This window comes from Felis catus, chromosome C1 (assembly GCF_018350175.1).
Source record: "Felis catus isolate Fca126 chromosome C1, F.catus_Fca126_mat1.0, whole genome shotgun sequence".
Lineage (NCBI taxonomy): Eukaryota > Metazoa > Chordata > Mammalia > Carnivora > Felidae > Felis > Felis catus.
In genome coordinates, this window is record NC_058375.1 from 108,089,628 (window position 1) to 108,161,716 (window position 72,089).

Sequence of the window (72,089 nt, forward strand, 5' to 3'; positions counted from 1 at the left end):
ACACAGTTGCTCTTAGGCACATATTTCTAAAGAAGTGACAGGAATTTCTGGATGCTGGTTAAACAGCCAGAGTCCCATGATGCTTCCATAGAGAAATGTGCTAGAATGTGCAGTGGTTAGGACCCAGGGAAGCCTCTGGCAGTTGTGCCAATGATGACCTTTGAACAGCCTGATTGGAAGAGGACAAAATAATTGCCCAATTTGTCCAGGCTCTAATGCTCCCCCAGCCCTGGAAAGTGGGGACCCTAGAACTATTGCTCTGACTTAAAGCCTAAAACCTGTGCCATATGTTCAGCCAGGGATACTACACACCCACTACATCTGCACAAGAGGAAACAAACCCACTGACATCTTGTTGGCCTGTCTAGAGCTGGGCAAGATGTAGAATGCAGAATCTACCTTGAGTGGGAACAGGATTCAGAATCCTAAAATTTAAAGAAGACAAAAAGTGGTCTGGAGGCAATGACTTTGGAACTAAAGTTTGTTTTCCAGTACTTACTGATAATCACAGTTAAAGTTAATTTCCACTTAGCTATGTACAAGTAATGTACATGTAGCTGAGACAGCCATACCATCTTGGTATTACCAAAGTGTGAGGAGGGGGACAGATGGGAACATCTCTGAAGGAAGAGATAAGGTAAATGGCCTTTGTACTGGGAGATGTGAACTCAGAGAGTCAGGAGACTAGAGTAAGGTGGTGAGAAGGGATGGCATTCCAAGTAGAGGGGAATGCTCGGTCAAAGGCAGGGGCAACAGTGCACACAGACACCTGGTGGTGGCCAGGAACAAAGCCTAGGGAAAAAGGTCTGGGACATCATTCTCCCCCTTCTGTTCTGTCCATCTTGTGTTCCCTCCCCAATCCCACCCGAGTCACTGGGCCCATTGGGAACACGCACTTTTGGAAGCAGTGGGCAGCTGAGATCACCCAGTAGGCATCTATGAGGGCAGCTCCACAGATGTGCTTGCCGTGGTAGAGTAGGCTGGCCTGCCATGGCCACCGACGGTCCGGTGCATTCTGGCCACCAAAGATCTTCCCAGTTACTGCTGGCTTCCCACACACTGTGGAGACAATCCTACCCATGAGGCACCATGAGGTATTATGGATGCCAGCCTTGGTGTCTCTGGATGTCAGCATCAACAGGACACAGGGCCACCGTGGCCCCTCCTCACTTTTCAGCTGGGAAATCCAAGGCCCAGGGTGAAGAGACATGGCTCATGTAACAAAGAGCCACCTGGCTTTGCTGGTGATGGTAGTACTAAGGAAGCAGCCTGTGGGTTTCAGTAAGAAGGGTGGGGGTGAGGTTTGTGGTGCAGGCACCTGCAGAGGTACACATCTGCATACCACTGGGGTGCGCAAGTCAAGACCAGGAGGTGGTGCTGCCCCAGGTGCTTCACCAGACCTTATTTCACTTAACTAGCACACCATTATTTGAAGTCCCAGAAACTAAGGACTTACTTAGGGATGCTGTTTACTCAGGGCCACTGAGGATTAAGTGGTTGCACCCCTCCCACCTCAGTCCAATATTCTAGGGAGACTGAGGCCAAATGGAGCACATTTTGCTTGATAATTCTCCTGAAGCACTGCATCCTGTTCTTAAAATGAAGAGGTTTTGGGGGTCCACACAGACAGGCCAGTGATGAACCTCCACTCTCGAACTGAGGAGGCTTGAGATCCAGAAGGAAAGAGCTGGCAAGAAGAGGGGGGTGCCCTGGTCTCCTCAGCCATGGGTATCCCTGACCGTGCCGAAGGGGAACCCAGGAATTCTAGGGCCCCACTCAGCCAGGTAGAGGTCCTCCTGGCTGGTGGGGTGGGTGAGGGACACTTGAGAGGTGGGGGAACCTGACGCCCCTCACCATACTCCCCCCCCCCACTCACCATCCGCAGCAGTTCCCTCAGGCTCAGCACGAAGCAACAGTGGGCACAGCCAGAGCAGGGCTGTGGCCAGCACGCAGGCCCCCTGCCAGCCTGGGCCTGAGCCCTCGGCCCGGGCGCTTCCCATTGGGCCAGTCCACGTCGTCTTCCCAGACGAGGGGCCTGCGCCACGAGAGGCCGCAAGGGCTGCTGGGAAACCGTCTCCCTCTGTGGGGAGTGTCGCTTCCTGCCCTGCAGCCTGTGTGGGTACCAGGAGGAGGCAATGGGCCCACACACGATGCCAGAGCCCCTAGGCTGATGGGAGAAGCAGAGAACATATAGAGTCTTCTGCCAAGGGACCCCAGTTTGATGGCAGACACAGCGTGGTTATGGTGCATGCCTAGGAATATGCACTAATGGTCAGAGGTCATGTGCTTATATAATGTCACCAAATATTTCTAACTGGCTTTCAAGATCCAATGCACTCATTTCTACCCCTCCCCCATTCACATAATTAGGTCAGACCCACTATGGATAATATCTCTTTCTTAAACTCACTTGAGCAATACAGCATGGCATAGTAATGGGGTGGATATTTCATTATAGTCACAGGTGGCAAGAGGGCATTATGCAAGGGTATGGGTTGTATGCGGAGTTCAACCTCTGGCTGCCAACAACTTATGTTCTTCCCAAATGCAAAATCATTCACTATATTCTAAGATCCCCAAGAGTCTCATTCCATTACAGTATCAACTCAAAATTCAGAGTCTCATCTGTTAGAGAAGGTCACTGAGAGGATATGACCACTGGTTGATCTTAGAGCTAGATCCAGGCAGAAGAGGCCCCTCACTCTCCCCTGGCCTTGGAATGTATGCTTTGCCCACCAAGTGGGAGCTGCTTCAAGGACACCCAAGACAAGCCTCATATTTAAGTTCTCTTGCTAATTAAATCTGCCACCTACCAATCTGCAGCAGCCTGCCTCTTTTTCTAGCCTCTCCTTGACCTCTGCGAACAGGGGCCAATCTGTGAGCCAGCCTAGTCATCTAAATGTAAGCATCAGTATCTCATCAGCTCAAAGTGCAAAATCTCATCATTTAAATCCTCTAAGTTAGGTGAGGATGAGGTTCCTAGCTTTAATCCATTAAACATCGTTCTTAAACAAAATTTTTCCTCCATCTGAGGACCTATAAAACTAAAGAAACTACCTACCCAACATTCCCAACACACAATGGTGGGACAGGCCTAGGATAACAATGCAAGACATTGCCATTCAAAGAGGGAGGAGGAGGGGAGATGGAAAATACAAAGGAGTTACTTGTGCATAAGTTTGTGTATCCTACTGGACAAGATTTCAAGGCCTTAGGAAAGAATTCTCTGTGACTCTTGGCTCTGCTCTTTAGACTCTTGGTTATCCTTCTCCTGCTTTTTCTTTTAATTTTAATATTTGCTTATTTCATTATTTATTTATTTATTTATTTGCTTTTTATTTATTTATTTTTATTTATTTATTTAAATTTACATCCAAAGTAGTTAGCATATAATGCAATAATGATTTCAGAAGTAGATTCCAGTGATTCATCCCCTATATATAACACCCAGTGCTCATCCCAACAAGTGTCTTCCTTAATGCCCCTTATACATTTAGCCCATCCCTCCACCCACAACCCCTCTGGCAACCCTCAATTTATTCTCTATATTTAAGAGTCTCTTATGTTTTGTCTGCCTCTTGTTTTTATACTATTTTTGCTTCCTTTCCCTTACATTCATCTATTTTCTACCTTAAATTCCACATATGAGTGAAGTCATATAATATTTGTCTTTCTCTGACCGATTAATTTTGCTTAGCATAATACCCTCTAGTTCCATCCACACAGTTGCAAATGGCAAGACTTCATTCTTTTTGATTGCTGAGTAATACTTCATTGTATATATATATACCACATCTTCTTTATCCATTCATCTGTGGATGGACATTAGGGCTCTATGGAAATACTTTAGCTATTGTTGATAGCACTGCTATACATTGGGGTGCATGTGCCCCCTTCAAAACAGCAAACCTGAATCCCTTGGATAAATACCTAGTAGTGCAATTGCTGGGTTGTAGGGTAGTTATATTTTTAATTTTTTGAGGAATCTCCATACCGTTTTCCAGAGTGGCTGCACCAGTTTGCATTTCCATCAGTAGTGCAAAAGAGATCCTCTTTCTCCACATCCTCACCAACATCTGCTGTTGCCTGAGTTGTTAATTTTAGCTATTCTGATTGGTGTGAGATGATATCTCATTGTGGTTTTGATTTGTATTTCCCTGATGATATTGATGTTGAGCATTTTTTCATGTGTCTGTTAGTCATTTGGATGTCTTCCTTGGAAAAGTGTCTATTCATGTCTTTTGTCCATTTCTTCACTAGATTATTTGTTTTTTTGGGTGCTGAGTTTGATAAGTTCTTTATTGATTTTGGATACTAACCCTTTATCTGATATGTCATTTGCAAATATCTTCTCCCATTCCATTGGTTGCCTTTTAGTTTATAGTTTTGATGATTGTTTCCTTTGTTTCTGTTTCCCCCAAAGACAAGTTGAGTAAGAAGTTGCTGTGGCTGAGATCAAAGAGGTTTTTGCCTACTTTCTCCTCTAGGATTTTGATGGCTTCTGTCTTACATTTAGGTTTTTCTTGCATTTTAAGCTTACTTTTGTGCATGGTGTAAGAAAGTGGTCCAGGTTAATTTTTCTGCATGTTACTGTCCAGTTTTCCCAACATCGTTTGCTAAAGAGACTGTCTTTATTCCACTGGATATTCTTTCCTTCTTTGTCAAAGATGAGTTGGCCATACATCTGTGGGTACATTTCTGGGTTTTCTATTCTGTTCCATTGATCTGAGTGTCTGGTTTTGTGCCAGTACCATACTGTCTTGGTGATTACAGCTTTGTAATACATCTTGAAGTCTGGGATTGTGATGCCTCCAGCTTTGGTTTTCTTTTTAGAATTGCTTTCACTATTCGGGGTCTTTTCTGGTTCCATACAAATTTTAGGATTGTTTGTTCTAGCTATGTGAAGAGTGCTGGTGTTATTTTGGTAGGAATTTCATTGAATATGTAGATTGCTTTGGGTAGTATTCACATTTTAACAACATTTTTTTCTTCCATAAGCATGGAATATTTTTTCAAATTTTTTGTGTCTTCAATTTTCTTTCATAAGCTTTCTATAGTTTTCAGTGTATAGATTTTTCATGTCTTTGGTTAGGTTTATTCCTAGGTATATTATGGTTTTTGGTGCAACTGCAAATGGGAGCAATTCCTTGATTTCTCTTTCTGTTGCTTCATTATTGGTGTACAGGAATGCAACTGATTTCTGTCATTGATTTAATATCCTGTGACTTTGCTGAATTCATGGATCAATTCTAGCAGGTTTTTGGTGGAATATTTTGCGTTTTCTATATAGAGTATCATGTCATCTGCAAAGAGTGAAAGTTTGACTTCCTCCTTGCTGATTTTGATGCCTTTTATTCCTTTGTGTTGTCTGATTGCTAAGGCTAGGACTTTCAACACTATGTTGAGTAACAGTGGTGAGAGTGGACATCCCTGTCTTGTTCCTGACCCTAGGGGGTAAGGTCTCAGTTTTTCCCCATTGAGGATGATATTAGCAGTGGGTCTTTCATATATGACTTTTAAGCTCTTGAGGTATGATCCTTCTATCCCTACTTTCTTGAGGGTTTTTATCAAGAAAGGATGCTGTGTTTTGTCAAATGTTTTCTCTGCATCTATTGAGAGGATAATGTGGTTCTTGTCCTTTCGTTTATTGAGGTGATGTATCACATTGATTGTTTTGCAGACATTGAATCAGTCCTGCATCCCAGGTATAAATCCCACTTGGTCATGGTGCATAATTCTTTTAATGTATTGTTGGATCCAGTTGGCTAGTATCTTGAGGATTTTTGCATCCATGTTCATCAAGGAAATTGGTCTGTAGTTCTCCTTTTAGTGGGGTCTTTGTCTGGTTTTGCAATCAAGGTAATGCTGGCTTCATAGAATGAGTTTGGAAGTTTTCCTTCCATTTCTATTTTTGGTAACAGCTTCAAAAGAATAGGTGTTAACACTTCTTTAAATGTTTGGTAGAATTCCCCTGGAAAGCCATCTGGCCCTGGACTCTAGTTTTTTGGGAGATTTTTGATTACTAATTCAATTTCTTTACTGGTTATGGGTCTGTTCAAGTTTTCTATTTCTTTTTGTTTCAGTTTCATTTTGTTTCAGTTTATATGTTTCTAGGAACTTGTCCATTTCTTCCAGATTGCCCAATTTGTTGGTGTATAACTGCTCTTTTCTCTTACTATTGTTTGTATTTATGTAGTGTTGGTTGTGGTCTCTCTTCTTTCATTCTTGTTTTAATTTATTTGTGTCCTTTCCTTTTTCTTTTTGGTCAGACTGGCCAGGATTTATCAATTTTGTGAATTGTTTCAAAGAACCAGTTCCTGATTTCATTGATAAGATCTGATTTTTTTAAATTTAAATAGCATTAATTTCTGCTCTAAACTTTATTATTTCCCATGTTCTGCTGGTTTTGGGTTTATTTGATGTTCTTTTTCCAGCTCTTTTTTTTTTTTTACTTTTTTTTTTAACGTTTATTTATTTTTGAGACAGAGAGAGACAGAGCATGAACGGGGGAGGGTCAGAGAGAGGGAGACACAGAATCTGAAACAGGCTCCAGGCTCTGAGCTGTCAGCACAGAGCCCGACACGGGGCTCGAACTCACAGACTGCGAGATCATGACCTGAGCCGAAGTCGGCCGCTTAACCGACTGAGCCACCCAGGTGCCCCTTTTTCCAGCTCTTTAAGGTATAAGGTTAGGTTGTGTATCTGAGACCTTTCTTTCTTCTTTAGGATGGCCTGGATTGCTATATACTTCCCTCTTATGACCGCCTTTGCTGCATACTAGAGGTTTTGGGTTGTGGTGTTATCATTTGTGTTGGCTTCCATGTACTTTTTAATTTCCCCTTTAATTTCTTGGTTTAGCCCATTCATTCTTTAATAAGATGTTCTTTAATTTCCAAGTATTTGTTGTCTTTCCAAATTTTTTCTTGTGGTTGATTTTGAGTTCCATAGCATTGTGGTCTGAAAATATGCACAGTATGATCTCGATCTTTTTGTACTTGTTGAGGGCTGATTTGTGTCCCAGTATGTGGTCTATTCTGGAGAATGTTCCATGTGCACTTGAGAAGAATGTGTATTCTGCTGCCTTATGGAAAAATGTTCAGAATATATCTGTTAAGTCCATCTCATCCAGTGCATCATTCAAAGCCATTATTTCCTTGTCGATTTTCCATTTAGATGATCTGTCCATTGCTGTGAGTGGGGTATTGAAGTCCCCTACTATTATGGTATTATTATCAATGAGTCTCTTTATTTGTGATTAATTGATTTATATATTTGCATTCCTCCACAGTTGGAGCATAAGTGTTTACAATTTTTAGAACTTCTTGGTGGATAGACCCCTTAATTATGATATAATGCCCTTATTCATCTCTTGTTACAGTCTTTATTTTAAAATCTAGATTTTTCTGATGTAAGTATGGCTACTCTGGCTTTCCTTTGGTGACCATTAACATGATAGATAGCTCTCCATCCCCTTACTTTCAATGTGAAGGTGCCTTTAGGTCTAAAATGAATCTCTTCTAAACAGCATGTAGATGGAATTTGTTTTCTTTTTTTTTTTATTTTTTTTTATTTTTATTTTTATTTTTATTTTTATTTTTATTTTGTTAACGTTTATTTATTTTTGGGACAGAGAGAGACAGAGCATGAACGGGGGAGGGGCAGAGAGAGGGGGAGACACAGAATCGGAAACAGGCTCCAGGCTCCGAGCCATCAGCCCAGAGCCGGACGCGGGGCTCGAACTCACGGACCGCAAGATCGTGACCTGGCTGAAGTCGGACGCTTAACCGACTGCGCCACCCAGGCACCCCTGGAATTTGTTTTCTTATCCATTCTGTTACCCTATGTATTTTGATTGGAGCTTTTAGTCCATTGACATTTAGAGTGAGTACTGAAAGATATGAATTTATTGCCATTATGTTGCCTGTAGAGTTGGAGTTTCTGATGGTGTTCACTAGTCCTTTCTAGTCTTTGTTGCTTTGGTCTTTTTTGTTTTGTTCCATCTTTTCTCCCCCCAGAGAGTCCCCCTTAAATTTTTTTGCAGGGCTGATTTAGTGATCATGAATTCCTTTAGTTTTTGTTTGTCTGGAAAACTTTTTATCTCTCCTTCTATTTTGAATGACAGCCTTGCTGGATAAAGAATTCGTGGATGCATATTTTCCCAATTCAGCACATTGAATATATCCTGCCCCTCCTTTTTTGGCCTGCCTAGCTTCTGTGGATAGGTCTGCTGTGAACCTGATTTGTCTTTCCTTGTAATATAAGGACTTTTCTTCCATTGCTGCTTTCATGATTCTTTCCTTGTCTGTGTATTTTGTGAATTTGACTATGATATGCCTTGTTGATGGTTGGTTTTTCTTGAATCTAACATGAGTTCTCTGTGCTCCCTGGATATTGATGTTTGTGTCTTTCTGCAGGTTAGGAAAGTTTTCCACTATGATTTGCTCACATAAAACTTCTATCCCTTTTTCTCTCTCTTCATCTTCTGGGACCCCTATGATTTGGATGTTATTCATTTTTGATGAGTCACTGAGTTCTTTAATTCTTATATCGTGATCTTTTGCCTTAGTTTCCCTCTTTTTTTCTGCTTCATTATTGTCCATAAGCTTGTCCTCTATATTGCTGATTCACGGCTCTGCTTCATCCATTCTTGCCACCATGGCATCCATTCAAGATTGTAGCTCAGTTAAAGCATTTTTAATTTTGTCCTGAGTAGACTTTATTTCTTTTATCTCTGCAGGAAGGAATTCTATGATTTTTTCAGCCCCAGCTAGTATTCTTATTATTGTGATTCTAAATTCTGGTTCAGACATCTTGCTTGTATCTGTATTGATTAAGTCTCTGGCTGTCATACCTTCCTGTTCTTTCTTTTGGAATGAATTCCTTCATCTTGCCATTTTGGAGGAAGACAAAGAATTAATAAAATTAAAAATTAAAATTGAAAAATTAAGAACAGCTCAAAAACATCAAATAATGGAAGCTAAATCCTAGGTGTTTTTTGGTCTGGTTGTTGAAATAAGCTTGATAGAATAGAGAAAAAAGGGAAAGAAAAGAAAAAGGTTAGGGAGGGAAGGAAAATTTTTGAAAATAAAAAATAGAATAAAATGAGATGATGAAAGTAAAACAGAATTTTTAAAAATTTACAAAAAAGTAAAAAATACAGTAGAAAAAAATGAAAGAATAATCCTTTTTTATAAAAACAAAAATGATGACTGGCTCCATTGGCAGCACAGTTCCCAGACTGAAGACTGGGGCTCCAGGTGGGATCCATATGTGATGACAGGGGCTGTAGCAGCCACCTTGGAGTCAAGGATGAACGTCATATCTGGAGGATAATAGAACCATCTGATCTTTGATCTGTTATAAGATCTTTCACATTGGAGCATATTTATTTGCCTCATTATTTTCCATACTGTTACTCCATGGTATGTGAAGTGAGAGACTATCTCATTCCAATAACTAAGATAGAAAGCATGGGTGGGGGAGGAGCAGCGGGGGCGGGGGGGCAGGACACAGAATCTGGGGAAGGCTCCAGGCTCTCAACTGTCAGCACACAGTGAGATCATGACCTGTGCTGAAGTGAGACACCCAATTGACTGAGCCACTCAGGTGCACGCATGATCCTTTTTCCTAAGTTTATAGGAAACTGATTGAATATTTACTTTCTACTTGTTTTAAACCCTGGAATAAAGAAAAGAGAATTTCAATATATACATCCCATCAAGATTTAGAGATTTGCATCCTAACTAGACACTAGATTTATGATAATGCCTACATTCATACCATGCCTGTCAAGGAGATAGAACATTAGTTTTCAAATTCCAGTGGGGTTAAACCATGCATATTCCTGGGCCACCCTCTCATGGGCTCTTGGAAACTGTGATTAAACACTTAATTCTGATACCCCAGGTCATTGGATTATACTTTGAGAAGGACTTCAAATGATTGCAGTAAGCAAAACTCCTCTTACTTCTGTCTTATGAACAAAAGATCTGAATGCATTTTCAGATGGAATTAGTGGAGTATGTTCTAGTCTCCACTAGATGGTAGCATATAAAAACTTTGACTTTTGAACACCCTTTATTTTAATTGTGTGATTTTAAAGAAAAGATTGTTAAAATAAGTGGTTTAAAACATTATTTAGGGTAAAGACATTTCCAGGCATCCATGGGGACAACCTGGAGGGCCATAAGTGTGTGTTGCAAACTGGTGGAGAAAAAACAGGTGGCGTGGGCATAGAGGGATGGTAACTCCTTCTATGGAGAAACAAAGGGAAGAGAAAGAGAGGCTGGGGAAGTGTAGGACTGTATCTGGACAAGAATAAAACCATGGAACGGGACAGACAGAGATCCAATCTCTAACTTCAAGGCTTTCTCCAACTGGGGCCAGCTGACCTGTTCGCACACCTAGGGAGGAGGGGAGCCAGCCCCTGGCTCAGTAACTAGTTCAGAGGTGCAGTCTGCAGTGGGAGAAAGCAATCCCCTCCCTGGAGTGCAGTGGGAAGAAAGTATATAACCATTCAAAGGACAAAGACTGCCTATGCCTGCCAGCCAGAGGCCAAATGTCCAGGTGTGGAGAAGCACTTCCTAAGAAACAGGGCACACAGAGAGGGACTCTTTAAGACATCAGGGTTTAAATCCCAGCTGAGTGCCAGAGAGGCATGGCAGTCAACAGAGCAAGACAAACCGCCTCGTTCACACCCGTGGCACTGTGAGGATGGTCTGAACAGAGTGGTTTGGGTCACTCTGTCTGTGGAGGAGAGACTGGGGTGTCACCCTTTTTCTCCCCATCACCAACAAGGGGGGGCTTAAGGGAACCAACAGTGGGCCCACAGTGGAGGTGGGACCCACCTATAGAAAACCACGCCCCTCCACACCTGGTAACTTTGTATCTACTGGAGTGGGATTAACGTGATGGACTAGACAGGCCCTCATCCAGACCAGCGCTGCCACTGGTTCCGAGGCACCCAGTGATTTTTCATTTTCTGATTTAATTTTTGGGCAATTCTTATACATATTTTTTTTCTTCCTTTTTTCCTTATTTATTCCCTCCTCTAGTCTGGTTACTCTGGTTCTTGGTTTATTTAAGCAGACATATTTAATATATTCTCTTTATGCCTATTCTTTATCTCTTTTTTTATTTTATGTGGAAGGAGGGAGATAAAATAAGTTTTCTAAGGAATTTGGAAGCCAGGCTTTCAGGACCTTGAAGGACTAGCTGCTGTTAAGATACGGTTACATTTAGCTTTTAATAAAACAAAACACTAAGACACTAAGGCAGCCATGAGTTGCTTGAGGAAGGTCACTCTGAATGTTTTAGGTGTCTATCGATGGGCTACAAGCTGTGTGATTTAATTTAAGCTATATTTCTCTTGCCTTGATTTTTCTCATCATTTACTGTCATGGTTCTAGAGCCTGCTAGCTGGGCCCAGTCTTGGCACAGACCCTGCTTGCATGCCAGTTTGCATGCCAGTGTGCCTCTTGGCACAGACCCTGCTTGCATGCCAGATGCTGATTCCTTATGTGTGAGGTGGGGATTAGGATAGTTCATCCCCACAGCCCACCTAGCACCCTGCCACTGCTCACAGGGTGCTCTCCACTCTCCAAAACCACCGATTTCATGATGGTGGCACCCCTGTCCCAAGCCTATCTTCTGCACTTCCTTGGAAACAGCATGGAGTTGAGGTAGGTGGGGAAAAGGTTAGAGCTCTGATTGACCAGGAGCAGGACACAGTGGGGCACCAGCAGACCTGGAGTTGAGTCCTGGCCCTGCGTTTCCTGCATAATTGTTGGGTTTTCCTTGGATTGTTTCCTCACCTGCAAACTTCTCATGTGCGTAGTTGTGGAAATGACACGTGGGAAGCCTGGAAGGTACATGTCCCAATGCCAGACATGTCCTTCCCTCACCCTGAGCACCTTCAAAAGCATCTCAGATGGTGAGCAACAAATGTCCTATACCCCATCTTCTCCAAAGTTCCCTTTATCGCCCACATTTCCTGAAAACAGTTTTCCTGTGGTTTTTCAGTGGCAGGCTGCCTTTGTCCTTAGACCCACCTGCCTGGTGTGCCCTGGCTCCTGCCCAGTAGTGACTCCTAGCTTCTGAAATGTCTCCAATTCCCCACACCTGATGCCCCCTTTGAGGCCCAGTCATCATGCTTCCCCACCCTGCCCATTCTGGTCACTTTCTCCAGCTTCCATTCAAAACTCTCAATCTTGTCCTCTATGTCTCAGACTATATTAGGGAGAGGTGTAGTACTTTTATTCTTCAGCTTTTGTGTGTGGTAAGGTGGGAGGGATATACATAACTTCTCAACAGGAGGCCAATTTAGAGAAAGAATTGTCTAAAAAATATGTGTGGATGTGGCTTTATCTAATAGAGTGAAACCTAATGAAATCCACCCAAGGACCACAAGGTTCTGGAGTTTATGTCAGCAGAAGTACTGGGGTTTTCTACTGACAGGGACAGATAAAATACAAAATGGAAGTTGGACCCTTAGATCTCTACTAGGGGGAAGCAAGTTGACAGAGCTACTCAGGTACAAATTTTGTGCAGCTATGTAGTACTTCCCCCTAAAAAAGGACACAATAATTGTTTCCAATCATTATTTTCTTTATTATTTTTTTCAGAGAGCCTCCATTATTCCAAATAAATTTAGAGCAATATTTTAAAGTTCTTCTTTAAAATATAGTCATTGAGATTGCAGCTATAACTCATGAAATTATCTATTAAGGACTACACGACTCATGCAGAAAAATTTAAAACTTCATTCATGTAAATCTCTAAAGCACTACAAATGTTCTCTTATAAATTTTGAAGATTTCTTGGGGCGCCTGGGTGGCGCAGTCGGTTAAGCATCCGACTTCAGCCAGGTCACGATCTCGCGGTCCGTGAGTTCAAGCCCCGCGTCAGGCTCTGGGCTGATGGCTCGGAGCCTGGAGCCTGTTTCCGATTCTGTGTCTCCCTTTCTCTCTGCCGCTCCCCCGTTCATGCTCTGTCTCTCTCTGTCCCAAAAATAAATAAACGTTGAAAAAAAAAAATTTTAAAGTTTGAAGATTTCTTGTTAAGGTTAAGAAAATATTAAAGGGCAAGAAAAAGTAAGGAAGAGGGAAAGAAAAACAAAACAGTTCAGAGAGTATAAAAGAAGCAAATATTAGGGAGGGGCCAAGATGGTAGAGTAGCATGGAGGTTTCTTTGTCTCTCTCATCCCTGATTGCAGCCAGATCAACACCAAACTATCTTGCACACCTAGAAAACTGATCTGAGGATTAACACAACAATCTGCATAACCTGAACCACAGAACTTGGCAGGTATGGAGCGTGAAGAGGTAAACTGGGGGAGAGAGAAGTCACAGAGGGTAGGGACTTGTTTTTGCTTGTGGAAAGAGGACAGAGACAGGGGGGAGAGTACAGGAAAAGCACTACTCCCCCAAAGCAGCTGGAGAGAAAGAGAAAGAGTTGAAACACACATAATGGACTGAATAAGAAAGGGAGAAAGGGGAGGGTTTAAATACCATTAAGATAAATGGTATAAATACTATAAACAGGGGAATGCAGAGTCTGAAACTCCTCAGCTCCTTACCTGGCAGAACTCTAGTGGGAAGAGTGAATCCCCAGCAGTAGACAGCAAGGTCTGAGGTCTCCCTTGGGCCACCAGGGAGAGGCAGTTCCTCTGCTGGGAGGACATTTGGTAGAAGTTCTGTGGCTTCTCCATAGGCAAAGGTCCCACTGGACCCCAGAGAAGAGCCACATTTGCTGGTGTTGGAACAAGGACGTTAAGGGTAAATCCTGGGGCAAGATGTGTGTTGTGATTTACCATAATCCCTGAAATGCTGCTGCTACATGATCTCGTGAACTTCTTCTGGGGCAGGCTGTCACCCAGCCATAGTTTCTGGGCATCTGTAGTAGCACAGTCACGTGAACGTTCCTGGGGGTGCTGGCACCCAGCCATTGCTCAGCGAGATCCTCCCCCAGAGGGTCGGAGCAAGTCAAAGCCGCAGGACCCTCAGAAGTGAGGAGTTTGGAAACACAGCTCCATCTAAGATAAAACTCAGGAGGGAGGTGTGACACCTGGCAGGCTGATGGCCTGGTCACAGACAGCATAGAAGTGGGGAATGGATGGAAGCTGGAGACAAAGGAGGAGCGCTCAATTGCTGGTTGGCGAGAGTGCAGAGTTCTGATACTAGAGACTAGGTAACTGGGTGACACCATTTTCACCTCTCCCTCACATGTACTTACACCAGTACATGCACCACAACCATCTGCCCCACTACAGTAAACACCGCCATCTAGTGGAGAATGTGGACGTTACACCAAGCCCTGACCAAAGGCACATAAGCGTGCTCTAGAGGAACACTATAAGTCTCCCAGCCTGGTTAGTTCACAGACTATAAAGTGCTTCATAGTTCAACTTCTAGGGGAAACCAGATGTAATTTCAATCGTATTTCATTCTGTTCACTGGTCCATCTATTCAATTTTTTCTTTTTTTCTTATTCTTGAAAACAGAAAGAGAAAATTTTATTTTTATTTTCCTTTTTTAAAATACAACTTATTGTCAAATTGGCTAACATACAGTGTGTATAGTGTGCGCTTGGTTTTGGGGGTGTATTCCGGTGGTTCATTGCTTACATACAACACCCAGTGCTGATCCTAACAAGTATCCTCCTCAAAGACCATCACCCATTTTCCCCTCTCCCCCTTGCTCTCCATCAACCCTCAGTTTGTTCTCTGTATTTAAGAGACTCCTATGGTTTGCCTCTCTCCCTCTGTTTGTAACTATTTTTCCCCTTCCTTTCCCTCACGGTCTTCTGCTAAGTTTCTCAAATTCCACATAGGGTAAAAACATGATACCTGTCTTTTCTGACTCATTTCACTTAGCACACTACCTTCCAGTTCCATCCACGTTGTTGCAAATGGCATGATTTCATTCTTTCTCATTGCCAAGGAGTATTCCATTGTATATATAAACCACATCTTCCTTATCCATCCGTCAGTTGATGGACATTTATGTTCTTTCCATAATTTGGCTATTGTTGAAAGTGCTGCTATAAACATGGTACATGTGCCCCTATGAATCAGCACTCCTGTATCCTTTGGATAAATTGCCAATAGTGCTATTGCTGACTTGTACGGTAGTTCTATTTTTAATTTTTTTGAGGAACCTCCACACTGTTTTCCAGAGCGGCTGCACCAGTTTGCATTCCCACCAACAGCGCAAGAGGGTTCCAGTTTCTCCACATCTTTGCCAGCATTTGTTGTTTCCTCAGTTGTTAATTTTAGCCACTCTGACCTGTATGAGGTGGTATCTCAGTGTGGTTTTGATTTGTATTTCCCTGATGAAGATGATGAGCATCTTTTCATGTGTCTGTTAGCCATCTGGATGTCTTCTTTGGAAAAGTGTCTATCCATGTCTTCTGCCCATTTCTTCATTGGATTATTTGTTTTTTGGGTGTTGACATTAGTAAGTTCTTTATGGATTTTGGGTACTGACCCTTTATCCTATATGTCATTTGCAAATATATTTTCCCATTCCATCGGTTGCCTTTTAGTTTTGTTGATTGTTTCCTTTGCAGTGCAGAAGGTTTTTATCTTGATGAGGTCCCAATAGTTCATTTTTGCTTTTAATTCCCTTGCCTTTGGAGACGTGTCAAGAAAGAAATTGCTGGGGCGCCTGGGTGGCGCAGTCGGTTAAGCGTCCGACTTCAGCCAGGTCACGATCTCGTGGTCTGTGAGTTCAAGCCCCGCGTCAGGCTCTGGGCTGATGGCTCAGAGCCTGGAGTCTGTTTCCGATTCTGTGTCTCCCTCTCTCTCTGCCCCTCCCCCGTTCATGCTCTGTCTCTCTCTGTCCCAAAAATAAATAAATGTTGGAAAAAAAAAAAAAAAGAAAGAAATTGCTGTGGCTGAGGTCAAAGAAGTTGTTGCCTGCTTTCTCCTCTAGGGTTTTGATGGTTTCTTGTCTCACATTTAGGTCTTTCATCCATTTTGAGTTTGTTTTTGTGTATGGTGTAAGAAAGTGGTCTAGTTTCATTCTTCTGCATGTTGCTGTCCAGTTCTCCCAGCACCATTTGCTAAAGAGACTGTCTTTGTTTCCTTGGATACTCTTTCTTACTTTGTCAATGATTAGTTGGCCCTATATTTGTGGGTCCAATTCTGGGTTCTCTATTCTACTCCATTGGTCTATATGTCTGTTTTTGTGCCATTACCATACTGTCTTGATGACTACAGCTTTGTAGTAGAGGCTAAAATCTGGAATGGTGATGCTCCTGATTTGGTTTTCTTTTTCAACATTACTTTGGCTATTCAGGGTCTTTAGTGGTTCCATGCACATTTTAGGATTGTTTGTTCTGGCTTTGAGAAGAATGCTGGTGCAATTTTGACTGGGATTGCATTGAATGTGTGGATTGCTTTGGGTAGCATTGACATTGTAACAATATTTATTCTTCCAATTCAGGAGCGTGGAATGTTTTCCATTTCTTTGTGGCTTATTCAATTTCCTTCATAGGTTTTCTATAGTTTTCAGCATATAGATCTTTTACATCTTTGGTTAGGTTTATTCCTAGTTATTTGATAGTTCTTGGTGCAATTGTAAACTAAAGGATCAGTTTATTTATTTCTCTTTCTGTTGCTTCATTATTGGTATATAGAAATGCAACTTATTTTTGTACACTGATTTTTGTACCCTGCAACTTTGCTGAATTCACGTATTAGTTCTACCAGCCTTTTGGTGGAGTCTTTCAGGTGTTCTGTGTAATCATGTCATCCGCAAAAAGTGAAAGTTTGACTTCTTTGCCAATTTTGATGCTTTTTATTTCATTTTGTTGTCTGATTGCTGATGCTAGGACTCCCAACACTATGTTAAGCAACAATGGTGAGAGTGGACATCCCTGTCTTGTTCCTGATCTCAGGAGGAAAGCCTTGGTTTTTCCCCATTGAGGATGATATTAGCTGTGGCCTTTTCATATATGGCTTTTATGATGTTCAGGTATGTTCCTTCTATCCCGACTTTCTTGAGGGTTTTTATTAAGAAAGGATGCTGTGATTCATCAAATGCTTTTCTGGATCTATTGACAAGAACATATGGTTCTTATCCTTTCTTTTATTAATGTGACATATCACATTAATTGATTTGTGAATATTGAACCAGTCCTGCAGCCCAGGATGAATCCCACTTGATCATGGGGAATAATTCTTTTTATATGCTGTTGAATTTGATTTGCTAGTATCTTGAGAATTTTTGCATCCATGTTCATCAGGGAAATTGGCCTGTAATTCTCCTTTTTGGTGGGGTCTCTGGCTTGGGAATCACAGTAATGCTGGCTTCATAGAATGAGTCCTGAAGTTTTCCTTCTGTTTCTATTTTTTGGAACAGCTTTAGACAGATAGGTATTAACTCTGCTTTAAATGTCTGGTAGAATTCCCCTGGGAAGCCAGCTGGCCCAGGACTCTTATTTGTTGGGAGAGTTTCAGTTTCTTCACTAGTTATGAGTCTGTTCAAATTTTCTATTACTTCCCATTTGAGTTTTGGTATTGTGTAGGTGTCTAGGAATTTGTCCATTTCTTCCATGTTGTCCATTTTGTTGGCATATAATTTTTCATAGTATTCTCTGATAATTGTTTGTATTTCTGAGGGATTAATTTTCATTTTCATTTGTGGGTTTATCTATATGGGTCCTCTCTCTTTTCTTTTTGAGAAGTCTGTCTAGGGGGTTATCAATTTTGTTATCTTTTCAAAAAAATCAGCTCTTAGTTTCATTGACCTGTTCTGGTTTTTTTGGATTCTATATTGTTTATTTCTGCTCTGATCTTTATTCTCTTCTGCTGGCCTTGGCATTTCTTTGTTGTTCTGCTTCTAGTTCCTTTAGGTGTGCTGTTAGATTTTGTATCTGGGATTTTTCTTATTTCTTAAGATAAGTCTGGCTTGCAATGTATTTTCCTCTTAGGACTGCCTTTGCTGCATCTTTGTGGGGAGTTTTAAAAACATTGTCTTCCCCTGTTCTGTCCTGTGTGTGCAGTGTCCTTTTCCCACCCTCTTGCTGTATTACAACAAGCTTCCTAGAGGCAGAGGCTGTGTTCTGGTGTCTGTGACACAGCCTCATTGTGGAGCAATGGCTTGCAGCTGGAATATTGCATCCAAAGACCCTATAATGACCTTCCCCTCCCAGCCATGGAAGGCAGGGCTGAGAAGAGTTTGCTCCACTGGAATTCATGTGAATTTTCCCCTCCATGTGACCTCTGTATGTCTTTTCTTCCGTGGGTGCTCAGGGCTGAGACAGGACTGTGTGCATAGTGGTATTCTCCATTTCTTGGGGTACGTATCTGCCTACATGTTGCCTGCCAAAGGAAAATTCTGATGAATGTATGATTTCTTATGGTTGATCATTATTGCTACTAGAGAAACATCATGTATGCACATAAGAGACTCAATCCAGCATCCTCATCACTGCTCTGCTTATATTGGAGATAACATAAATATCCATCAATAGGTAAAGGATATAGAGTGGTGGTATAAACAGAGAATGAAATGCGGTAAGGCATTTTCTCTTTCTTTCTTTCTTTCTTTCATTTTCATTTTGCAAATTTTCATTTTCTTTCATTTTCTTTCTTTCTTTCTTTCCATCCAATTTAGTTAGCATATAGTCTAATAATGATTTCAGGAGTAGAATCCAGTGATGCATCCCCTGCATATAACACCCAGTACTCATCCCAACAAGTGTCTTCCTTAATGTCCCTTGCCCATTTAGCACATCCCCTCACCCACCACCCCTCCAGCAATTCTGCTTGTTCTCTGTACTTAAGAGTCTCTTATGTTTGTCCTCCTCCTTGTTTTTATATTATTTTTGCTTCCCTTCCCTTATGTTCATCTGTTTTGTATCTTTTTTTTTTTTTAATTTTTTTTTTAACGTTTATTTATTTTTGAGACAGAGACAGAGCATGAACAGGGGAGGAGCAGAGAGAGAGGGAGACACAGAATCTGAAACAGGCTCCAGGCTCTGAGCTGTCAGCACAGAGCCCGACGCGGGGCTCGAACTCACGGACCGCGAGATCATGACCTGAGCCGAAGTCGGACGCTTAACCGACCAAGCCACCCAGGCGCCCCTGTTTTGTATCTTAAATTCTGCATATGAGTGAAATCATATGATATTTGCCTTTCTCTGACTGACTAATTTCACTTAGCATAATACCCTCTAGTTCCATGCATATAGTTGCAAATGGCAAAATTTCATTCATTTTGATTGCTGAGTAATACTCCATTGCATATATGTATATATATACCACATCTTCTTTACTCATTCATCCATCGATGGCTCATTTGGGCTCTTTCCATACTGTGATTATTGTCGATAGCACTGCTGTAAACATTGGGGTGCATGTGTGTAGGGCATTTTCATAGAATGAACAATCTGTGTAAGAAAAACATTGGCTTACAAGGTATAATATTGAGTAAAAAAAGGCAATAATTGGGGCGCCTGGGTGGCGCAGTCGGTTAAGCGTCCGACTTCAGCCAGGTCACGATCTCGCGGCCCGTGAGTTCGAGCCCCGCGTCAGGCTCTGGGGATGGCTCGGAGCCTGGAGCCTGGAGCCTGGAGCCTGGAGCCTGCTTCCGATTCTGTGTCTCCCTCTCTCTCTGCCCCTCCCCCGTTCATGCTCTGTCTCTCTCTGTCCCAAAAATAAATAAAAAACGTTGAAAAAAAAAAAAAGGCAATAGTGGAATTAATCATAGTTCAACACCAAACATGAACACCAATACTATATATGATTTGGGAACCGTGTATTTGCATTGAAAGTTCAAACGCACGGGTAGGAGGAATATAGACTAAATTTGGGATGGAGGCTTCCCCCTGGGGAGGTAGGAGAGGGAGCAGGCCAGAGGATAGTGACAAAGGCAGCTGTAAGCCATGTGTGTAATGTTTTTTTTATACTTATATGCTACACATGTATATATTGCATATAAAATATACAATATTTTATATTTTATATATCTATATATATATAACATTAAAACAGTATATAAAATTATTGGAAGCAAATATGGCAAAATACAAACATTTGTTAATTCTGGATAGTAGGCCCATGAACATTTGTTAGTTCCTCTCTGCATTTTTCAATATATTTAAAATAGCTCACAATGATAATAAAAGAACATAGTGTTATATATTAACTTTTAGAATTAAATAAATGAACAAAATGAATCCTAAGTAGTAGCAGGGTGAGGTGAGGAGAGGGCCTGAGTCTACAGAAGATGGGAAGGAGCAGCCTCCACAGAAGAGACAGGAAGAAACCAAGGAATTGGCTATGGAGGAGAGCACCAGGTGAGGGCAGGGCAGAGTGTACAAGGCTGGGAGGCTCGTGGGCAGCTGCTGCACAGGGAGGCACAGTCCCAATACTTCTTCAGCTGGGACAGAAGTGAGAATGATTTTCCAGTCTTTATGGGGCCTTTTTGGACTTCAGGAGGGGGTAAATGAGATGGTAAGAATTATATGCACAGTTAAAGAGGCTTTTCATGCTAAAATACAATAAAATAATCTTTACTTACTGCCTCAGTGACTGCATGAATAAAAAGTTCCTCTGGGGTTGCCTGTGTGGCTCAGTTGGCTAAGCGCCCAACTTCAGGTCATGATCTCACAGTTGGTTGAGTTTGAGCCCCACTCTCAGCACAGAGCCTGCTTTGGGTCTTTTGCTTCCCTGTCTGCCCCTCCCCCACTCACTTACACATGCCCTCTCTCTCTCTCTCTCCAAAATAAATACAAATTTAAAAAATTTTAAAAAAAGTTTCTCTGACTACAATGTGGAGAAAGGTTAATGGACACCCTAGTGTGTGTAGAAGGTGAGACCTGGGCCAGCCCTGAAGACCAAGAGACACTCAGGTTTGCATACAGGTAGTGAGGACCAAACACTATGGTCTTTCTGGACCAGCTACCCCAGCCAGGCTCCAGGTGTTATCATCCATTTATTTATTATCCTAAGATTTACCAGGTAGGAGTGCTGACCTGGAAACACCATCTGAAAGGGGATGAATGCAAATAAGCTGTGGCCCCGCATTCAGGGAGCTTGGTGTGGTAGAGAACAAGGCCAACAACCGAACACAGGAGATGGAGAGAATAGTAGGGCCTGTGGGAGCTATCAGAGTTTTAATTTATATTTCATCAGTATATATTTTTTATTTTTAAAATCTAGGTTTAACCAGGAGATGCAGATGACATTCCAATATTACTTGATTATGGATTGAAACTCTGCTATATATATATATATATGTATATATTTGTATATATTTATACATATTTTATATGTATATATAATTTTTCTTTTAAGTATGCTATACACTCAATGTGGGGCTTGAACTCAAGATCCTGAGATCAAGAGTTGCATGCTCTACTGACTAAGCCAGCAGGTACTCTGAAAATTTGCTAATTCTAAAGATGTCAGTATGGTGAAGGCCTCTAGGATTTCAGGGACAGTTCTTAAAAAGTGGCATATCTACCAATGGAACGGTCAACTTAGGACCTGTCTTTGCAAAAGTATTCCTCTTCTACACATCTGGTCCATCACAAAGAAATCTCACTCTGCCTCCAGGCCTCCTCCAGCCCATTGTCCATCTGGATGTCAGCTCTGTCCTCATAGTAGGTAAGTTTTGTCTTGTTGCTGTGCAGTGTTCATTGCTTCCCCCCTCCTCCTTCTTGCCACAGCCCATGTGGCCCACAGGCAGTGCCCTGGCAGTGTTGGGTCCTTCATCTTCCTGGCTCTGCTCAAGCTGAGTCCCTCATTTGGAACTTCTACCCCATGTCTTTTCCTTGTCTCAGCAACTGGCCTTCAGGTCAAGCCACTTTAAGCCTCAGCCTAGCATTTACATGACCTCTCCATGTGACAGGCACTGAGGGTCTGCTAGTGAGCAGGACAGCCTCTATGGACCTGATTCTGATAACAAAGTTAGATGTGACTCACACAAGGAAACACTAAAACAAATTGTTGTAAATAGAAAAAAAAAAGCAGGGGTGGAAATATATGAGTATAAAGAAGATAGCTGTGATCCATTCCAGCAGGCAGGAGACATTTGTCAAAAAAGTCCTTCAAACTGATAACTGGCTGATAAGGAAGGGGGGTAACAATGTTTCCAGGCAGCAAGAGTCACATGTTCTTTACGGAATGGAAAGGAGGGAAGTGAGCTGGAGAACAGACTGTAGATGGAGGGAGGGGCAAGGGATGGGCTGCACTTGGTCTAATAGGACAAAGACCTTAGTCGTTATCTTAAGAGCAATGAGAAGAGTTTTATTTAAAATAGGAGCAACATGTTGATGCTATGCTAGTGATCCTGTTATGGTAAGACTGTTGAGGAGGAAGATTATGGTGACAGTGACGATGGTGATGATCATGTGATGATGAGGACAGTGATAACAGGGATGAAATAAGGATAAGACCGATGTGATGGTGACAGTGATGCTGACATGGTGATAACAATGGTGATGATGAAGATATGTAGATTGAAAATGAATAAACAAATAAACAGAAAGAACCAGACCTATAAATACAGAGAACAAACTAATGGTTGCCAGAGGGGATGGGGGTGGAGGAATATGCAAAACAGGTGAGGGGAGGTACAGGCTTCCACAGAGAATATAGTCAAGGGTGTTGTAACAGCGCTGTGTGGTGACATTTGTGGGGAGCACAGCATGACATACAGACTTGTTGAATCACTAGGTTGCACACCTGAAACTAATGTAACACTGTGTGTCAACTATACTCAAAAAAACAAAAATATAATCTAAAAAATTTAAAAACAGATGTGTTGACTGAGATGCTGATGGAAATGGTGATGGTGGTGAAGAGTCCAGCACCAATACCTGCTAGGACGGTAGAGACAAGAGGACTGTCCTGGACACTGATGGAGCAAGGATGGAAAGAAACAACACTTGATGTGGAGTGAGACACACCAGAGCTCTGCCATCTATTTTCTGGATGCCTTTGAGAAAATGCCTTCATCTCACATCTGCCTCAATTTCCTCACCCTCAAAAAGAATCCCAAAGGTGAAACAATGTGTATAAAATTACCTTGCACCCAGTAGGTACAACTGTAAGTTTCCTTTGTTTCTCCCTGACACAGAGGCATGTAGCTAGGCATATGACAATGAGGGCCTTATTCCTGCAGCCCAGTCAGGTGACACTGCCTATTGCTGAGGGACATAGTGTTGCTGCTAGGAACCCAAGAGCTCTTGTTTAGATCATTCCCTTCAACTTGAGAGTCCTGGCTGCTGGCTGTCTATGGGAACAGCTATGTGAGGTAGAGGTTCTGCTTGGGGCTACTTCTGCCACTTCAACTGCCCACACCCTGACACACCTGAGCTTCATGCTAACACTACAGTGAGTAATTCCTGTTCTGTTGCCAACTCTGGGGGATGCAGCAATGAATACTCTGCATGTCTCGGGAAAGGCAACTTGTACTCATCCTGAGCCTTCCCACAATGGCAAGGCACTTAACCTCCTTTGGTCTCAGTTTCCCACCTAGAAGCTGTCTTGCTGATTCAGTGTAGTGTTCCCATGATGTCATGTGCTGGTGCTTGCATGCAGTAGGTGCCTCACAGTGAGGCTGTGTGCAGTCACTTAGTTTCTCTCTCCCTTGGGGGGCAGGACTTGGGGGCCTGTCCACTTGGCAGTTTGAATTTGCATCAAGCTTTTCCACAGTTTCAGCTTATCTCCAGCTTCCTGGATGGTGCCTTCTATCTGGTCCCTGGACAAGGGCAGTCCCAGGAGCCAGAGGCTTTTGAAATGCCACACATGGTGAAGATTTTATTTCCAAAGTGACATGTAGATTTGCTAACCTGTACTGCTCATTTTCTCTGTATCAGTATGTGGTCTCCTATAGCACCCACAACGTGTACAGACAGGCATGTTCTGACCCATACTGAGATCAGAGAATGGAGGGGAATAGAGCATTTAAAGGTGGTGATGTCACTAACCAAGAAGGGGCAGTGCTATGTCATCCCTACAGCAGTCAGCACATACTGACCTTCGAGAAAGGCTGATACCAGAGACCCCACATCCATGCTAGTCTGGATTTTTCCAGAAAGGGCAACCTGGGTGGTGCATGATTTTCAACAGTAAGGCAGGCTCCTTACTACACTTACCAGCTCATTCATCACGGAAGTTACTAACTTTCCATTTCCCTGGAGCTGTTGCCTGTCACCAGCTATCAGAAGGATTGAGCCTTCAGTTACATTTTTACTGAAGGGTTGTCATTTAATGGTTTCCCTCTCCCAGGGAATCTGTATTCTAAGACAAGCACCTGCTGAGGGCAAGACTGACAGCCAGGGACTGGCAAGGGTATCTGTAAGGCTGACAGCAGGGGGCAGCCTTACCTCCAGCCCAGCTCTAGGCATACAGGCTTCAGAGTACACCTGCAGGGCAGGGCTCTGTTCCCTCCCCAGACCTGGGGCCACTTAAGGTCTGAGGGGCGACCCCCTGGGGAGCACAGGCCCTGGCAGAGGAGATAGGGAGGCAGGGTTAGCTCTCTGGCATTGCAAATTTTCTGGAGGAGGGAGATGTACTTTGTCAGAACAACCTTTAGAGTCTTTACCGTAGTCTACCTTCAGGATGAAGTTGCTGCTCCTCCTCAAATACTGTAACAAACCCTCAAGAAAGGCATGGTCCCTGGGTTGAGTGGGAGTTAAGTGGGGGTCTCCCCTTACCTGTACCCCAGATATGTTCTATGGCAAGGCTCTGTCCATGGGGCACTCTTAGGAAAGAAGCTACTTGGCAGTGACTGTCAGCACCTGTGTAATTGGATGCAGTCCTCCAGGACAGGTGTATTGTCATCATGGGCCCCCAGTGGGGTCATGGAGACCCAGAGGGGCAAAGTAATTCAGCCAAGGCTACAGTTAATCATAAGAGGCAAAGCCATATTTCCTCTGAAGTCTTCAGCTTATGACACTGCTGAGAAAGAGAAGGGAGGCAGAAAGCAAATGCCTGTGTGGTCAGAGGGCCCTTAGCTGAGGGATGAAGCAGGACTCTGGTGTGTCACTTGCTGAATATGTTCCAAGTGACATTCATGATGTGAGGCTGGGCTTCTTGTGGCTCAATGTCTGAAATTTTTGTCTCCCTCTAATCTTAAGAACATTCCACCTGTGCTCAGGAAGTCAACAGCTCTGTAGCAGCTCCTTCCTTGGGCTCAGTATGGTGTCAAGGTGGGGCCTGGTGTGGGGCCAGAGAGGGGCTGGAGGAGTGTGGCACAGGCAGCATGGGGTGGGGGTCCTAGGGACATGAAGCATTTAGTGCACTCCTTCTGCAGTGAGGGCAAGGGAGTCTGTGGAGCAGAGAGGACCCAAGCCTCTGGAGAGTGTGGTAAGGTAAGGGCTAGTGTTCTGGTATTGAGCACTTACCCCAGGCTACACATTGCACTAAGTATGTAACCTCTAGGTTTTTGCAGCATTTCCATGAGGTCTCCATAGGAAGCACTCACATTTCACAGATAAGGAAACAAATGTAGAGAGATGAGCAAAGCTTCTTAAGGTTTCAAAGCCAGGATCTCAATAACAGAAAGCCTGCTTACCTGAACTGGAGCATGCCTTGTTCTTTCCCAGGCCACCCCACTGTGGGCCCCAACCAAGTGCACATAACCATCTATACATTTCTGGATAACCTGTAATGTCCCAGCTGCTTGTGCACCTCCCATCCTCTTCTCTCTCCTGCCTTCCGCCCCTTTCCTCTAGCATCTGTGCAGCCTCTGCCAAGTGGGGTATCTGTCTTGCCACACAGGGACACCATAAGAGGGCAGCTGAATGCTCTCCCATGTGGAGTCCTGTGTAGAAGGGTTGTGGGACACACACACATTCACACATAGGGTCACCTATGTGAGCATACCCAGGCCCCTCTAGCCTGGTACCACTTCCTGAGGCCCTGTCATGTGCAGCCTCAGACGGAAGCTAGGCCTGTTCCACAGTCCAGAAATCCTAGTTCCCAGATGGCTGCTCCTTCCCTTCAGATAGGACTGCCTGACTATGACCACTGAATTCAATCCAATGTGGTGAGCATTCATTGCACACTCCCTGCTAGCCAATCAGATGGGTTTGGGGGACATCAAAATGGGGGACACTTCTCAAGAGATCAGAGATCAGTGACCAGTGAATCATGGCAACAGGCTGATCCATTTAGATGTGCCCACACACATGCAGCCAGGACAGCTGACAGCTATGCATGAATGTAGGAAGCCCGGTATGAGCAGAATTTTGCTTTGTTGTTTTATTTTTGTTAAACAGTCATCCCTAAGACCTGCTCAAGCTCAACATTTTTGCAGAGGAGTAGCACCATGAGGATCCTGCAGGGGAGATCTATACCTTGGGCGGGTACAGAACCAACCGCCTGTGAGAAAGCCTGCCATTCCTGCCAGGAAGCCTGGGGGTTCAGTTGGCACCCTTCCCGCTGGACACAACAGCCTGGCCAGCCTCTGACCAGCTCATTAGCAGGCCACGTTAGCCAGCAACACCTCCTAAACCTTGGGGACCTCAGGGTGCCTGTCTCCGTGCTGTGCTGGCTGTTCCTTCCCTCAAGCCTGCTGGCTGCAGCCACACTGACTCTGAGCCTCCTGCTGCTGGCAACCATCCTGAAGAGCCAGAAGCTGTGGCAAGAGCTCCACTACCTACTGCTGGCTAACATCCTGCTTTCAGATCTGGCCTACCTTGTGTTCTACATGCTTATCTCATCCAGCAACCTGGGTGGCCGGACTCTGTGCCACATCACCTGTGGTGTTCTCACAGATGTTGTCTTTGCTACCTACACCAGCACCATCCTGTCTTTCATGGCCACCATGCTGCACACCTACCTGGCAGTTGCTTATCCTTTGTGCTACTTCTCCTTCATGTCCTGTGAGGCTGTCCAGAAAGTGGTTGCCCTCATCTGGCTGCTGGCTTAATTCTTCCCTACATGTCTCATTTGGCTTAGCAAGCAGCAAGATGCCAGTTTAGAGAAACAAGGGGCCTTATGCATCCTGCAGCTGACCCTGTGCAATGAGCCAGGCTGTGGCCCCCTGGTCACTATTACCCACACCTACATTTTATGCATTCACTTTCTATGCACAGGTCTCATCACCTACTGCTTCTGGAGGATCTATGCAGAGACCAGGACTTCAGGCATCTGGGTCCAGGGCTATTCCTGGGCCATGGGCACCCTGCTCATCCATACAGTGCTACTCATACTGTACGTTAGCCCTGTTATGGTGTTTTGCCTGGATATCATGCTAACCAAGTACAACCACATTGATGCCAAAACTCATGTGTGGCTCATGGCAGCCAACAGCGAGGTGCTTATGATGCTCCTCGTGCCATGCTCCCATACCTGTATACACTCCACTACTGGTAGCTGTTGGGGATGGTCGGGGGCCACTTCTCCTCCAGGAGGCACAGTGACATCTTCACCATTTTTTTTTTAATTTTTTTTCAACGTTTATTTATTTTTGGGACAGAGAGAGACAGAGCATGAACGGGGGAGGGGCAGAGAGAGAGGGAGACACAGAATCGGAAACAGGCTCCAGGCTCTGAGCCATCAGCCCAGAGCCCGACGCGGGGCTCGAACTCACGGACCGCGAGATCGTGACCTGGCTGAAGTCGGACGCTTAACCGACTGCGCCACCCAGACGCCCCCATCTTCACCATTTTTAAGAGCTACAAATTTCACAGTTTGGCAAGCTGAGGTTAAAAATTATATGTTGGATGCATCAGCGTTCAATTATCATCAACTCCAGAGAACTGTAATATACTTGTGCAACAGGACTTTAAGATGACCTCAGCATTCAACATTTCAAAAGTTTTTAAGTAGAGAAAGCTAACTTCTCACTGAAGCCCTACCTGAAAATTGAAGCAAGTAAAATGACTCAGCAGAGCTCTGATCAAAGTGAAGCTGAGGCCAGATCTGTGCCTTTCCAATGGTTTCCCCCATACCCTCCAAGGCCACTGACAAAGCATGTTGCTGACAAACACACAGAAACCAAAAGATTACTGAAAGTAATCTGAACCTGAAGTGTAAGCAAGCAGATTTGCTGAATCTGGGACCAGGAACCTCCATTTGGGTAGCTTCTCAGGATGTGGGAGGGAGGAGAGCAAACCTAGGACCCATCTATACCAGGGAGTGTCATGAAGACATCTATAAAGCTGGAACCCAAATGATTATAGTCTCAGAACAAGGATATATGACAACTAACAAACAGCAAGGACTTTACTGCCTTGATATTGGTGCTGTGCAGAAGAGGAAGAAAATTCCTCAGGAATTCTTAAATAGAAGCTACCCTTCAGACAGGACTAGAACTAGGTTTCAAATTATTTTTGTTGTCAACAAACCTCATACTGTGGTTGATGTGGCTCTTCTGCAGGACTAGAGCTTCAGCTCATGCTTCAAAGAATTTCCCTGGTAAAAGAATGCCAAAGAAAATGAATTGCATGTAGTCAAAACTCACAAAATCACACAAAAGAATAAGGCACCATGAAAGAAAGTGAGAAGAAAAAAGATAGCAGCAGTATACTCCATCCAGCTCCTTGAACTGTCAGACACTTGGCTAATACAAAAATGTTCAATGTTTGTTTGTTTGTTTGTTTTTAAGTAGGCTCCATGCCCAGTGTGGGGCTTGAACTCATGGCCCTGAGACCAAGAGTCACACATTCTACTCACTGAGGCAGCCAGGTACCCCTCAATATGTTTTAAGACATGAAAAGTGACATGGACATATGAATAAAGAGCAATACATTTTTACAATAACTGAGAAGATTAGGGAAAAAATTAAATAGAACTTCTAGAAATAAAAATATATACATAATAATTAGAATTGGAAAAGATGGGTTATATTTAAAATGGGTTAAAAAGTATAGTATGCAGCAGATTCTTCATCACAGCTAATTTTGAACTCTCCGAAGTTATGTTAATAAATCTTTTATGCAATACAAAAAAAAAGTATATTAGACACAACTGAAGAGATATTTTGAAATCTGGAAGATAGGTTTAAATAAATGATCTAAAATTCAGCCTAGAGTGACAAAGAAATAAAAAAAATATAAATGAGAGATTAAGAGACATTGTATTTAGAATAGAAAAGACTGACATCTAAGAATACAATAGAGACAACGTGGAAAGGAAAATACTTAAAGACATAATATCTGATAACTTTTCAGATGTTTGAAAGATATCAAACCTCAGACCCAAGAACTCTTAACTAGTTACAAATACTACAAATGACAAATAATCCACCTGAAGCACATCATGTGAAACTGCAGGGAACTGAATACAAAGACAAGCTATTTAAAGCAGGTAGAGATAAGAGACAAAAGAATAACAATTTAAAAGACAGCTGACTTCTGACAAAAACAGCAAAAGTCTGATGTAATGAGAGAAATAACTGTTGATCTGGAATTCTACACATGGGAAAACAATCTTTTCAGAAAGCAAAATAAAAATCATTATAGAACACAAAACCCAAAAGACATTATTCTTAACAGTGCACATTAAAGAAATTTTAAAGGATATATTTCTGGCAGATGGAAAATTATTCCACATGGATGATTTGAGGTGCATGAAAAAAATGGTGGGAATAAACATTGAAATCTATGTGCATAAATCTGAACAGTCATGGTCTGGTTGGCTGTATGAAAGCAATAAAAATGTCTAATTAGGGGGTTAAAAAAAGTATCATACAAAAATATATGAATGGGATGGTATAATTGCACACAAATCATTCTAAAGTTCTAGCAGTCTTCAGGACGAGGGTAGAAATATTAATCTAAGACTTTGTTAAGCAAGTATGTTAAAATACCCAAGGTAACCACTAACAGAGTAGGCAAAAAGAGGAAAGCTTTCAAAAAAATCTATGGAACAAATACAATGAGTAAGAGAAAACAGAAATCATCCAAAATAAAGCAAGAAAGAAAAACTATATAGAAAAGTCAGGAAAAATAGCATAAAATAATATGATAGAATCCAAACAACTAGTTTAAATGTACAAAAACAATACATTTAAATTGACTAAAATTTGATGATGGGTAGACAATATTGTCAGTTTTCTTTTAAATCAGATATATGTCATTTATAAAAGATAGCCCTAAATAAATAGCAGAGAGCAGCTGGAAGTAAAAAGAACAGAAAAAGATACAGAAAGCAAATGCTCATTAAATGTAAGCTAACAGAAGACAGAAAGTAGACTTTCAAGCAAGAAAAGCATTACTAAAAAAGCTCATTGCATAATGATATGAGGCCCAGTTTATCAGGACAAAAAAATAACACAGAATAACACAGAATAACAGAGCAAAATTGATAAAGTCATGAGGAGAAATGAATAAGTCAACCCTCATAAAGAATTTGGGGATCATTTCTCCTTAATTGGTAGATCAAGCAAGCAAAATAAACAAGGATATTGAATTTTGAACAACACAATTGACAAGCTTGACCCAATGGACAAATTTAAAATATGACACTCAACAATTGGAGAATATATAGGATATCTAAACGTCTGAAATTATTAAGAAAATTGACCACATGCTACCCACAAAGCAAATCTAAGTAAATTTCAAATAATTGAAATTCTTGTGCAGACCACGTCTTCTGAGTCCAGTGCAATTAAGTTAGAAATAAATATGAAAAAGATAATTAAAATATGCTTGGAAATTTATTTTTTTTCAATATATGAAGTTTATTGTCAAATTGGTTTCCATACAACACCCAGTGCTCATCCCAAAAGGTGCCCTCCTCAATACCCATCACCCACCCTCCCCTTCCTCCCACCCCCCATCAACCCTCAGTTTGTTCTGTTTTTAAGAGTCTCTTATGCCTTGGCTCTCTTTTTTTTTCCTTCCCCTCCCCCATGGGTTTCTGTTACGTTTCTCAGGATCCACATAAGAGTGAAACCATATGGTATCTGTCTTTCTCTGTATGGCTTATTTCACTTAGCATAACACTCTCCAGTTCCATCCATGTTGCTACAAAGGGCCATATTTCATTCTTTCTCATTGCCACGTAATACTCCATTGTGTATATAAACCACAATTTCTTTATCCATTCATCAGTTGATGGACATTTAGGCTCTTTCCATAATTTGGCTATTGTTGAGAGTGCTGCTATAAACATTGGGGTACACGTGTCCCTATGCATCAGTACTCCTGTATCCCTTGGGTAAATTCCTAGCAGTGCTATTGCTGCGTCATAGGGTAGGTCTATTTTTAATTTTTTGAGGAACCTCTACACTGTTTTCCAGAGTGGCTGCACCAATTTGCATTCCCACCAACAGTGCAAGAGGGTTCCCGTTTCTCCACATCCTCTCCAGCATCTATAGTCTCCTGATTTGTTCATTTTGGCCACTCTGACTGGCGTGAGGTGATATCTGAGTGTGGTTTTGATTTGTATTTCCCTGATGAGGAGCGACGTTGAGCATCTTTTCATGTGCCTGTTGGCCATCCGGATGTCTTCTTTAGAGAAGTGTCTATTCATGTTTTCTGCCCATTTCTTCACTGGGTTATTTGTTTTTCAGGTGTGGAGTTTGGTGAGCTCTTTATAGATTTTGGATACTAGCCCTTTGTCTGATATGTCATTTGCAAATATCTTTTCCCATTCCGTTGGTTGCCTCTTAGTTTTGTTGGTTGTTTCCTTTGCTGTATGCTTGGAAATTTAAAAGCCATGATATAAGCAACTCATGGACCAAAAACCAGTTCATTAATATTGGAACTTAGAAAATGTTTAGAATTGAATAACAATAAAATATTAAATATCAAAAATTTTGACATGTGAGCAGAATTTAGAGGACAATACATAATCATATATGCTCTATCCAAAAGGAAAAAGTCTCAAAATTAATGAGCTAGTATCCAAATTAAGAAACTGAAGATAAAACATGTATGTTATCAGTTAGCAATGGCTGTGTCTCATCAGGATTTTGCAGATGGAATCCTGAAAAGGGAGGATTGTCCTGGATTATCTGCCTGGGCCCAATGTAATCACAAAGATTCTTACAAAGAAGTAAGGAAACAGGAGGATAGCAGGAGATGTGATGATGGAATCACAAGCCAGAGAGGGGGAACTGTTTGAAGATGCTATACTGCTGGCTTTGAAATGGAGAAGCGGCCATCTTCCACAGAATGTGGGAGGTTTCTAAAAGGTAGACAAGAAAAGAAAATAGATTCTCCCTTATGATCTCCAAAAGACACTTCAATTTTAGTCTAGTAAGACCCATGTTTGACTTCTGATCTTCAGAACTGTAAGATAATAAATTTGTATTATTTTTAACAACTAAGTTTTGGTAATTTGTTACAACTGCAATAGGAAAATAATATAGTGGGTTTGGTTATGGATGGCTCTTCTCTGCTCCCCATAGTGTCACATCTACCACAGATTAACCTGGGCAGTTCACATGGCAGTGGAAGTTTCAAGGGAGGGGAAGTACTCAGAGACTTGGAACAAGCACACCATTACTTCCAACACATTCTGTTGGATAAAGAACAGCACCACCCCACAGTCAAGGGATGAAACAACAGACTCTACCTCCTGATGGGAGAAGCTCCAAATCACATTACAAGGGACAAGGATACAGGGAGGGTTACTATAGCAATTTACAGCCATTTTGGAAAATAACAAGGTTGAAGATGCCCTACTCTATAATCCAGGAATTACATTTCAAGATACAGTCCCTAGAGAAACATTTGTCAGGTATTTTGTGTTCACAGCAGCACTGCTACTATAGCTAAAAATGGAAAATGACACTAATGGCCAGGAAAAAAAGAATGGGTAAATGCATTATGGAATATTCATACAACAGAACACTATACAGCATTGAAAAATGAACAAAGAGCATACACATTAACATTGGTGAATCTCATAAGGATATTGTTGCTGGAAAAAGCAAGTGACAAAAGAATACATATTTTCCAGTTTCATTTCTATAAAGCAGAAGGAAATGGAGAAGATTAAACAACATGAAGTTTACCAATACATGCTTATGTTTGGAAAGTATAAAAGAGAATGTGATTAACACAAAATTCAGAAAAAAGACTATATGTGGGAAGGAGGAAGATGTCACTGGAGATAACAGGGATTTTCTAAATTATGTTTAATATATTTTATAAGCAGGATCCACAGTATTTGTTCCATTTCTTATATTTAAAATTGCATAGAACTTATACATACTGTTTAACATATGCTGTGTTAAACAAAAGAATTAATAAAATACGTGACCTACAGCCTTTCCTTCTTCAGCTCTCCCACCTTTCTACCTCCCTTTATATATGAGAAGGTAAAGACCTAGAGAGGATAAGGAATGTGGTCAAGAGAACAAGCATTTCTAGGGCAACTGTAACTGGCTGTTACTGGCCCAGAGATAAGCATGTATATTAACTTTCCCGTTAATGGCAGGGAAGTCTTGGACAATGGGACACAGATTTTCTCATTTGTAGGCTCAATGGAAGCCATCTGTGGACACCTGGATGAGAGAGCTCTGCACTCTCTCGATATGTTTTGGGAAGTTAGAACATCCAGATTCTGCTTCCCCTCCCTTACAGTTTGTCCTGCCAGTGGTGGGTGCATGACTTGGGCTTGTTTGGTGGGATGTCCCCAACCCATACATGGAAACAGGAGCCAGTGATGACAGCAGAAGAGCCAGGTCCATGCTGTGTGGTCAATGTGCAAGCCACAGCCTCACCTTGCCAGGAGCAGAGGAGGTACTATGGTTTGGGCTGGGTTATGGCTACATGGCCTCTGTGTCTTGTTCTGCAGGGCTGTTGAAAATTCTGAGACCTACTCAAAATTTTTCAGTGCAGTCTTTTCTCTGGATGAACCAGCCAGAGGACAGTTCTGTTGCTGGTGACTAAGAACATGAACTTATACAGAATTTGGTCCAGAAAGTGGGGGTGTTATAAATTATGGGTTTAAGCAACAACAAAGAAGCCTTGAACTCATAGAAAGCCCTGTCCTGAATATTCTACATCAGACACTGGACAATTATTTCTACCAATTGATAGGTTTAACATTATACCAATCCATACTTACAGCAATGTTGCTTTGGGAAAAAGAAATAGTGAACAAAGATAAAGGAACGGGAAATATTCGGAAAAAGAAGACTAATGAGTGGGCACTAGTCATAGCAGAGACATAAAACAATGTGGTACTAGCACATGAACTGTCAGAAGAACAGAACAAAATAGAAAGTCCAGAAGTAGTTCTAAAACATATGGCATGCAGGTTAGTAAGCTATTGTCCCCCTGCAAAAATTCCCACCCTTTATACTTATCTTTGTGATACTGGAGCTGGGCTTTCAAGCCACACTCTGCCCGCTCGTCTCTTGTTAAACTCTGTCCAAAAGGGTCCTAGAGAGAGAATGGAGGGCACAAGGAGGAATAAAATACTGACCCTTCCAGTTTTGCTCCCTGTTCTTGTCTGCATCACCTCAATAATAGCCCTTTACCTCAGCAGTAACAATTGGTTCCAGTTTCCACCCTTTTGGATTCTCTCTCTTTGTGTCCCTCAGAAGTATCATCACCAGACAGCACCTCTTCCTCTGAGAGTCTGAGTTTCAGTGACACAAAACCTCTTCACTGAGCTTCTAGGTCTGGTAACCCCAATCACTTCCCTTTGTTCCCAATCCTAGATAAGATAAAATAATATGATAAGATAATATAGATGGTAAATGGATGCTAGATAGATGATAGATAACAGATAGATAGTAAAGGCATCATTCTGTATCAGTGAGAAATGATGAATTATTCAATTATTTTAGGACACCTGGGAGGCCATCTAGCTTTAAAAACAATCTCACATGAAATAAATATTTAAATATAAAAATAAAGCCATCAAAGGCAGTAGAAAGCCTTCTTAAATGGGATATAGAACACAGAAGTGTTACAAGGAAATATTAATTGATTTACTTATCTAAAGCTATAAACTCTACAGAAGGGAAAAATACCATAAGTAAAGTCAAAAGACAAATCAAAAGTTGTGACAAAATACTTGCTACTGATCTCAAAAATGAGTGGTTTCCTTAAAATATAAGGTCCAGGGGCGCCTGGGTGGCTCAGTTGGTTGAGCGTCTGACTTCAGCTCAGGTCATGATCTCATGGTCCATGGGTTCAAGCCCTGCGTTGGGCTCTGTAATGACAGCTCAGAGCCTGGAGACTGCTTCGGATTCTGTATCTCCCTCTCTCTCTGCCCCTCCCCAACTCACGCTCTATCTCTGTCTCTCAAAAATGAATAAACATTAAATATATATATATATAAATATATATAGTCTATAATATATATATATAATATATACATATGTATATGTATTATATAGTCCATAAGTTTAACCCCAAATCACACAATTAAAAACTGCTGAAAAACATATACCTGGTGCACATAAAAGAAACTAGTCAAGTCTTATAAGTTTTTGAAAAGGTGATTCACTACACTAATACAATAGACATGGAAAATAAAACAATGACATAACATTTTCCACTTCTTGAATTGATAAAAATTCTATAAGTTTAAGAATACCTTTTTTTTGACGACTGTGATAAGCATGGGTTGTAAGATTATAAATTGTTCTAAACTCTAGGGAGGGCAATTTGCAGTAACTAACAATGTTTAAAATTCACACAATAATAACGCTGTGTGATAGACACCATGTCATCTTTCCCATTTACAGATTAGGAAAGTCAGACACAGAGAGAGAAGTTAAGTACCTTCTCCAACATCACACATCTAATAAGTAGTAGAATTGGGATTCAAACTCAGGCAGTCTGGTGTTAAATCACATGCTCACAAATCTTAGCCCATATGAGCGTTTTTACTCATACACCTGACCCAGGATTCTGTTCCTAGTTATTTATCCTACACTTATCATTGCACATGCATATTTTCTTTAGTTAATTGAGATATAATTGACATATAATATTGTATATGTTTAAGGTGTACAATATGTTGATTAGATACATTTATATATTGCAATATGATCACCAATATAGCTTTAACTAACACCACTGACACAACACATAATTATCATTTCTTTATTATGGTTAAAACATTTCAGATCCAGTCTCTTAGCAATTTTGAGGTATATAATACAGTACTGCTATCTGTAATCATTATGCCATGCAAAACTCTAATCTTCCAGTTGCAATATTGAATCCTTTAACAATTTTCTATGCTATAGCTACTCTCCATTTGTATGAACTTGCCTTCTTTGAATTCTATGTGTGAGTGACGTACAGTTTTTGTCTTTCTCTGTCCAGCTTATCTTACTAAGCATGATGCCTTCAAGGTCCATTCATGTTGTTATCAATGGTACAATTTTCTTCTTTTTTATGGTTGAATAATATTTCATTGTGTGCATATGTATATATACATCTTCTTTTTCTGCTTGGGTTATTTCCATCAATAATGCTGAAGTAAACATAGAGATGCAGATATCTTTTCAATATCCTGTTTTCATTTCCTTTAAATATATACTCAGATGTGGGATTGGTGAATCATTTGGTAATTCTATTTTTAGTTTTTTGAGAACCTCAAAAACCCGTACTGTTTTCCATAGTGGCTATATCAATTTGCATTCCAACCATCAGTGTACAGTGTTCCCTTTTCTCCACCTCCTTGCCAACTTGTTATCTCTTGTCTTCTTGTTGATAGCCATTCTGACAAGTGTGAGGTGATATCTCATTGTGGTTTTGGCATCCGTTCCCCTGATAATTAGCAATGTTGAGCTCCTCTTCATGTAGTTGTTGGCCATTTGAATGTCGTCTTGGAAAAATTTCTATTCAGTTTCTCTGCCCATTTTTCAATCCAATTGTTTGGTTTTTGTCATTGAGTTGTAGGAGTTGTTTATTTTTTAATATATCTTGGATATTAACATGTTATTAGATACAGATATGCAAATATTTTCTCCCCTTCTCTAGGTTGCCTTTTCATTTTGTTGATTGCTTCTTTTTCTATGTGGAAGCTTTTTAGTTTGATGTAGTCTCACTCATTCATTTTTGCGTCTTGTTTCTTGTGCTTTTGGTGTGTTAACTAAAAAATCATTGTGATGAGGTTCTTCCCTATGTTTTCTTCTGATATTTTTATGGCATCAGGAATTATGTTTGTTTTTAACCCATTTTGAGTTAATTTTTGTGAATGGCTTAAAATAAGGTTCCAATTTCTTTTTTTCTGCATTTGATTACCCAGTTTTCCTAACACCATTTGTTGAAGAGACTATCTTTTCCCCATTGAGTATTCTCGTCTCTCTTGTCAAATAATAAATGGCCATATAAGTTTGGATTTATTTCTGGGCTCTTCATTCTGTTCCATTGGTCTTTATTATGTTGAGGTATGTTCTTTTTACACCCAATTTGTTGAGAATTATTTTTATCATAAAGGATGTTGTATTTTGTCAACAGATTTTTCAATCATTTATTGAAATGATTATATTATTTGTTCTTTTCTTTTATTCTATTAATGTAGCTTATCACATTGATTGATTTGTGTATGCTGAACCATGCTTGCATTCCAAGGATAAATCCTACCTGGTTATGGTGTATGATTCTTTTAATATGTTATTGAAATCAGTTTGATAATATATATATTTTTTAATTTGAGAGAGAGAGAGAGAGAGAGGAGAATGTGAGTAGGGAGGTATGGGGAGGGAGGAGAGAGAATCTCAAGCAGGCTTCACACTTAGCGAGGAGCCTCATGAAGGGCCTGATCCCATGATCTGGGGATCATGACCTGAGACGAAATCAAGAGTGGAACATTCAACTGACTGAACCATCCGGGCACCCCTAGTTTACTATTTTTTGCAAATGTTTGTATCTGTATTCATCAGGAATTTAGTTTTCTTTTCTTGTAGTGTCTATATCTGGGTTTGGTATCAGGATAATGCTGCCTTTTAAAGTAAGTTAGGGAGGGTCCCCTCTTCTTCAATTTTTTGGAAGAGTTTAATAAATATTGGGGTTAATTTTCTTTAAATGTTTAGTAAACTTACCAGTGGTTTTGAACACTTCCGTGCTAGGAGTTTTTTGAATACTTATTCAATATACTTAGTCTGCTCAGGTTTTCTATTTCTCCCTGATTCAGTTTTGATAGAATATACATCTCTAGGAATTTTTCCAATTCTCCTCGGTTATCCAATTCACTGGTATATAATTGTTCATAGAAGTCTCTTATAATCCTATGTAGTTCTGTGGTATCAGTTATAATATCTCCTCTTTCATTTAGAATTTTTTCTAAGTTTATTTATTTTGAGAGAGAGTGAGAGTGGGAGGGGCAGAGAGAGAGGGAGAGAGAGAGAGAGAGAGAGAGAATCCCAAGCAGGGTCTGCGCTGTCAGCACAGAGCTGAACACAGGGCTTGAACTCACAAACTGTGAGTGAAATCGTGACCTGAGCCAAAATGAAGAGGTGGAAACTTAATTGTATTGAGCCATCCAGGCACCCCCATTTCTAATTTTATTCATTCGAGGCTTCTTGCTTTTTTTCTTAGTTTTGCTAATGGTCTGTTAATTTTTTTCACCTTTCAATAAAACCCATTCTTTGTTTTATTCATCATTTCTATTGTTTTTCTGGTCTCTATTTCATTTATTTCTGCTCTGATCCTTATTATTTCCTTCCTTCTGCAAACTTTGGGCTTAATTTGTTCTTTTTTTTTTTCTAGTTCCTTAAAGTGTAAAGTTAAGTTGTTTGAGACCTTTCTATTCTCTTACTATATGCATTTGTTGCTATAGATTTCCCTCTCAGAGCTGCTTTTGCAGGATCTCATAGGTTTTGGTGTGTTGTTTTTATTTTCATTTGTTTTGAGATTTTTAAATTTCCATTTTGATTTTTTTATGCATTGGTTGCTCAGGTGTGTGCTGTTTAGTTTCCACATGCTTTAAAAATTTCCAGCTTTCCCCTTCTTGTTGATTTCTAGTCTCATGCCATTGTGGTCAGAAAAGATCAGTGGTATGATCTTTTCAATCTTCTTAAATTTGCTGAGGTTTTCTGTGTTACCTATCATATGATCTATCCTGGAGAATGTTCTGTGTGCACCTGAGAAGAATGTGTGTTCTTCTGCTGTTGGATGGAATGTTTTATAGATGTCTGTTAGGTCCATTTTGACTAATGCATGGTTAAGTCCAATGTTTCCTCATTGATTTTTTATGTTTGGATGATCTATTCATTGTTGAAAGTGGGATATTGAAGCCCTCTACTATTACTGTATTGTCTGTTTCTCCCTTCAGATCTGCTAGTATTCAGTTTATATATTTAGGTGTTCTGATGTTGGGTATGTATATATTTATGATTGGTATAGCTTCTTGATGTATTGACCCAATTATCATTATATAATGATCTTCTTTGTCTCTTGTTACCTTTTATGGCTTAAAGTCTATTTTATCTAAATATAGTTACCCCACTTTTGTTCTATTTGCCTGGTTGTTTTTTTTTTTATTCCTTCCCTTTGAGCCTACATGTGTCCTGAAAGCTGAAGTGAGTCTCTTACAAGCAGTATGTGAGCTGGTCTTGTGTTTTTAGCCACTCCAGCACGTTGTGCCTTCTGACTGGTGAATTGGGTTGTTGCTGAGTTACTAATGCTATCTTGTTCATTGCTTTCTGATGCTATGTAGTTTCATTGTTTCTTCTTCCCTCTGTTTCTGCCTGCTTTTGTATTTGGTGATTTTCTGTGGTGGTGTGCTCTGTTTCCCCTTTCTTTATTTTTTGTGAATCTACTCTAGGGTTTTGCTTTGTGATGATCCTGAGGCTTACATAAGACATATCATAGATAAAACAGTCCTTTTTAAGCCAATAGTAACTTAACTTTGATCACCTGTTAAAAAATTCACCTTTTAATCCACTGCTTTTATTTTTGATGTCACTTTTACTTCTTTTTATATTGAATTCATTAACAAAGTATAGTAGCCATAATTATTTTTAATACTCTTCCCCTCTGACTTTCAAACTATAGTTAAGTGGTTAACATACCATTCTATTACAAATTATCATTTTCTAAATCTGATTGCATATTTACCTTTACAAGTGTGCTATATACTTTCATATGTATGAAACACTCCCAAGCAAGCAAAATACACAAATCAATAAAATATGATACACCATATTAATAGAATGAAAGAAAAATCATATGGTCACTTCAATAGATGCAGTAAAAGCATTTGACAGAATTCAATGTCTTTTCAGGATCAATATGCTCAATAAATGGATATAAAAGGGTATACTTCAATAAAAGCCATATATGACAAGCACACAGCTAACACCATACTCAACAGTGAAAGGCTGAAAACTTTTCTGCTAAGACCAGGAATAAGACAACTTTCACCACTCCTAATTTAACATTGTACTGGAAACTATAGGCAGAGCCATTAGCTGAGGAAAAGAAAAAAGAGAAATCCAAACTGGAAAGGAATATGTAAAACTGTCATTGTTTCCAGATGATGTGATATACATAGAAATTCCTAAGACTCCACCAAAACATTGTTGAACTAATAAACAAATTTAGTAAAGTTGAAAGATGCAAAATCAACATACAAAAATCAGTTGCATTTCTCTATGCTTACAATAATCTGAAAAAGAATTAAATAAAATAATTATATTTGTAATATTATCAAAAATAATACAATACCTAGGAGTAAATTTAACTAAAGAGGTAAAAGATTTGTACACTGAAAACTACAAGACATTGATGAAAGATATTGAAGATAGAAATAAATGGGAAAATATTCCAAGTTTGTGGAGGAAGAATTAATATTGTTCAAAGGTCCATACTATCCAAAGTCATCTATAGATTTCATGCAATCTTTATCAAACTCTAATGGCACTTTTTAATGGAAACAGAAGAAACAATCCTAAAACTCCAAAAAGACCACAAAAGACCCTGAATAGCACAAATCCTGAGAAAGAACAAAGCTGGAAGCATCACACCTCCTGATTTCAAATTTCATGCCAAAGTTGTAGTAATCAAAATAGCATAGTACTATAGCATAGCATAGCTGTAGTAATCAAAATACCATAGCATATTTATATTTATAGACTATGAATAGTCTCTTCAATAAACTGTATATGCACATGCAGAAAAAAGAAACTGAAGCCCTATCTTAGATTACTTATAAAAATTAACTCAAAATGGATTAAAGACTTAATATATTTAAGACCTGAAATTATAAAACTCATAAAAGAAAAGACAAGGGAAAAAGCTGTCTTGGTCTTGGCAATGAATTTTAAAATATGACACTAAAATCATAAGCAACAATAGCAAAAATAAAGTGCAACTACATTAAACTAAAAATCTTCTGCACTGCACAACAAAAGAAACAATCAACAAAATGTAAAGGGCATCTATGGAATGAGAGAAAATATTCACAAACTCTCTATGTGATAAGGGGCTAATATCCAAAGTATATAAAGAACTCATACAACTCAGTAACAACAACAACAAAACAATTGATTAAAAAATAGGCAGAGGAACTGAACAGATATTTTTTCCAAAGAAGACTTCTAAATGGCCAAAAAACATGAAAAGGTGTTCAACATCACTAATTATCAGGGAAATGCACATCAAAACCACAAGATATTACCTCACAATTGTTAGTATTGCTATTATCAAAAGAACGAGAGACCACAAGTGTTGGAGAGACCGTGAAGAAAATATAATCTTTGTATGTGGTTGTTGGGAATGTAAATTGATTTATCCGCTATGAAAAAAAGAATGGAGGTTCATCAAAAAATTAAAAATAGAATTTCTTATGATCCAGCAATTCCACTTCTGGGTATATATCCAAAGGAAATGAAATCACTATCTCAAAGAGATGTCTGCACCCTCATGTTTCATTCCAGCATTATTCATAATAGCCAAGACTTGGCAATAACCTTAGTGTCCATCAATGGATGAATGGATAAATAATATGTACATGTATATACATGTACATATACATATACACACATATATACACACAAACATAATAGAATATGATTCATCTATAAAAAAGGAAGGAAATCCTGCCTTTTGTGACAACATGGACCTATCTTGAGGGCTAAGAGAAATAAGTCAGACAAAGACAAATACTATATGATTTCATTTGTATGTAGAATCTAAAAAAGCTGAATTCATAGGAGTAGAGAGTGGAAGGGTGGTTGGCAGGGGATGGTGGGGGGAGAAATGGGGAGATGTTGACCAAAGGATGAAACTTCCAGCATAAGATGAATAAGTTTGGGAATCTACTGTACAACATAATGACAATAATTGACAATACTGTATTATGTACTTGAATATTCCTAAGAGAGTAAACTTCAAATGTTACTACAACACCCTAATATTGAGGAGGGATGTTTTGCCATATATACATGTATCAAATAACCAGGTTGTATGCCCTAAACTTCCATATGGATATGTCAGTAATACCTCAATACAGCTGGGAAAAAAAAGACAATCCAATTTAAAAATACATAAAGGACTTGAACAGACAGTTCTCCAAAGAATATATACAAATGGCTGATAATCACATGAAAGATTTCTTACCATCACTAATCATTAAGGAAATGCAAGTCAAAGCCATGATGAGATACTACTTTATATTCATTAGGATGACTATTAATTGAAAAACAACAAAATCATGGAAAATAGCAAGTATTGGTAAGGATGTAGAGAAATGGAGAACTTTGGCATTGCTAGCAGGAATGTAGTAAAAAGTACAATGTTCCTCAAAAAATTAAACATAGAATTACCATTACGATCAAATAATTCCACTTCCAGGAATATACTCAAAAGACCTGAAAGCTGAAACTTGAACAGATATTTATATACCAATGTTTATGGCAGCATTTTTCACAATAGAGAAAAGGTGGAAACAACTCAAATGTCTATCAATGGAAGAATGGATAAAGCAATGTATTCAGCCTTAAGAAGAAATGAAATTTTGATACATATTACAACATGGATGAATCTTGAAAACCTTAAGCTCAGTGAAATAAACCAGACACAAAAGGATAAATATTGTATAATTCCCTCATTAAGAGTTACCTTGAACAGTCAAATTCACAGAGAAAGAAAGTAAAATAGAGGTTACCCCCAGCTAGGGAGAGAAGGATGAGTTTTTGCTTAGTTTATAGAGTTTTTGTTGAGGTGATAAAAATATCTTGGCAATGGCTAGAGGTGATGGTGCACAACCATGTGAATGTACTTAATGATGCTGAATTGTCCACCTAAAACGTATTGGAATGGAAAATTCAATGTTATATATATTTTACAAGAATTTTAAAAAAGAAAAAGAAACAAACTGTGTTCAATGTTTTTAAATGGAAGTTTTACAATATAGATGGATTTTGTGCTCACTTCTGCAGAACATGTACTAAAATTGGAATGATACAAAGAAGATTCGCATTGCCCGTGCACAAGGATGTCATGCAGATCCATGAAGTATTCCGTATTTTAAATAAAACAAAATACAGATAGCTTTGAAGAACAAGAAACCACCAAGTCATTTCAGTAGGCCACATCATGTGAATGTACTCTCTAATGTGCGTTTGTTTGAGATTGGGGAGAACAACTTTCTGCAGGAGAACTAGCCTGAGTACTAGAGTTCCTCCTCCTCACCCAGATACCTACTCCAAATTGTGGCCCTTGAAGCATTTCTTCTCCAAGTTGACAGTCCCAGCCCTGCCAGCCTTCCTAGGATCCCATTGTCTCATTTCCCAGTCTTCTCTGATGTAGGATCCATAAGGAACTACTGAGTTCAGGCTGCAAACCTGGATTCTTGCACCATGACCAATGCAGTTGACAGATCAGCACCTACGTATTGTATTTGTGTTCAGTCAACTGAAATCTTTTGGGTCTTTCAGAAAGCAAGGGTTATGGCCAGAAGGTCTGAGACCCGCTGGCCAATCAAGAGGACAGGGAGCAAGGTCAGAGAACCCTAAGGGCTCATGCCAGGGATGAAAAGAGTTACAGCCATGGCCCAAAAATGTTGTGAGGTCTGATAAGAAAACTAAGTGTGTTATAAAAATTACATAAAGGAAGTTTACAATAGGACACTATTAAAGAAAAATCATCAGTAGTTTCTGAACTGGGAAATCTTGCTGTGAAAGATCATTCCAGGGGATCCTTGGAGAAGACCTGATCCCATATCTTTGGGAAAGAAAAAAATTATATATTATAAATTATACACATAGTTTGTTTTGTTACCTAAAAGTATATTTTATATTATTTAAAAAATTTTTCTAATGTTCATTTATTCTTGAGAGAGAGACAGAAACAGAGCATGAGCATAGGAGAGGCAGATACAGAATCCAAAGCAGGCTCCAGGCTCTGAGCTGTCAGCACAGAGCCTGATGCGGGGTTTGAACACACAAGCTGTGAGATTATGACCTGAGCTGAAGTCGGACACTCAACCGACTGAGCCACCCACCTGCCCCTAAAAGTAAGGATGTTTTAAAATTCTCTGAGGATGAGAGTACATGGCTTAGAATAGCTCTCATTGGCCCAAGGGTGACAGGTTCAGATGGAAAAGAGCAATTATCACCCACTGGAAGAAGTTAAGCCCATAATTATCCTCAAAACAGGAGAAAATTAAGAAAAATATAAAGTCCTTGTAATGCAGAAGATGGAAGATCCTAACAGAAGAAAGTAACGTTTGTTAACTTCAGCTAGTGAGGACTGTGGAGTCTGTGGGAGTCCTCCTCTTGATTCAGGGTGTATGTGGCGATGAAACATAGACCAGCCTTTGTTTCTACCTAACAGGGAAGAATTGACTGAGGGAAGTCTGATGGCCAGAACTGCCAGAAAAGGTCAGGACTACACCACAGGGAGAGGGGACACCTGGGGTCATCTTGCATCAGTCACTAGGTAGAAAGGCCCTTTAATAGCAAGAAATGCAATTAATTAGGTGGACTTATCCAAAGGTGGTGGCAGACACTCTCTGGAGGAGGGGACAGCAGTGAGAAGCCTCTTGACTCTAGGGTGAAATGATCTCAAGATGACTATAAAGAAGGTTGATGGGTTATGCCAAAGACAGCCCACACCAACATGACACACCCTGTGTCTAGAGGGTTTTTTGGACATGGGGACGAGGTGGAGACCATCAGGCTGAAAGGAATTCATGGTCTTTGTCATTTGCCCTAGTCCTGACCTCTTTTGGGTCTCAACCCAAGGCTGGACTAGGCGACCCCTGAGTCCTTCCTTCCATCATTCACTGCCTGCACTCACCCCTGTTGTGTGGGATCAGCCATCACCACCACCCGGATCTCTGTCTCCCTTACACACTCCTGAGGGATAGGCAGCTTCAGCACCAGCTGTGCGCTCCCGCCCCTCTCCACCCCACACACCTTCCCCCATGGTCCTGGCACCGCTCCCAGAGCCATCCAGAAGTTATTTAATCCTTACTTTATTCCTTTCCCACCATCAGGTCCTTGGTCCTGAGCTCAGAGGGGAGAGTCCCCACAACATTTCTGCTCTTCCCCACAAAACTGCAGGGCAAAGCACCGGCTGACTTCACACAGTAAGTACTTGTAAGGGAAGCGCTTTAAGGGAAGCGTTCCATTAGTAATACAATTCGGTACAAGAAAGGCACTCTGTAAAAAAGGTTCTGTAAAACTCAGCCCTGCATCCCGAGACTGGACTGCCACTTCTTCCAAGCCAGCCAGGAAGGAATCTTGAGTAGGAATCTTTAACTAGGCCCCGTGTGGGATTAAATCTGCCTGGGCGCTACCGGCTGCAGGGATTAGTGCACCCATACCTGTGAGCTCTAAGGGGTTCAGACCGCCGCGCAGGCGTGCAGTCGCGGACCAGGAGAGACCATTGGGCGTCTGTACATCCTGGCAGCTCTGGCAGCAAGGCCTGAAGGATGTAAAACCACAGCGCTGCGGGGAGACAGACAAACAGAGACAGAGACCGGGAGAAATACTAACAAAGCGAGACCGAGCGGGGCCCAAGCGGTGGCGGCACAAGGAGGCTGCAGTTCTCCGGAAGCATCCCCCACCCAGGCCCAGAGCCCTTCATCTCGCCCACTGCTTCGCTGGGGGCGCCTGCCTCTCTGGCGAGCTGGCTCCCGGCCCGGCTCCGCCCCCGCCCCAGTGCTCTCCCGCAGCTTAACCCTCGCCTGCCCGCCTCCTGACGCAGCCGCCCAACCCCTCCAGCCGCTGCGGGCGGGCTCTGGCCCTCCTCCTCCCCCACTTGGCGGGGACGCGCGGCGCCGGGAGCTGACCGTGGTGCTGAGCTCCGTGCGCGGCTCGGGAGCGGCTCCCGGCCCTGCCAAGGACCCTTGCTGCGACTACTCCCGGCCGGCCACCAGCGGTAAGTCGCCAACGGCCCTCCGATGTAGACTTGGAGGAAAGATTTGGGGGGAATTTTTGTGCGTTATTTCGCGCAGTGGACGGGCTGAGTGGAGGAACCAGGGTCTGCACCCTCTCAACCCTGCGGTGTCCTGCGTGGCTGATGAGGAATCTGGGGTCTGAGGGAGACCCTTTTAGGTCTGGCTACGGGAGGGGAGAGACCCCTTGCGCGCGGATGCAGGGGATGGGAAAGAATAGATTAGATTCAAGACCGATTTTCTTTCAGTTGAGCAGCCCAGGAACACCTAGAGACTCCCTTTAGAGGAGGTGGGCCAGAACCTTCGCTCCCTAAAGGGCCCTTTGTCTCCCTGACGTGGGGGTTGGGTGAATTGGTGATGTTTTCACTGCGGATTCTATTTCTGCTTCATTCCCCAACCCACACCCACCCCATAACACGAGGCTTTCTCTCCCCACAATAGCCTTCACTCCATCCATCCTGAAGGTTTTGGCTTAGACAGGTACCTTCTACAGAGATAAACTATGGCCCCATTTATAGCCTCTCACCCTGGCCCCAATGTCCTGGATGTCCCTGGGCAAGGCTCCCCTCTGAGGCTTTTGCTTTCTAATCACTATTCACCTCTTTGTATGTCTAGGCTTCTGGTTTTACTGGATGTTGGGGGCGGGGCCGGAGAAGGCATGGCAATGCCAAAACTATTAGTCAAAATGTTTGTATCTCCAACCACTTCTGTTACATATGTGTACCTGAGCGATTTTTATTTTCATCCATGAAACACTCAGTCACTTTCATGTTAAAAAAAAGAAAGAAGAGCACAGAATTACCTTCCCAAAGGAAAAAAAAATGTAGGCAGTTGAGCTAAAGTTATTTATCATGTAGAAAAGCAGCCATTAGAATTACTTCATTTGCTCAGTTTGTAATAAATCCATATGCAAGTGCATTCTTTGTGTAAGGTGCTGAGAGGAAAGGTTTACATACATGAGCAGTCTCTGTCACTACTTTCAGCTAGACCCTGCTCTGGCTCCTAATCTGTATTTTTTTAATTTTTATTTTTTTAATGTTTACTTATTACTGAGAGACAGAAAGAGACAGAGCATGGGCATGGGAGGGGCAGAGAGAGGAGACACAGAATCCGAAGCAGGCTCTAGGCTCTGAGCTGTCAGCACAGAGCCCAAAATGGGGCTCGGGCCCACAAACTGAGAGATCATGACCTGAGCCAAAGTTGGATGCCTAACCAACTGAGCCACCCAGGCAGCCCTAAAAACTGAATATTAGCCATGTTACTCACCCTTGATGGCTGGATCTCATGGTGCATAGGATAAAAGCATGGTGCATATGCTCTCCATGGTGCATAGGATAAAAGCCAAGACCCTCCCTGTGACCTCAGGCAGAGTACAGTCTGCCCTGCCCATTTCCCAGCTTCATCCAGCTGCTCTGGCCACCTGGGCCTGCTTTCAGAGTTTTAAACATTCTTCCTCCTTTGCTCCTCAAGGCCTTTCTGCAGGATGTTCCCTCTGCCTGGAATATGCTTCCCACGTCTTTTGCCTGGTTGTCTTCAGCTGTCTTTTAGATCTTGGTTAAAATAGCACATCCGTGAATCAGAGTTGATTAAATAAAGTACATGGTATGGTTCTTGTTCTCGTGGAATTTGCAAGTTCATTTTAGAGATGAAGAACTCGGTCCAGGGTCTTGGTGTCACTGAGAACTGTCTTAAAGAATGATGTACATAAATTATGGAATTAAAAACTAGACTCAGTGTTCCATTTAGGAAACTTAGATGTAAATATATAGCTAAGATGTCTCAAAACATAAATACTTCATTTAAATAAGTAGTAGCTCACAGTTGACCACCATTGGAGTCCTGAATCTTAAAGAAGTTTTCAACCTCACTGGGGAGTTGCAAGACCAAGCAAGCACCAGAATGAGCAGCAAGTGATCCCTGAGTGTTATATACAAGAAGGCACCAAACCAGGAAAGGGACAGGCCTACTTTGTCCTTTGGGGAGGGATGTGGCACGTGGTAGAGGATTCTTTCTCAGGTTTCATGCTGGGATCCACTTAGGGGGTCTTTAGCCAGAGAGTTACAGAGCAGAGTGTACATTTTTGCAGCTGGGAACCTGGACATATTTGGCCTCTGCCCTTAGGCAATGACAGTGCCAGCATCTGGCTTTCCAGATAAATTCCATTCTGTCCCTGAGAACTGTCATGGAAGGAGACTGCTCAGCTTGTCTCCAGTTGGACAGTGAGGCCTCTGACCCCTCAGGGTGTTCCCACCCATGTCACATATGGGCCTCACATTTCCAGAGAGTCAGGCTCTGATAAAATATTTTAATGTGGAATGTGACCAGATTGAACATACACTGGATTTCACATGATTGCTCCAGTGTTTTGCAAGTCTCTCATTCATTATTCTGGACATTACCACTTATTGTCCCATCAATGTGCCAAAGTATTAAATGAACTCAAGAAATAGGTTTGGCAACATCAGTGACACCGAGTCTAGCCATCTTTAGCAGTGACTGCTATTCTGAGAGGCTATTTTCCAAGTTCAGAATGTGGTGAAATTTCTGGTTCTTCATGAGTTTAAATCAGTTCACTGAATTGAGAAATAAGAAATCAGCAGTTTCATTGATAGAGATCGATATCAAATGAACCACCTTAGTTCTTGTAGTTGCAAATTCTACACACAGTGAAGTAATCTTTGTCATGCTTACTTGAAATTATTTCCAAAAGTGTGTTAATAAAAATATTTTTCTAACATAGAATAGAGATCTCATAATAAAATATCTCCAAGATTTCTTGTCATAGAAAGTGTATGACCTTCAATTATAATTTTTCTGAATTTGTGTAAGCTGCACTTTGGTTTTTAATCTCCATTTTCATTGTGCTTTCAAAATTCTTCATAAGAGCACATTTAGTATTTGATTTTTAAGTTTCCCATGAAGAAGAGTTTGGGTTTTTGGTTCACAGAATGTCTGTTGTGGTTAAGAGCACATGACCAGAATCAGACAGGCTTGGTTTCAAATCTTAGTTCTGTCACTTACCACATGTGTGACCTGGGCCAATTGACTAACTTTTTTCGACCTTATTCTCTCTCCTTTGTAAAACGGAAGTTATGTCTCTTATATGGTTATAGGTGAAGAACTCACCTGGTTAGGTAGATGCAACCATGACTCAAATCTGGGTTCTCCAACTCCAGAGTCCAAATATTAACCACTATGCTGTGTAAAGAAAATTCATCAGAGCTAAGGAAGGACTTGTCTCAGCCACAGAGGACTGTGGTGAGTGAAAATGGGATTTGCAGGTATAGGGTAGGAAAGGCTTGGGCGCATGACACCTCATAGGAGGCAGAAAGGTAACTTGAAGCACTGTCCCACTGTCCAGGATGCTGTCACCAAGAGCTGAGCTGCTGCCAGAGCCAAGTCCAGGTTCTGTGGTTTTCCCTGGCATAGCACTTTCTCCTATCTTCCAGCCAAAAGTCCCAAGTGTCCCCCTGTAGGGGAGGAAGTGCTGCCCATGAGTGGGAGTAGGGTTGAGGCCAGTCAGCTTGTCCCTGTGAGCCCCTGCAGTGGCAGCTTTGTCACCACTTCTCATCTTCAGCTTTAATGTTGTCACCTGGGCTGTGAGGCAGCCCCTCTCTTCACCTCCAGGTCTTCATGTCTAAGCATTTGAGAGACTCTGAAGCTGACCCTGGTCAGCTCATAACTGTCAAGCAGCTTTCTGAAGGTAGCTGCAAAGCTTCCTGGGAAGTGGGTCTGAAAGGCAAGCAGGCTGACAGAGCCAATTGCCTTCACACCTGTGGTGTACGTCCCTCACAGGCTGTGCACCAGGGGCGGGGGTGGGGAGTGAATTCAGATGCTCCCTATGGAGAAGTCCTTATGAAAAGCCGAAGAGGGACACCTGGGGGGCTCAGTTGGTTAAGCTGCTGACTTTGGCTCAGGTCATGATCTCGCAGTTGGTGGGTTCAGCACCCATGTCACATGCCATGTGATGACAACTCAGAGTCTGGAGTCTGCTCAGATTCTGTGTCTCCCTCTCTCTCTGCCCCTCTCCTGCTCTCTCTTTCTCTTTCTGTCTCAAAAATAAACATTTAACAAAGTTTTTTTTAAGAAGAAAAAAAAAAAGAAAGTCAAAGAAACCATCCCCAAACTCTCTCTTCTAGTCTTTCCTTCACCAGACTGACAGGACTGACCCACAGGTCACTCACCACTCCCAGCTGCTGGCACAGACTGAGCTGTGAGCTGGGTACCTGTGAAGACACAGCAAGGGAGAGTCTGGGGAAGTTTGCAGGTGCTCTTGGACATCACCTTCTTTTGGTCTGGTCTTGGGGGTCTCCAAGCTCACCCCAAAGGCCACATGTTTAAAACTAGAGCCTTGCTTCCCTTTTTCAAACCAGCTCTTAGCACAGCCCCTTCCTCACCTTCACTCCACTCCCACTTCCTTACCGTTTCCCACTTTTCTTTGTCTGGATCAGTATTTACTGTTTCCTCATTGTTGATGACTTCTCTCTCTTTATTCAGTTGCCAAATCCTAGCATTTCTGCCTTTGAAAGGTCCTTATAACTTTACCTCTCTTTTTCATGCCTTTGACTGCAGTTTCCATCTGGATCTTATCTCCACATACTCAGACCACTTTAGTTGCCCTTTGTGAATCTTCTCTGCTCAAAGCTTCTCTCCTAATTTATTCTGTCCTCCACTTAGATATCAGATAAATGGTCTTAGACCACCAAATTCATTATGCCACTTTTTACACCCACCCACTCAGAAGACTTTTATAGCTCTTCGTTGATCTCAGAGTAAGGCCATACTCCCTAGCAATGCAAAAATGGTCAAGTTAACACTCCTATGTGGCTTCCCCCTCCCATACCAGGACAGACATCAATAGTCAACCACAACACCCTTTCCCATTGAACTCAGACTGGGCATTCATCTGGATGGCACTCTGGATGGCGTTCCAGGCATCAATGCCTCTCAGTTAAGATGTGCATAGAAGGTGATACCTGGCTGCTCTCCAGCCCATCATGTGTTGTGTCTATCTAATCTGTCTGATCCTGGCCTCATGCCTGCCTCCTCTCTTTTGCGTTCTACCATCATGCTGTCTCTCTTCTCAGTGCTCAAGCTCAACATGCACCATTAGATACTCAGCTGTGCCTTGCTGATGGTCTCTGTGTAGACCAAGTCTTACCTCCTCAGACAGATGCAATAGCCGTGAAGGGCAGTGTATGTGCCTCCCCTTCCAACTGATGAGCTACTCCATCCAGCCCAGGATACAGGCTTGGGTTTCCCTTTGAGTTTTGTCTCTTAGATGAAGGCAGGAACTTATTTGTTGAATCCTTTCCTCCACCACTTGAAAGAGCGATGATACTTCCCCCGTGAGGATGGGTGCTATTTGTAGAGTGCCTGGGCATAGAAATGGGAATCTGACTTGGCCAGACAAACTCTGAGATGATGCTTGGTTGAGTTGAGAGATCACAGACACAATAGAATCAGACCCCAGTCTGTCCTCATTTAGGCTCCTACTATGTGACTTTAGGCATGTGACTTAACTTCTCTGGGATCAGTTGTCTATGGAGCAATGAGCAGCCCTGGGGCAGTGAGTCTGGGTGGGGCCATCCCATCTCCCTCTCTCTTACCTCTGAAAGGATCCAAGTTTAGATGTCAGAGTTCAGCTCCAAAGCAACTATGTAAGCAGGGATAGGCAGAAGTCTTCTAGAACCATAGGCCTCCATCTTGGATACTAAGTGCCTCCTGTTTTCCTTCACAGCAGCCTGGGGCACTGGAAGCATGGAGCTGAAGAGAGGAAAGACCTTCATCAAATCCAGCCTGCAGATTTCCCATGAGAAACCCCCAGACCCAGCAGCCACTGCTCCAGTCAGGGAGGATGCAGGTCCCTGGTCAGTCTCACCAGGAGGGCAACAGCGGCCCTACAGTGAGAGAGCCCCACAGGTTAGTCCCAACGCCCAAGGATATGACAGATGCCCCAACAAGGGAGGGAAACCAGAACCCGAGGTGGGGGCTACAGCCTTCTGTGGGGCCACCTTCAAACTGGTACGAAAGAGCAAGACTCATGACAGTGTGCCTGGGGCTGGCAGGGTGAGTGCCACCACAGGGCACCTGGTGGGCAGCGCGAGTTTCCCAGGACCCTCTAGCAGCCAGCGCATGATTGACTACCGCCACTTTGTGCCCCAGATGCCTTTCGTGCCAGCTGTGGCCAAGAGCATACCAAGGAAGAGGATCTCCCTGAAACGACCTAAGAAGTGCTTTCGGAACCTATTCCACATTCGCAGAAACAAGACTGAGAACTTGGCCTCACTGGTAACCAAGAGGGAGAGCCTGTCCTCGCCTGGAGGCCCATCAGAGGCTGGAGGGCAGACAGACACAGGCTTCTTTCCCTTTGGTGAAGGACTGGGGCCAGATGGCCTATGTCAAGACCTATCTGACAGCGAGCTCCTGCCCGACTCTTCCTTTGACCTCTGTAGGGCCCTGTGTGAGGATGTGGCCTCACTCAAGAGCTTTGACTCTCTCACAGGCTGTGGGGAGATCTTTGCAGATGAAAGTTCCGTGCCATCCCTGGAACTGAACGAGGGCCTGGAGAGCCCAACTCAGGTATCACAGGCCCTTGAAAACAAAGTTCTTAGGGGCCCCTTCCAGGGCAGCATGGAACAGCTGGCATCACCCGCCCAAAATGAGATGTCTGACTTTGCCAAGTTCTGGGACAGTGTGAATCGCTCTGTGAGACAGCAGCATAGCACCCTACTGGGCCCATGGCTGGGGAGTCCCCAGGGGACAGATACAGACCGACCCAGGCTGGATACAGCTGGGCTTGCTGAGCTCCCCCTGTGTCCTTGCAGGGACCCCCACAGTGGCTCCAAAGCCAGCTCCATAGACACAGGTACCCCCAAGAGTGAACAGCCAGAATCTGTGTCCACAAGTGATGAAGGCTACTATGACTCCTTCTCACCTGGCCTCGAGGAGGATAAGAAGGAGGTTTCGAGCCCAGGCACACCTGCAGCTGCCTTCCCCCGGGATAGCTACAGTGGAGATGCCCTCTATGAGCTCTTCTATGACCCCAGCGAGGGCCCTGTTGGCCCAAGCCTGGATGATGACCTGTGTGTGTCTGAGAGTCTGTCAGGGCCAGCACTAGGAGCACCACTGTCCATGTGCAGCTTCCATGTGGGGGCAGAGGAGAACTTGGCCCCAACACCAGGTCCAGACCTGCTCAGCCAGAGCTTTTTGCAAAGCTCCTGGAAGGGCAAAGAGTGTCTGCTAAAGCTCTGTGACACTGAGCTTGCCATCACCATGGGCATTATCAATTGGCTTCGCCGTAGCCCTGAGCTCCGCACCCCGCCTGCCTCAGCCCCTGGGGATACTGCAACCTCACCCAGGGGACAGACAGAGAAACTGGAAGCTGGCTCTGAGCAAAAGAGCCCAGGTCCAGTGAAGCTGGAAGTCAGGGGGCCTGGGGCTTCAGATGCAGGTAGGACCATTGTGGGCTCAGTACCCAGCAGGCGGGAGCTGTGGGCACATTCGCTTACCAAGGGCCTACTTGCTGGAGAGAGCAAGGTCCTAGCAGGGCCTGAGCAGGTAACTAGCTCTCTGTCCAGGGACCCATCTCTGGAGTGTGTGCAGGTCTCTGGGGAAGGAGGGACACAAGGCTGCTATGAAGGCTTGTTCTCCCCTGTGGGGTCTGCAACCTCTGCAACAGACACTTGCAGCAAAAACAAAGTCTCAAACCTTTGGCCTAGCTCCCAGGAGCCCAGACCACCTGGGAATCTGGAGTATTTCCGAGGTTCTTGGAGGCCTGGTCCTGGGGAAAGCACCCTCGATGTAGAGCCCACCCTGACAGGCTGTGCGGCCCAGGTTGCAGCCCTGCAGATCCAACCAGACTGCCAACCCCCTACTAAACAGCCCCCAAGGCAGGACATGAGCAGTGGGCTCTGCAGGCAACCTCAAACCAGGGGCCCTGAAATTCTGCAGCAGAAACAGCCTAACAGCTTCCCTAGCGTGGCAGTTTCATGTGGCCTGCCCTCCCTGGGTAGTCCACTACACAGCTCACAGGACCAGAGGTGCCCAGGCCATGTTCTTGACCTCAGCCAGCTCAGGGTGGAGCACACCAGGATGGATGCCCAGTCTCGTGCCTCTGTGGAGGACCAGCCCCTGTAGCTCAACTCAAGGGCTGTGGAGCAGGGGCACACAGGGGCCAGCTGGACTTATAACCCCTCTTGGCCCTGCTACCCAGCTGAGACCCTGGGGCAAATTGCCAGGAATCCTGGACTTCACTTCCAAAAACCAGCACGAGTGAACCCCTTCTGCAAGTGTCCCAGAAAACTTCCTGGACCATAAGGGCCTCCCCTGAAACCAGCTGGAAGTAGGGGCCCTAGGCCATCCATGTTTGAGCCTCACGTGTAGCACAGACACCCAGTCACCAGGAACTGCATCTTTGTGGCCACATTCAAGAGAACTTAAGACCCAACTTTCCATCTTTGTCCCTGATGTAAGGACTATTGGGGGGTAGGAGGTGGCAGGACACAAGCAAGTGGAGCAGAGCATTTTAATATGGAGGCATCTATGCCTGAACCCACCAGTTCAGCCAGGCCAGATACTGGGTAGCCTAAGGCCAAGGACAGCTGAAAAGCTGCCATTGCTCTCAAAGTGTGCCTCACTGATTTCCCCACAGAGAAATGAAGACTCAAAACCCAGTTGGCTGTGAAGTGGCCACACCTGGCTTCTCCTTATACAGCATGTCATAGAGAGGAACTCAGGCTTGAAACTGATGGGGAGATAACAGAACATCCTATAAATCGGAGGTAGAGGGAGCCATGAAGTCTGCATAGGGGGTTGAGAATAATAATGTGTGATCCAAGGCTTACGGGTGGGATGCAGAGAATGGGATACAGGCAGGATAGGGGGCCACGGATGAGCTCAGGAATGCCCACTGGCCCCACACAAGCCTGATCTCTACCTCCAGGACAAGCAGCCACAATGTGCTGGGGCCCTGAAGGACTTCCCATGGGAGTAAGAAGCAGGACAGGTCTCATCTCAGTAAGAGCCTTGAATCAGCAGACACCATGTGTTACTGTGCAACCTTGCCAGGGCTAGCCAAACCCTGAAGATCCTGTGGGTATTGGTGAGTTCTCAATTACAAATCAGCCCGATAATTTCCCCAAACTTTCACTCTCTAAATGAAGCCAAGGATGGCAAAATATTCTTAGGGAAGAAGTTGATTGATTCTTCGCAACTCTGCCATTCTCATCCCTCCACAACTGTCAGCATCCTTGCCTCCCCCTTCAGGAAAACTTACCTTGGAATGAAGCTGCAACTCTCTCATCTTCCCAAAAGCCACAACAACATGCACAACACCAACTGTCCTGAATCTTGGAGTGAAAGGTGGCCCACATCTTCAGGAAGGGCAGGTGTCAGGATATTGGGTACAGCAACAGACCACACATCAAGGTTCTCTGTGATAAGATCCTACCTCACCTGACATGCTGCAGTGAGATGTAAAGGATGGCCACCACAGATACAAACCTGTTTCTAGAGGAAAGGTCATCAGAAAGGGATAGGTTAAGTGGGGATAGGGGAGAAATGCCAACCATAGGGATGCAGTCTGATAGCTGATCACAGGCTGGGGCCTCTCCTGATTGTCTGAGGCTTCATTTCAGGGTAGAAAATGCTCTTCCCTCATTAACAACTGCTTACTGGAGCCTACTGTGTGCTCCTATAGGCTGCTGACCAGGCCTATCTAGACCTTGGACACTGAGGAAAGACAGGGCCAGTCTTCCTGGGAAATCACACATGATGCTTCCTCTCAGGACCTCCACAAATGATTAGTGTTATTGAACTGTGCTGGGAACAGGTTACATGTGGAATAGTTTATCTCATCCCTGCATCAACCTGGATATAATTGTTGTCATCATTTTTCAGATATGGAGACCAAGGCACAGAGTGCTGATGTGACTTGCCCATGGATGCACACAGCTAGTGTGTGGGGTTGATGGGGTTTGAATCCCACACGTTGACTCCTAAGGCCCAGCTCTTCACGAGGTTCTAGAACTTCTCTTGCTGAGCTCCTGCAGCAAACACCTCTTTCAAAGCCTCCACTCTTCCCTTCTTTCAGGGCACAGATGTCTGAGCACTGTGTGGGTGCCAGCCACATGTCCCCCTGTAAGCAGGCTGAGTATCTCAATCAGTCATGGCCCTTATCACCTTGTACTGCACCTGAGCAGAGCAAGTGCTCAGTGCATATTTACTTGTTCAAATAATGAAATATCAAAAGGTTGCTTGTGGCTTTCTGATTTTTTAATTAAATGCGAGTCTTGTGTCTGGAGAGTAGCAGAGTTAAGGTTTTACCTTGGCAGAAGCTCTGATGGAACATTTCCTTGATGTGATGTGGTGACTGGTGGTGATGGAGGCAAATCCAGCCAGCTCCAAGAGCGTTGGGAGAGGCAGGAACTGGGGAGGTTCAGGCACAGTCAGGAGGGGCCTAGGGTCAGGATGACAGGACAAAAGTAGACCCAGGACCCAGAGGTTATGGTGAGGGTAGTCTACAGTGACACACAGCAGGGCAGGACAGACAAGGAACAGGTCCTGCCTCCTGAGAGAAACCCCCAACCCAGTGGCTCTCACTCTGGGAAGCATCTTAAGCAATCCTGACACCCTAGAAATTCTCATTCTCAGCAATGTTGGGGAAAGTCCCAGCAGTGGCCTGTTAGGCACCTTGCTGGGAGAATGGATGAGGCACTTCCCTTTCTCTTGTGTCCAGAGGGTCTGAGGAAGCCAAAGACCATCTCTCTCCACATCCCACCCCTTAGGCTGCCCTCCCCTGCAAGAGGGGTCCAGGCAGTGCCCGTCTGTCAGGGTTCTGCAGGCCTCAAGGATGTTCTCCAGGTGATCCATGGAGAGCATAGGATCGAACTGCAGGGCCAGCTCCTGGGTTCAGTGCCTAGCCCAGTGTTAGGAGTAGCAGAGGCCTATGAGCCATTTTCAGAATTCCGGTCATTTTTTACTCTCTCATTCACATGGCTATAGAGGTTATAGGAGCTTGTTTCTCCCATATAAAGTAAAATCCTGAGAAGTACGTCTAATTGTTGCAGCCCATAAATATTCCACAGAGTCTGACTCACCTAGGGTCATACAGTGGCAAGTAGAGAGCTGGGGCTCACCCTGGGGCCTGTGAACTATGCCTTTCAAACATCCAGTCTTCCAGGGTTGCATGGGGAAATGGGAGGTGCTGGGAGGAGGCCAGGCAGCCTCCAAGACTGCCCTAAATGTGGTGGTGGCCTGGACCTACAGCAGAGTAACCTGGAGTACACCAGGGGGCAAGGCAGAGAACAGGGGGGAGGTGATGAAAACAGGTAAAGACCAGCACATGCTAAGGAAGAGCCTGTGGACTACATCAGGGGATACTTCTTACCTTTCCTGGTTTCTTATTTTATTTTACTTTTTATGGAATGGGGATAAATAAGCAGGATACAGAACTCAAAAGACACAGAAGAGAAGACAATAAAAAGTAAGTCTCTCCTTCTTTTATCCTTCTGTTGTTTTGATTACAAAATTTATTCCCATTTACTACAAACAATCCAAACAAAGCAAAGTGCTGAGCCTCCACTTCCTGGAGCTTCTTGAACACTGGGTATGTCCTCAGACCCTTTTTATGCCCATGAAATAAACACACATGAATGTTAATCTTTTTTACTGCACAGTGCATCACAGACATCTTCTTAGCAGGTGCCAGCAGCAGGCAGTTTCTCCATTCTCTTAAACAATTCCACAGCAATCTCCTATAGGTAACAATTAATTTAGATATTCTCCTGTTGATGGCTATTCAAGTTATTTTGATTTTTGCTGTTAAAAAACAATGCTCTGGTCACTTCTTTATTCTCCTAAGTCTTCTTTATTAAAGTCCTCTTAAAAACTATAAAAATGAAACTTAACAATGAAAAGATACATTTAAAAAGTGAACAATACATCCTGTTTCCTGTACTCACCCCCTGCCCAGCTGTCCTGAGGCCTTGATGTTAATGCTCTGGGCTCCATGGTGATACACACATATCACACACACCCATATTTAGGAAGGGAAAGGTGGTTTTTTGTTATTACATGTAAGACATTGAAAACTGCCATCCCCATCCTTACAACAAGAAAAAGCTGGACAAACTGAAAGTCAATGACTATTCATGACCCGTCAGAGAACAGAGCAAACAACTTCCTTGAAATATGGAGAAACAGGTGCATCCAGAGAAATATAGCAACCAAGACCTGGAGCAGAAGCTATGAAATGACAAAAACTGTTAGGAAGAGATAAAAAGTAATTTTGACAAATTGTTGCAGGCTGAGCAAGAAGCTGGAAGGCTGGACAGTAAAAAGGGGCTATGCTTTCATAGCCTTTTCCTCTAGGAACCTTTTCAGGGTGAGGACAGAGAAAGATCTTCTTATAGGCCTGGCAGAGGGAGAGGAAAAGTAGCTACCATGAAACCCTCCAGACCATTCTCCCTAATAGGTCTACCTCACATGGGAAGGACTTCTCCAGAGGGCGATTCTGAAACTTTTCCAAGCTGAAGGAAAAGAACTCCACCCCACTCCAGTCCTCTCCAACCTTCCTTTCCCATGTGTGAATAAATAAGTAAATAAGTAAAGTAAGTGACAGTCAATTGGAAGAGGGACTTCAAGAAAACAGATTGGAAACAGTAGGAGAGAGACTAAATCTTCTTAAGGTCTAACCCCACCCCCAAAGTACAAGCCCACAAAGGACTGAGACATACTTAGAAGCTTAGGTGTAAAGGAACATCCCTTCCCTCCCCACCCTACCCACTCACCCTATCAACACACTAATAAGCATCCAGTAATAACAGTGAATCACAGCCAGAAGAGTTACAAGATAAAGATTCCATCTAAGGACAAGAACAAAGGGAAGCAGAAGCAGGAGGAGGAGGGGGGAGGGGAAGAAGAAGATGGAGGAAGAGTAGGAGAAGGAGAAGCGGGGAGGGAGAAGAGGAGGAGAAGGATGGGGAAGAGGGAGAAGGAGAGGAGGGGGAAGATGAGGAGCAGGAGGATGAGGATGAGAAGGGAGGAAAAAGTAAGCTCACTAGAGTAATATGAAGCTCTTGTGCCTTTAGCTGCGACTAATATTAAAACAGACCAACTCTTAGCTAGATTAATGTAAATCCTTACACTAAAAGCCTATTTGCCTCAGTACATATTACTCTATACAATATGTCCTGCTTTCAACACAAAGTTATAAAGTTCAAGAAGAAACAAACTTTGAAGGACAAAGCTATCATCAGAACTGGACTCACAGATGTTGGAATTATCAGATAAATATTATAAAATAAGTACAATTAATATGTTAAGAGCTCTAATGAGAAAAAGTAGACAACATGTAATAACCAGTGGTAATAACAACTTACAAGAATAATTTTAAGAAATAAATAAAAAGAAAATGCTTGAAATCAAAAGTACTGGCACAGAAATGAAGAATTCCTTTGATGGGCTCATCACAGACTCAACATGGAGGATCAGGGAACTTTATTTAAAAATACTTTGAGACAAATAAAAATGAAACTCAGCATACCAAAACTTATGGAATGCAGAGTAAGCAATATGAGAGAAATTTATATCTGTAATGCATACATTAAAAAAAGAAAGATCTCAAATCAATAATCTGATTTTATACCTTAAGAAATGAGAAAAAGAAGAAAAAACTAACTCAAAGCCAGCAGAATGAAGGAAATAATAAAGCTTAGAGTAGAGATAAATAAAATGGATAATACAAAAACAATTGCAAAGTTAACAAAACCAAAAGTTGGTTCTTTGAAAAGATGAACTAAATTGACAAATGTTTACCTAGATTGAAAACAAAAGAAAGACTCAAAGTACTAAAATCAGGGATGAAAGTAGGAATGTTACTACCATTTTATAAAAATAAAAAAGATTATAAAAGGATGCTATGAACATTTATATGTCAATTAATGGGATAATCTAGATGAAATGGACAAATCCTTAGAAACATACATCCAACAAAACTAAGTCAATAAAGAGACTTATGAACAATAGAATAGATCATTGAAACCTGCAACTGGTTATTTGAAAACATCAACAAAATTGATAACACTTTAGGCAGACTCATCAAAGAAAAAAAAATAGTGAAGACTCAAATAAATAAAATCAGAAATAAAGAAGGAAAAATAACAACTGACACCACAGAAATACAAAGGATTTTAAGAGAATAGTATGAAAAATTATATGTCAACAATTGGACAACCTAGAAGAAATGGATAAATTCCTAGAAACTTATAACCTTCCAAAACTGAATTGGGAAGAAATAGAAAATTTGAACAGGCCAGTCCTAGCAATGAAATTGAAATAATAAAAAATAAAACAAAGCAAAAATAATAAAAATAACAAAAAAACAAAACAAAACAAAAAAACCCTACAACAAAAAAAAGTCCAGGACAAGATAGCTTCACAATGAATTCTACCAAACATTTGAAAAATTAATAGTTATTCTTCTTAAACTATTCCAAAAAATGGAAAAAGAAGGAACATTTCCAAATTTATTCTATGAGGCCAACATTACCCTGATACCAAAGCAAGATAAAGACACTAAAAAAAAAAAAAAAAACAACTACAGGCCAATATCTCTGATAAACATATATGCAAAAATCCTCAGCAAAATATTAGCAAACCAAATCCAACAGTACATTAAAAAAATCATTCACCATGATCAAGTGGGATTTATTCTAGGGATGCAAAGATGGTTCAATATTTGAACAAATCAATTAATATGATCATCACATCAATAAGAGAAAGGATAAAAACCACATGACCATTTCAATAGATGCAAATATTTTCATCCTTTCAAATAAATTTCAAAATCTATTTTGGCAAAGTACAATATCCAGTCATGATAAAAACTCAACAAACTAGGCTTAGAGGGCACATATCTCAATATAATAAGGCCATATGTGGAAAACCACAGCTAACACCATACCCAATGGTGAAAAACTGAGAGCTTTCCCTATAAGATGAGGAACAAGACAAGGATGTTCACTATCACAACTTTTATTCAATGTAGTACTAGAAGTCCTAGCCACAGCAATCAGACAAGGAAAAGAAATAAATGGCATCCAAATTGGTAAGAAAAAAGCAAAACTGTCACTATTTTCAGATGACATGATACTATACATAGAAAACCCTAAAGATTCCACCAAAAAACTACTATAACTGATGGGGTGCCTGGGTGGCTTAGTCAGTTGAGCATTCGACTTTGGCTCGGATCACAATCTCACAGTTCATGGGTTCGAGCCCCACATTGGGCTCTGTGCTGACAGCTCAGAGCTTGGAGTCTGCTTCAGATTCTGTGTCTCCCTCTCTCTCTTTTCCTCCCCTGCTCATGCTCTGTCTCTCTCAAAAATAAATAAAGATTAAAAAAATTAAAAAAAAAAACTACTAGAACTGATAAATGAGTTCAGTAATGTTTCAGGATACAAAATCAAAGTACAGAAAACAGTTGCATTTCTATACATTAATAACGAAGTAGCAGGAAAAATTAATAAAACAATCCTATTTATAATTTCACCAAAAATAATAAAATATGTATAAGTAAACTTGACCAAAGAGGTGACAAAACTTGACTCCAAGAACTATAAAACTTGATGAAAGAAATTAAATATGACACAAACAAATGGAAAGATATTCCATGCTCATGGATTGGGAAATTATTATTAAAATGTACATATTTCTAAATCTATCTACAGGTTTAATGCAATCTTTATGAAATACCAACAGCATTTTCCACAGAAAATGCTAGTTCTATTATTAGAACTAACAATTCTAAAATTTGTTTGGTACCAGGAAAGACCATAAATAGCTAAAGCAATCTTGAAAAAGAAGAATAAAGCTGGAGGTATGACAATCCCAGATTTCAAGGTATAGTAAGCTGTAGTAATCAAAACAGTACAGGACCAGCATAAAGTAGACACATATATCAATGGAACAGAATACAGTACCTAAAAATAAACCCATACTTTTATGGTCAATTAATCTACAACAAAGGACACAAGAATATGCAATGGGAAAAAGACTGTCTCTTCAACAAATGGTGTTGAGAAAACCGGACAGCATCATGCAAAAGAATGAAACCAGACCACTTTCTTACACCATACACACAACTAAACTCAAAATAGATTAAAGACCTAAACGTGAGACTTGAAACTACAAAATTCTTAGGAGAAAACATAGGCAGTAATTTCTTTGACATCAGCCATAGATTCATTTTTCTAGATATGTCTCGTCAGGCAAGGGAAACAAAAGGAAAATTAAATTTGAGACTACACTAAAATAAAAAGCCTTTGCACAGTGAAGGGAACCATCAACAAAGAAAAAGCACCTTTATTAATGGAGGAAGATGTTTGCAAATGATATACCCATTGGTTAATATCGAAAATATGTAAAGAACTGATACAACTCAACACCAAAATAACCAAATAATCCAATTAAAAAGTGGGCGGAGAACCTGAATAAACATTTTTCCAAAGAAGGCATACATACAAATGGCCAACAGACACACGAAAGTATGCTCAACATCACTCATCACAATGGAGATGCAAATTAAAACCACAATGAGATATCACCTCACACATATCAGAATACCAACATTAAAAACACAAGGAATAACAATTGTTAGCAAAGATGTAGAGAAAAAGGAATCTTCATGCATTATTGATAGGAATGCAAATTGGTGCAACCACTGTCGAAAACAGTATGGTGTTTCTTCAAAAAAATAAAAATAGGGGGCACCTGCGTGGCTCAGTAGGTTAAGCATCCAACTTTGGCTCAGGTCATGATCTCACAGTTCATGAATTTGAGCCCTGCATCAGGCCCCACATCAGAAACTATGCTGACAGTGCAGAGCCTGCTTGGGATTCTCTCTCTCACCCTCTTTCTCCCTCTCTCTCTGCCACTCCCCTACTTGTGCTTTCTTTCTCTCTCAAAATAAATAAATAAAACTTTTAAAAAAAGTAAAAATAGAATTATGGGAGGAGTTAAGTTGGCAAACTAGTAAGGGGACCCTAAGCTTGCCTCATCCCTCGAATAGAGCTAGATCAATATCAAACCATTTTGAACACCTAGTAAATTGATCTGAGGAATAACAGAACAATTTATATAATTTCAGGGAGAGAACACAGCAAGTACATGGTGCAGAGAGGTGAATTGGAGAGAAAGGAGCTGTGGTGCCACAGAGGGGAGGGAACGTTTTTCATGGAGAGGAGAAAGAGAAGGCAGGGAGAGAGCAGTGCATTAGGCTTCTGCAAGAAAGCACTCCCCTTGAAAGCAGCTAGAAAGAGTGAAAACACACACAGTGGACTGCACAAGAAAATTATTTCCCAAAACCATTGAAAGGGGGAAATAGAGAGGGTTTCAATACTGTCAGTTTTTATAAATAGCAGAGCATAGAGTCTGAAGTTTCAGAGGTCAGCACCTGGTAGTGCTCCAGTGAAGAATCAGGATGGAGTCACAGGAGCAGGCAGTGTGGTCTGAGGAGTCCCTGTGTCACATGGAGAGAAGTGGTTCCCCTGCTTGGAGTGCGTTTGGTAGAGGTGTTATGACTTCTCCACAGACAAAAGACCCAGCAGGTGCCATCAATCTGCCGTATTCATCCATTTAGGAACAAAGATGCCGGCTGAGAGCAGCCTACCCTGGTGTCAGCTGTGTGTTGCAATTTACCAGAAACACTGAGACACTGCTATTGCCCAGTCACAGTGCCACTTCCTGAAACAGGCCAGCACTAGAGACAGTGCGGTAAAACCCTCCCCCAGAGGACCACTGCAGGTCCAAGCCCAGCCACAGGGGTCTCTGAAGTGTGTGGTTTTGAAACACAGCCATGCCTGAGATAAAACTCTGGAGGGAGGTATCACCTGGTAGGCAGACAGCTTGGACACAGACAGGGGAAGGCAGGGAGCTGACAGAAGTGGGAGACACAGGAGTGGTGATAGATCGCTCAGCTGTGAGGGTCTGAACTTCCCACTCCAGAGACTAGAGTGGGGTGAAGCCACTTTCACCAGTAGCCCAACACTGATGGACCTCAGTGAGCTAAACAGTACCACCAAGTGGAGAATAGAGCTGTTATACCTGTGCCTTCCAAGCACACCTCTACTAGGGCAAGTTGACCTGAGAATCAGAGCAGCAAGCCCCTCCCTGAGAAGACCAGTACAAATCCTGTCCACACTCTACTGACCATAGACTGCTGCAAAGTTTCAGCTCTATTTGTCTGCTTTTTTTTGTTGTTTCAGTTTTTGTTGATGTTGTTGTCTTTCTTTTGTTTCTTGGATATAGAAAGAGCAAATTTTTATTTTATTATTTAATTTTTATAATTTTTTATTTTTATTTGTTTCCTTCTTTTTTTTTTTCTATTAAGCTTCTCTTAACAAGCACACGAAAACACACCTAGGATCTAGCTTCCTTTATTTGATTTTTTTTTTAATTTTTAAATTTTTATTTCATTCTATTATTGTTGTTATTGTTTTTCTTCCTCCAAAATGACATGACAGAAGAATTCACCTCAAAATAAAGAAAAGGAAGAAATGATGGCCAGGGACTTAATCAATGCAGATATAAGTAAGATGTCTGAACTAGAATTTAAAACAACGATATAAGGATACTATCTGGGCTTGAAAAAAGCATAGAAGACACCAGAGAATCCCTTTATGCAGACATAAAAGAACTAAAATCTACTCAGGCCAAATTAAAAATGCTATAACTGAGATGCAAACACTAATGGAGGCCATAAAAACGAGGGTGGATGAGGCAGAGGAGGGAATTAGCGATATAGAAGGTAAAAGTATGGAAAATATTGAGACTGAAAAGGAGAGGCAAACAAAAGTCAGGGATTACAAAGCCAGACTTAGGGAACTCAGCAATTTATTGAAATGTAATAACATTTGCATCACAGGAGTCCCATAAGATGAAGAGAGAGAAAAGGGGGCAAAATGTTTATGTGAGAAAATTATAGCTGAAAACTTCCTTATTCTTGGAAAGGACACAGATATCAAAATCCAAAAAGCACAGAAAACTTGCATTAAATTCAACAAAATCCAACCATCACGAAGACATATCAGATTCAAATTCACAAAATACACAGACAAGGAAAGAATTCTGAAAAAAGCAAGAGAAAAAAAGTCTTTAACCTACAAGGGAAGACAGATGAGGTTCAAGGTAGATCTGTCCACAGAAACTTGGCAAGCCAGAAAGGAGTGGCAGGATATATTCAACATGCTGGATGGGGGAAATATGTAGCCAAGAATTCTTTATCCAGAAAGGCTGTCATTCAAAATGGAGAGATAAAGAGTTTTCCAGACAAACAAAAACGAAAGGAGTTTGTGACAACTTAACTAGCCCACAAGAAATTTTAAGGGGGACTCTGAGTGGAGAAAAACAAAAAGGGACCAAAAACAACAAAGACTAAAAAGGGCCAGAAACACCAATTCTGCAGGTAACAAAATAGCACTAAATCCATACCTTTCAATAATCACTCTGAATGGAAGTGGACTAAATGCTCCAATCAAAAGACATGGGGTATCAGAATGGATTAAAAAAAAAAAAAAAACAAGATCCATCTATATGCTGCCTACAAGAGACTCATTTTAGACCTAAAGACACCTGCAGATTGAAAGTAAGGGGATAGGGACTGCCTATCATGCTAATGGACATTAAAAAAAAAACCCTGAATAGCCCATACTTACATCAGATAAGCCAGATTTAAAATGTTTTAATGTTTATTTCTTTTTGAGAGAGAGAGAGAGAGAGAGAGAAAGCACAAGCAGGGGAGAGGCAGAGAGAGAGGAAAACAGCAAATCTGAAGCAGGCTCCAGGATCTGAGCTGTACACAGAACCCAATGTGGGGCTCAAACTCAAGAACTGAGAGATTATGACCTGAGCCAAAGTTGGATGCTTAACTGACTGAGTCACCCAGGTGTCCCTAAAACAAAGACTGTAACAAGAGATGAAGAAGGATATTATATGGTAATTAAGGGACCTATCTACCAAGATCTAACAATTGTAAATATTTATGCCCCCAACTTGAAAGAAATATATAAATATATTAATCAATTAATCACAAACATAAAGAAACTCATTGATAATAATACAATAACATTAGGGGGCTTTAACATCCCACTTACAACAATGGACAGATCATCTAAGCAGAAAATCAACAAGGAAACAATGACTTTCAATGTCACACTGGGCCAGAAGGACTTAACAGATATATTCAGAACATTTCATCCGAAAGCAACAAAATACATATTCTTTTCAAGTGCACATAGAACATTCTCCAGAACAGATCACGTACTTGGTCACAAATCAGTCCTTAACAAGTACAAAAAGATCGAGATCATTCCATGCATATTTTCAGATCACAATGCTATGAAAGTTGAAGTCAACCACAAGAAAAAAAAATTGGAAACCCCTCAAATACATGGAGATTAAAGAACTCCTACTAAGGAATGAATGGGTTAACAATAAATTAAAGAAAAAAAAATACATGGAAGCAAATGTTAATGAAAACAAGACAGTCCAAAACCTTTGGGATGCAGCAAAGGTGCTCCTAAGAGGTAAGTATATTGCAATTCAGGCCTATCTCAAGAAACAAGAAAGATTCCAAATATACAACCTAATCTTATACAACCTGAATGAGCTAGAAAAGGAACAGCAAATAAAGCCGAAAGCCAGCAGAAGAAGGGAAATAATAAAGATTAGAGCAGAAATAAATGATACAGAAACAAACAAAACAAACGGTAGGACAAATTAACAAAACAAAGAGCTGGTTCTTTGAAAGAATAAAATAACTGGTAACACCCTACTCAGGCTAATCAAAAAGAAAATGAAAAGAACTCAAATAGATAAAATTTGAGGAGATATCACAGCCAACACCACAGAATACAAACAATTAAAGGAGAATACTATGAAAAAGTATATGTCAACAAACTGGGCAATCTGGAAGAAATGGACAAATTCCTAGAAACTCACAAACTACCAACACTCAAACCGGAAGAAATAGAAAATTTAAACAGACACAGACATATAACCAGCAAAGAAATTGAATCAGTAATCAAAAATGTCCCACAAAATAGACTCCTGGGCCAAATGGCTTTCCAGGGGAAGCAGTCAGACATACATTTATACATACATACATACATACATACATACATACATTGCATCTAAATCAGCAGGAAGAAGTCAAGCTTCTCAGATGATGATACTCTTTGTAGAAACTCGAAAGACCACCAAAAATATTGCTAGAACTAATATACAAATTCAGCAAAGACTCAGGATATAAAATCAACATGCAGAAATCGGTTGCATTTCTGTACAAAAAGCAGCAGAAAAAGAAATCAAGAAATCAACGTCATTTGCAATTGAACCAAGCACAATAAGATACCTAGGAATAAATCTAACTAAAGAGGTAAAAGATCTCTGAAAACCATAGAAAGATTATGAGAGAAATTGAAGAGGACACATAAATGGAAAAGCATTCCATGTTCATAGATCAGAAGAATAAACATTTTGTCTGTTTGTTGAGGCTAAGACTTCCAGTGCTCGGTTAGATAGTAATGGTGAGAGTGGACACCCTTATCTTTTTCCTGAGTGTAGTGGAAAGGCTCTTAGTTTTTCCTCACTGAGGATGATATAGCTGTGTGTCTTTCATATATGGCCTTAATGAGGTATATTCAATGTATCCCTATGTTGTTGAGAGGTTTTATCAAGAATAGATGTTGTATTTTGTCAAATGTTTTTCCTGCATCTATTGACAGGATCATATGGTTCTTATCCTTTCTTTTATTAATGTGATGTATCACATGGATTGATTTGCAAATACGGAGCCAGCCCTGCAGTCCAAGAATAAATCCCATTTGATCATGGTAAATAATTATTTTAATGTACTGTTGAATTCAATTTGCCAGTATCTTGGTGTAATATATCAATATAATGTAATATATCAAATTAATACAATGAAGGATGAGGCGATAGTGGGTTAATCACAACAAAGTTGGTGAGTAAATTTAATTTCCTGAAACAAATATAGTGTATAACTTGGAGTGAGTTGATACAATTGTCTATAGTAAACATTCTGAAAAATGCAGTTTCCTATAACAATTATCCAGGGTCTCAAGCACACAAGTTACAGACCTTAGGATCTGGATGTAGATGTAATACTCGTCATTATTACCAGGGACTTCTTTGTTCTTTGTAGTAAATGATGCAGCTGGTATATAAATTTATCGTGACAAGATGGAAAAAATATTCAAATTGACCTTTAATAGGTCCTTCACCTTATGAATTAATATATGTAAATTTCTAGAACCAGTACCTGACTTATAATAAGTACTGTATAAGAATTTTTTAAATAAAGTATTTAAAGGATAAGATTTTTATCCCTTGCACCTTAATGATAACTAGTATTTCTCAACCTTCTTATTCTATTTCAAAGGGTTGGTTTCATGGACTAAAGTGTCTTCTTCCCCTTCCCCCCATTAATATGTTGAGGCTGTAACTCCATTTATGACTTGTATTTGGAGATAGAGCCTTTATGAGATAATTAAGGTAAAATGGGGCTGTTAAGGTGGGCTCTAATCCAATCTGACTGATGTCCTTATAAGAAGAGGAAAAGACACTAGGGTTGTGTATGCACAGAGGAAAGACAAGTGAGAATACAGGGAAGAAGACAGCCATTCACAAGCCAAGGAGAGAGGCCTCAGGAAAAACCAAACCTGCCTACACCTTGACCTTGGACTTCTAGTCTTTTCCAAACTGAGAAAATAAATTGTTTAGGCCATAGGGTCTGGTATTTTATTATGGCATCCTGAACACACTGAGACAGCTGGCATTCCCAGAAGCACACAAGTTATCAATCCTTTTTTTTCTCCCTCAGGTTTTCTCTTTAAATATTACCATGACCTTTGTGTTTAACTACAATTTTAACCAAGACAGAATCACAGTATTTGGGGCTTACAATTTTCTATTTCTTCCATATTTTAACAGCTCTAGCCAGCTTGATCATTATCTTAAGTAACAAGACTTGGTTAAGCAAGGTTTGGTTCAAAACAATTTAGATGATTTTCACCAATCCAATCTCACTCAAAAGTCTACACCAGGTTGATTTTTTATTTATGTCATTAACAAAGTGGTTTTGGAGAGGTTTCCTCAAAGTAGGCCCTGATGTGGAGCCTGCAATGAACAGACATGTCTCCTGGCTTGTTCTCTAACATGGCAGCCATAGCAGAGAAGGATAGAAGGGCCCATGAGCATGAAGAAATAACATGCACTGTCAGCTAGTCCAGCCCTGGGCACAAAGGGGTCAGGGTCTGGTTTCTTGTGGCATGATTTCTAGGAAAGCACAACTGGGAAACCAAGGTAAGAGTAGGACTGTTGAGCAAAAGTCAAAGAAGCATCTGCCAGAATTCAAGTATAGTCTATCAGCCAGCTTCTAGAAGATGAAAGATGGATGGAACCAGTAGGCATTATCCCAACATGGCTGTCCCATCTTGGTCAGGCACACAGTGGCCCCACTTTAAGATCTTAAGTGTGAATGGGTGGGTTTGTAATCAAGATGAATTAATAAGTACTTTTTTGTTCATTACAAAGGAGCTCACAAATCCTATTAATATTCTTCCTTAGAGATAGCACTTAGCAGCACCCTGCTGTTCCCCAGCTTCAGTACACACCACCTCTCACTTGGACAAGCCCCATCACTGGCTAGATGTTTGACCTCTTTCCTGTGTACCCCATCTTCAGTGCAATTTCCACATCAATGTAACCTTCCTTAAACTCTAAATTCTCCATGTTGCACTGCTACTTCAAGGACTTTCAATGGATCCCTATTATCCCTGGAGTCAACATCAATTTTCATCATGGAACTCAGTATCACAGGCTATCCCACAGATACCTCCATGTTCCACACGTTCCAACCTGAGCTTAGCATCTTCACTTTGAACTGCTCTTTTCACTGTTCCCATGTCCTCAGTCTCACAGGGCATTCTAAACCTACTCTGTCTGTCCAACATGTTATATCCAGACAAGTTCTATCAGTTCATCTATTCTCCCTCTCAAACATTTATCTCTCACCCCATCCTCTGCCTCTGTTGGTCTTTCCAGCACTACTGTGCTACAAGACTCTGGTGTTGTTCCTAGAGCCTGGTCACAGTCTTTTTTCCACCCTTGGTTACAGACTTTTAATGGGGCTTCTTGCCTTTGGTTCTGCCTCTTTCAGTCCATCCTCTATACTTCAGCCTGGGAGATTTTCTCAACAACATCACTCCCCTGAATAGAAACTTTCAATGACTCTCCCCCACCAGCCACAGTGATTTTGAATGCACAGTTTTGGGCTAGCTGTACTGGAATCTTGGGTAACTGATTAGGACTTGAAGTGCTTCAGCCTCACCTGGGCCTCCTGGTCAGACCTTTAGGCAGAAGCCCAGATAGTTCTTGACTTAAATGCTCAGAAGAGCCTGTTTTTCAGACTTTCTGTATGGCCCACAAACTAAGAATTGTTTTTGTGTTTTAATTTTTTTCTTTTTTATTTGCTACTGATAATTTTTTCCAGCTTTATGGAAATACAATTGACATATTATATTGTGTAACTTTAAGAACTACAAGGTGTTAATTTGATACATTTATATATTTCAAAATGACTACCATCATAGTGTTACCTAACACCTCTATCATATCACATAATTATTACCATTTATTTTTTGTGGTGAGTTGCTCACTTTGGCAGCACATATACTAAAATTGGAATGATATTTCTTGTAGTGAGAATATTTAATATCTAATCTCTTAAGCACCTTTGAGGTATATAATACAGTGTTGGTAATTATTATTAGTAATCACCATGCTGCACATTAGATCCCCAGAACTTAGTTATTTTATAACTGGAAGTTTGTACATTTTTTCCTAATATCTCCCCATTTCTCCTAACCCCCAGTCCCTGATAACCACATCATTCTACTCTTTCTCTGTATAGGAGTTCAACTTTTTTAGATTCCATGTATGAGTGATACCATACATTTATCTTTCTGTGTCTTATTTCACATAACATAATGCCTTCAAGTCTTATCCATATTGTCATAAATGGCAAGATTTCTTTCTTTCTTATGGCTGAATAATATCCCATTGTATATATACCACATCTTTATCCACTCATTTGTTAACAGACACTTAGGTTGTTTCTGTGTCTTGGCTATTGTGAATAATACTGTAATGTGCATGTGGTACAGATATCTCTTTGAGGTTGGTTATCTTTTCATTTATTTGGATATGTATGCAAAAGTGGATCAATGGTAGTTCTATTTAAAATAATTTTGGGGGGCGCCTGGGTGGCTCAGTTGGTTAAGCGTCTGACTTCAGCTCAGGTCATGATCTTATGGTTTGTGAGTTCAAGTCCCGTGTCAGGCTCTGTGCTGACAGCTCAGAGCCTGGAGCCTGCTTCAGATTTTGTGTCTCCCTCTCTCTCTGGCCTTCCTCCACTCATGCTCTGTCTCTCAAAAATAAATAAACATTAAAAAATTATTTTAACGTTTATTTATTTTTGAGAGACAGAGAGAGTACAAGCAGGGAAGGAGCAGAGAAAGAGGAAGATATAGAATCCGAAGTAGATTCCAGGCTCCGAGATGCAAGCACAGAGCCTGATGTGGGACTCAAACTCATGAGCTGTGAGATGATGACCTGAGCCACCCAGGCGCCCCTGGTGGTTGTATTTTTAATTTTTTGAGAAGGCTCCATACTGTTTTCCATAGTGGCTATACCAGTTTGCATTCCCACCATTAGTGCACAAAAGTTCCCTTTTCTCCATGTCTTCACCAACACTTGTTAACTGTTTTTTTTT

General features: G+C 41.6%; 3 protein-coding genes and 1 non-coding gene across 4 annotated transcripts in view; 3 read left to right on the forward strand and 1 right to left on the reverse strand.

Moving 5' to 3' along the window:
* Positions 1-2,035, reverse strand: part of LOC101094197 (serine protease 40-like) — an 8,917-nt gene extending 6,882 nt beyond the window's left edge. The window contains exons 1-2 of the mRNA XM_011285190.4: positions 1,877-2,035; positions 897-1,059 (exon numbers count right to left, since the gene is read on the reverse strand). Of these exons, the coding sequence (XP_011283492.1) occupies positions 897-1,059; positions 1,877-2,000 (287 nt within the window). The 5' untranslated portion in view covers positions 2,001-2,035. The remainder of the gene's footprint in view (positions 1-896; positions 1,060-1,876) is intronic.
* A 23,207-nt stretch (positions 2,036-25,242) lies between these two features.
* On the forward strand, positions 25,243-27,397 carry GPR148 (G protein-coupled receptor 148; the record flags this gene model as incomplete). Its single annotated transcript, XM_011285204.2, is given in 4 exon segments — positions 25,243-25,324; positions 26,370-26,466; positions 26,468-27,288; positions 27,291-27,397. Coding segments are annotated over 4 exon segments (1,107 nt in total), but the record flags the coding sequence as incomplete, so codon positions are not given.
* A 15,858-nt stretch (positions 27,398-43,255) lies between these two features.
* LOC111562054 lies at positions 43,256-43,362 on the forward strand. The gene has a single exon (XR_002745114.1). It is a non-coding gene; the product is annotated as a U6 spliceosomal RNA (small nuclear RNA).
* A 2,017-nt stretch (positions 43,363-45,379) lies between these two features.
* Positions 45,380-57,734, forward strand: AMER3 (APC membrane recruitment protein 3). The gene is made up of 2 exons (XM_023259187.2): positions 45,380-46,218; positions 51,975-57,734. Exon 2 carries the CDS (start codon positions 51,995-51,997, stop codon positions 54,371-54,373), a length of 2,379 nt encoding a protein of 792 aa, XP_023114955.2. The 5' UTR covers positions 45,380-46,218; positions 51,975-51,994; the 3' UTR covers positions 54,374-57,734.
* Positions 57,735-72,089: the final 14,355 nt, after the last annotated feature.

Bases quoted from the DNA above. Each gene is read 5' to 3' on its own strand.
- AMER3 (XM_023259187.2), top strand. From the start codon at position 51,995: ATGGAGCTGAAGAGAGGAAAGACCTTCATCAAATCCAGCCTGCAGATT.